This window comes from Triticum urartu, chromosome 1, assembly GCF_003073215.2.
Source record: "Triticum urartu cultivar G1812 chromosome 1, Tu2.1, whole genome shotgun sequence".
Classification (NCBI taxonomy): domain Eukaryota; kingdom Viridiplantae; phylum Streptophyta; class Magnoliopsida; order Poales; family Poaceae; genus Triticum; species Triticum urartu.
This window is the reverse complement of record NC_053022.1, coordinates 524056095-524118244: the sequence shown is the minus strand read 5'-3', so window position 1 is coordinate 524118244 and position 62150 is coordinate 524056095. Positions and strand designations below refer to the sequence as shown.

The following is a 62150-nucleotide window of genomic DNA, read 5'->3' as shown; positions in this document are numbered from 1 at the left end:
TTTTCTATTTCTCTTTGCTGCTTCATCAATAAAAATGGGACAGGGGGGAGACCCCTTTCTTTCAAAAATATATAAAAAAGAACTCAAATCATGTAGGCTTTGAATCAACACAGGCAGTACCTTCACTAGGGCAAGGGGGGCAATGCCCCCCTGCCTACCCTATGTACTTTGCTCTTTGTAAAAAAAATGAGAGCACGCGAAAAGCGTACCTAAGTTTTATAAAAGAAAGAGTTAGTTACAAGAAGGATTTCCTGGCTCTCACCACAACTGGTGATGCCAATTAACACTCCCACGCCCACACTATACAACTACTCACACAATTGTTGTACACTCCGAACTCCTGCCGCTAACCAAAGTCACGGCTCCTGGTAGATCCTCATGGCTAGTTTCCATTCATTGATTGTGTCTCGGCCGCCAAAGACTCGCCTATTCCTTTGCTTCCAAATATTCTAGCAAATCAGGATCACCAGCGAGTCGAATCCCTTCCGGTAAACCTTGGGAATGCGCTTCCGGGAGATGGGCCACCAGTTTTGCAGTCGCTCTGTCACCGAAGGAAGCAGATGTTGGGGAACGTAGTAATTTTAAAAAATTTCCTACGCACACGCAAGATTATGGTGATGCATAGCAACGAGGGGAGAGTGTGATCTACGTGCCTTGTAGATCGACAACGGAAGCGTTTGGTTGATGTAGTCGTACGTCTTCACGGCCCGACCGATCAAGCACCGAAACTACGGCACCTCCGAGTTTTAGCACACGTTCAGCTCGATGACGATCCCCGGACTCCGATCCAGCAAAGTGTCGGGGAAGAGTTCCGTCAGCACGACGGCGTGGTGATGATCTTGATGTACTACTGCTGCAGGGCTTCGCCTAAGCACCGCTACAATATTATCGAGGACTATGGTGGCTGGGGCGCCGCACACGGCTAAGAGTAAGATCACGTGGATCAACTTGTGTGTCTATGGGGTGCCCCCTGCCCCCGTATATAAAGGAGTGGAGGGGAGGGCCGGCCCTCTCTATGGCGCGCCTAGGGGAGTCCTACTCCCACCGGGAGTAGGATTCCCCTTTCCTAGTCCAACTAGGAGTCCTTCCATGTAGTAGGAGTAGGAAACAAGGAAGGGGCGCAGCCCCTCCCCCTAGTCCAATTCGGACTAGGCCTTGGGGGGGCGCGCGGCCTGCCCTAGGCAGCCCCTCTCTCTTTCCCGTATGACCCAATAAGGCCCAATACTTCTCCCGGCGAATTCCCGTAACTCTCCGGTACTCCGAAAAATACTCGAATCACTCGGAACCTTTCCAATATCCGAATATAGTCGTCCAATATATCGATTTTTACGTCTCGACCATTTCGAGACTCCTCATCATGTCCCCGATCTCATCCGGGACTCCGAACTCCTTCGGTACATCAAAACTCATAAACTCATAATATAACTGTCATCGAAACCTTAAGCGTGCGGACCCTACGGGTTCGAGAACAATGTAGACATGACCGAGACACGTTTCCGGTCAATAACCAATAGCGGGACCTGGATGCCCATATTGGCTCCTACATATTCTACGAAGATCTTTATCGGTCAGACCGCATAACAACATACGTTGTTCCCTTTGTCATCGGTATGTTACTTGCCCGAGATTCGATCGTCGGTATCCTATACCTAGTTCAATCTCGTTACCGGCAAGTCTCTTTACTCGTTCCGTAATACATCATCTCACAACTAACTCATTAGTTGCAATGCTTGCAAGGCTTTATGTGATGTGCATTACCGAGAGGAGGGCCCAGAGATACCTCTCCGACATTCGGAGTGAAAAATCCTAATCTCGAAATACGCCAACCCAACATGTACCTTTGGAGATACCTGTAGAGCTCCTTATAATCACCCAGTTACGTTGTGACGTTTGGTAGCACACAAAGTGTTCCTCCGGCAAACGGGAGTTGCATAATCTCATAGTCATAGGAACATGTATAAGTCATGAAGAAAGCAATAGCAACATACTAAACGATCGGGTGCTAAGCTAATGGAATGGGTCATGTCAATCAGATCATTCACCTAATGATGTGATCCCGTTAATCAAATAACAACTCTTTGTTCATGGTTAGGAAACATAACCATCTTTGATTAACGAGCTAGTCAAGTAGAGGCATACTAGTGACACTCTGTTTGTCTGTATTCACACATGTATTATGTTTCCGGTTAATACAATTCTAGCATGAATAATAAACATTTATCATGATATAAGGAAATAAATAATAACTTTATTATTGCCTCTAGGGCATATTTCCTTCAGCAGCAGATGCATATCAATCTAAGCCCACCTGAAGCATTGGAACCATACTTGTCTCGAATAGACATACTGAAGCATGATATGGTCCACCGAATCTTCCTCCTGATCGCAGAGGAAACAATCGAACGTCGCATCTTGTAGCCCATGTCGAAATCTTCTGTCCGACGTCCAAAGTATGTGTTGCAGGGCCATCCACATAAACAGCCTACAGTCCATGGGAGCCCAACATTTCCATAGGCCTTTGGCGCATCCAAGTCTGCTAGCACCCTCATTCATAATACAGTATGAAGATGTGACGCCCCGAGACCGATGTGCCAGGTGTCGTCCAATTATTCGCTGTTGTTGCCTTGTCATTGCTTGTGTGTCATGCATTGCATATCATGTCATCATGTGCATTTCATTTGCATACGTGTTCGTCTCATGCATCCGAGCATTTTCCCCGTTGTCCGTTTTGCATTCCGGCGCTCCTATCTCCTCCGGTGGTCATTTCTACCTTCTTCTCGTGTGTGGGGATTAAACATTTCCGGATTGGACCGAGACTTGCCAAGCGGCCTTGGTTTACTACCGGTAGACCGCCTGTCAAGTTTCGTACCATTTGGACTTCGTTTGATGCTCCAACGGTTAACTGAGGGACCGAAAAGGCCTCGTGTGTGTTGCGGCCCAACACCCCTCCAAAGTGGCCCAAAACCCACCTAAACCCCTTCCATCCTCTCGGTCGTTCGATCACGAGCGCGTGGCCGAAAACCGCACCTCATTTGGACTCTCCTAGCTCCCTCTACCTATAAATATGTGATCCCTTCCGAAAATCCCACAGTCCAAACCCTAAAAACTCCGCCGCGCGCCGCCGGACATTTCCTCCCGCACCGGCCGGACATGTCCACCCCGGCGCCACATCACTTCGGCCAACCAGAGGCTGCCACGTCAGCGCGGCCGCCTCTCTCATCCACTCACGACGTGCCACGTCACCACCGCGCCCTCTCTCTCCTCGCGCCGCCGCCGCGGCCCGCGGAGCCCATCCGGGGCCCGCGCGAGCCCGGATCTCGCTGCCGCCCGACCCGCTTCGTCTCGCCCAACGCCGGCCAGCCCCCGCCGCTTGCCGGACTCCACCACCTTCGCCGGCGCCGCCCATCGCCGCTAACCGGCCACTCTCTCGCGCCGCCGAAGCCTGCGAGCATCCGCGCACGCCGCCGTTCCGCCCAGAGGCCCGAGCCCCGCCTCTTCGCGCCCGTTCGCCGCCTCGTCTTCTCGTCGGCTGGCGACCTCGCCGGAGCCCGACCTCGTCAACCCCGGCGACCGGAGTTTCAACCTCTCCACGCAGCGACCCCGGGTCGAGCTCTTTCGACCGCCCACGCCACGCGTCACCCGCGCCCCGATCCGGCCGCCGGTCGCCGGATCCGGCCGTCTGCACCACCACGCCGGAGTTTCGACCTCCTTCGTCGCCGGAGTAGCGCCGACGTCGCCGTTGACTTCGTCCCCGCCAGATATGCACGGCTCCGTTCCTGTACGGCCACGTCCACCGAACCAAACACGTCGCCCGAGCCCGGATCTCCTCGTCCCGTACCACTCCGTCCATTTTCCCCGAGATTTCCACGTTTCATATGCACATATTCATCGTGTCGTAACTTTGCATCCGTAGCTCTGATTCATGCATATAGCATATCAAAATGTTCGTCTCAGAGAGTACATTATTTCATCTCATTGCATCATTTTCATTTGCGTTCATCTTGATGCCCGAAATGCTGTTGGAAGAGTGCTACTTGAGATAATTGTCAGATCTGCTGCTCCATTTAGATATTTGTCATTTTTGTCATGTTTATTGTGTGCATGATATGCCCATGAGCTATACATATGTTTTGTTAAGGGTTTTGCCATCTTTCTAGAGGTGCAACCCATGTATTTTTGTGAGGTGTGTGCTGACTAGCCCAAGCTTGCAAAGTGAGGCACTTGGTAATGCTGATTTCAGGGACTTAGCATTTCCACTAAGTCCTTGAGCTGTTTATCTCATTTGGCCATATGTTCATGTTGTTTCCTAGTGATCTGTGCCTCTTTTGAGGATGATCAGTAAGGATGTTTTGTTAATCCTGTAGTGCTCTATCCATCCATGTCTTTGTTTGCAATTATGGAGCACCCTAGCTTGAGTCAATCGAGCTCTACTTTTGTCATTTCGTGAATCTGGGCAGATTGTCTACTTGTTAGCGATTTTGCCGATGATGTTGTAGTTGATCCGTGCATGCTATGTTATTGTTCTTGCCATGTCTAGCTTGTATTTTGTGTATTCTTGATGGATGTATGCTTAGTTTGTCATGACTTGCTCTGTAGTGAGTGCATCGAGCTCGTGAACATGCCTACTTGATATCTGTTTCAGCATGCTCCAGTTTTCATTAAGTCTGAGAACTGATTATGTTTTTGCCATGTTCACATGCTTGCAATTGTATTTTCTGATCCCTTTTGGCTCAAGGTCACTAAGGGACTTTTGTTAAGCTCTTTGAGTAGCTCCATGCCATGCCTTACTTTGCCATGTTCAGGTCCTGTAGCATATAGTGTTGTTGCTCCGAAGAGTGCTATCTGATCTGAAATTCCAGACAAGTGTTAATTTCACTAAGTCTGAGATCTGTTTACCATATGCATTTTTGCCATGCTTGTTTGAACCTGTTAATGGATGAATTGGCCGTAGCTCAGTGCTAGACTTTTGTTAAGCATCATGAATGCATCCCTTCCATATATTTTGTTGTCTTGTTTGGGTGCTGTAGCATGTTCATCTTGTTGCATTTAGATGGCTACTTGCTGTAAATCGCAGAACATGGTCATATTTGAATTGCTTGCCATTTCCAAACCGTAACTCCGATTCCGGCGTTCTTTATATCGTTTTCAAGTGATTTCATCTCATCTTTCCAGTGGCACACTTGGTTTTACAATTTGAGGCCAGGTTCATGTATTCCTTGTCACATCATGCATATGCACCGCATACCGCATCCCACATATCATACCATGTTCATGTGTTGATTGTTTACTATGTTGTGTGCTTCTTTTCCGGTGTTTGCTTCTTCGGGTTGGTTCCGATAACGTCGCGTTTGTGAGGATCCGTTTGACTACGTCCGTTTGTCTTCTTCATGGGCTCGTTCTTCTTCCTTGCGGGATTTCAGGCAAGATGATCATACCCTCGAAATCACTACTATCTTTGCTTTGCTAGATGCTCGCTCTTTTGCTATGCCTATGCTGCGATACCTACCACTTTCTTATCATGCCACCCGTATTGTTGAACCAAGCCTCTAACCCACCTTGTCCTAACAAACCGTTGTTTGGCTATGTTACCGCTTTGCTCAGCCCCTCTTATAGCGTTGTTAGTTGCAGGTGAAGATTGAAGTTTGTTCCTTGTTGGAACATGGAAATGTTGTTCCTTGTTGGAACATGTTTACTTGTTGGGATATCACAGTATATCTTATTTCAATTAATGCATCTATATACTTGGTAAAGGGTGGAAGGCTCGGCCTTATGCCTGGTGTTTTGTTCCACTCTTGTCGCCCTAGTTTCCGTCATATTGGTGTTATGTTCCCGGATTTTGCGTTCCTTACGCGGTTGGGTAATAATGAGAACCCCTTGACAGTTCGCCTTAAGTAAAGCTCTTCCAGCAATGCCCAACATTGGTTTTACCATTTGCCACCTAGCCTTTTTTTCTTTTCCCTTGGGAGTCGCGCTCCTGAGGGTCATCATTATTTTACCCCCCGGGCCAGTGCTCCTCTGAGTGTTGGTCCAACTGAGCGATGTCCGAGGCTACCAGGGGCAACTCTGGGCTGGCTTACCCGACGTCTTGCTCATCCGGTGTGCCCTGAGAACGAGATATGTGCAGCTCCTATCGGGATTTGTCGGCACATCTGGGTGGTGTTGCTGGTTTAGTTTTACCTTGTCGAAATGTCTTGTAGAACAGGGATACCGAGTCTGATCGGAATGTCTCGGGAGGAGGTCTATTCCTTCGTTGACCGCGAGAGCTTGTGATGGGCTAAGTTGGGACACTCCTGCAGGGTTTTAAACTTTCGAAAGTCGTGCCCGCGGTTATGGGCAGATGTGAATTTGTTAACGTCCGGTTGTAGAAAACCTGAACTTGACCTTAATTAAAATGTATCAACCGCGTGTGTAACCGTGATGGTCTCTTTCCGGCGGAGTCCGGGAAGTGAACACGGTGTTGGAGTAATGCTTGACGTAGGTTGTTCTAGGATCACTTCTTGATCATAGTTTATCGACCGTGCTTTTGCCTTCTCTTCTCGCTCTCATTTGCGTATGTTAGCCACCACATATGCTAGTCGCTTGCTGCAGCTCCACCTCATACCTTTACCTTACCCATAAGCTTAAATAGTCTTGATCGCGAGGGTGTGAGATTGCTGAGTCCCCATGGCTCACAGATACTTCCAAAACCAGCTTGCAGGTGCCGATGAGTCCGTGCAGATGATGCAACCAAGCTCAGGAGGAGCTCGATGAAGATCTTGTCCTTTGTGTTGTTTCGTTCTAGTTGATCAGTAGTGGAGCCCAGTTGGGGTCGATCAGGGACCTTGTCGCATTTGGGGTTCTTCTTTTATTTTGGTTCCGTAGTCGGGCCTTGATTGTATTTGGATGATGTAATGCTTTATTCTTGTAATTGTGTGAAGTGGCGATTGTAAGCCAACTATGTATCTTTTCCCCTTTTGTATTACATGGGTTGTGTGAAGATTACCTCACTTGCGACATTGCTTTCAATGCGGTTATGCCTCTAAGTCGTGCTTCGACACGTGGGAGATATAGCCGCATCGAGGGCGTTACAGCAGATGCCGCCGACTACTGGCCAGAGGCAGACCACTTCCAGATCGCCTGATCTCCCACGTTTGGATCAAGGTTCGAGTCACTTGTGATCTCCCAAAGATAAATGAACTAGACCAAGCCATCGGTGGACAGCCCCCCTTGATATCGTTTATCCATTTGCTTGCAGTCAACCCATCCCTCTCCAATCTTCTAGTAACAGTCTGAGTCTTGACTTGCCCTACCACAAGTGGCGCAATCTCGGCAATTCGGAGCCCCTGGATCCACCTATCCTTGCAGAACAACACGCGGTTCCATCTCTGAGCTTCTAGTGCACTAAGCTGGCAAAATCGGCCTGCATATCCTTGTCCACGGACATGGCCAGGTCATGCCAAGGTTTGGATGTATCAGTACGCCTTAACCATTCTCATCTGAGCCGGAGGGCGATTCCTTGCGTATTGATCTCGCCAACTCCACCAAGTTCCTTCGGCCAACATACGTGCTTCCAAGCAACTAGGCACTTGCCGCCGTGGATCTCCTCTGTTCCGGCCCAGAAGAATGCCTTGCACTCTCTATCAATGCTATCAAGCACCAACTTCGATGCATCAGCCACGATAAGATGGTGAGTAGGCCTGGCCCTCACCACAAAGATCAGCTTGTCCGGCCTTGTAATCATGCCTCTCGTCCATCTTGACAGGAAGTTCAACACCGCATCCACTGATTGCGGGTTAGTTGTTTGATCAAAAGCTGGAGCCCTAGATACTTGCACAGAAAACTCTGAATCCTCCAGGGAAGGGCCGCGGCTACCCTCTCTGTATCTTCCTCAGCCCGGTCTGATCAGTATCACCGAGGACTTTTGGTAATTGTTTTCAGTCCCGAGGCCTACCCAAAGATGTACATCACTTCCTTCACTTCTTTGCAAAATCTCATTTGCTACTCCATGTAACAAAATCTTCCGCGCTCCTCCGCCAACAATGCTACACGTATGAAGGATTACGGGGTGTTACGGGGGCTGATTCAACGTGGCCGTTAATGATTGGGGTTAGTTGTGGAAGCGGGCCCACCCCATGAAAATCAAGGGGGGGGGGTGAACGTCAATAATTCTACACCTACGAAACCTTCTCCGTAAGCTTACTTAACCTTCCATAAAATTCTCTTCTGCCCCCTGATTTTAACCGGGGTGGGCCTCAGCTGCTAATCTTGGCCCAATTAACAAACCCCACATCAACTTTTATGTAGAATCTGAATGTAACATTACTAGGGCTGCAAGAAAAGCTCGAGGATCACGACTCGCTCGAGATTGACTCGTTTTTTTGGCTCGGCTTGAGATCGACTCGAAAAGAAACGAGCTGAGTATGAACATTTTTTGTAGCTCGGTCAAGAAATGAGCCGATCTTGAGCCAATACTGTCTCGCTCGATTTTAGCTCGATAGCTCGGCATAATATTATTATGTTAGATGAGCATGCTAGATATTAAATGAAAATAGGATAATTTATGCCATATATGTCATTCAGGATTTTTCTTTGTTTATTTGCAAGCAAGCATGTAAGCTTAATTAATTGCTGAGAAAATTTCTACCTTCGTATGGTAAGTGGTCGGCCGTGCGTTAACTATTCTGTTGTTTCCCAGCATATGCACCTTTGTTTTTTGTTTTCTTTCATCCATGAAGACCACCATCTGTTGGTCCAAGAAAAGATGAGCTCTCCCGACTATGAAGCGATGGTGGTACCTTCAATTGAAGACCACCATCTGCTTCGTTTTTCCAATTATATACTCCGCGGTGGTGGTCCCAATGATGGGAGTATATTTTGTGAATCATTATCTTATGTCGATTCTAGACATTCAGCCATGAGAGAATAAGTCAAATTACATCTAAGAAACTTAAATTATCATCATTCTGATGGAATAATATTTTTAGTGCTTTTTTATGTGGTGTTGTGCTTTATGTAGCTGGAATAATAGTCATAGATTTATATTTTTATCCTCTCATTTAGCTCGAAACTAGCTCGAGATCAACTCGAAATTGTTACAAGCTAAGTATGAGTCATGTTCTACAGCTTGACCTTGAGCTTCACTTAGTTTGAGCTCGCTCGAATTTTAATATGAGTTGAGCCGAGCCATGTGCAACTCGCTCGAACTCGACTTGTTTGCAGCCCTAAACATTGCGTATGTGTAGCATTGCTCGGTGAACGTTTAGTAAATTGGAAGGAGTCTGTAAAGCCCCGTAACTGTTCGTGCATCTAGCATTTTTTGCTCCTCCGCAGAGGATCAAGGCCATGAACCGACGTGTGATCGTGCTGTTCAATTATCCCTAGCGACCGGGGCCCCACGCCATCTGGAACTGCCTCATCCACTCCGCGCGGGTCCCGCCGCGAGCACCGTACCATCCACTGCCGCCTCGCCACGTCCGCCGCGTCTCCGGGTATATAAGCCGGCGGGAAGGAGCCCGCAGCTGACCACACGGAGCAACGTGAGCCACGCACACCAGATTTACAACCAAGCACGAGAGAAGGAAATGGTTGTGGCGGAGGCCGGCGACGAGAGGAGCCTGTCGAACATGGTGCTGGGGTTCTACGAGGAGGCCGACCGGGAGCGGCGGCCCGAGGACGAAACCACCGTCGGCGACGGCGGCTGCAGCGACGACGAGAGGGCCGGCGGCGGCGCCGCCGCCGAGAGCAGCGCGTTCTGGGCGGAGCAGCTCTCCCATTTGCATGTAAGTTAATGGAGTCGATCGTCGTGAACTGGTTGGCGTGTGTGCTTGGCTGTTTGTCATCGCATCATCGGGCGGCATGTAAATTAATCTCGCCGTCACGAATGCGTACACGCAGGAGGTGCTGGGCAAGACGAGCTCGGCGGAGAGCCGGATCCGGGCGGACACGGAGGAGGCCGTCAGGCATGCGCGGTCCGGCACCGCCACCGCGGCAGCTGGCGTCTGCTCCTCCTGCGCGACCCGCGCGACGGCCGGCGGTGGGTGCCGGGGCTGCACGCTCCGGTCCGTCGCGGCGCGGCTGCGCGACGCCGGGTACGACAGCGCCGTGTGCCGGTCCAGGTGGGCGCGCTCGGCGGAGTTCCCCGCGGGGGAGCACAGCTACGTGGACGTGGTGGTGCCGACGAGGAGCGGCAGGGCGGTGCGGGTGGTGGTGGAGCCCAGCTTCCGGGCCGAGTTCGCCATGGCGCGCGGCGGCGCCGGGTACGGCGCGCTGGTGGCCGCGCTCCCGGAGGCGTTCGTGGGCAGGGCGGAGAAGCTGCGCGCCGTGGTCGCGGCCATGTGCGCCGCCGCGAAGCGGTGCGCGCGGGAGAGCAGCCTGCACATGGCGCCCTGGAGGAAGCGCCGGTACATGGAGGCCAAGTGGCTCGGCACGCCGGACCGCCTCCTGCCGGCCGCCGGTTCCCCCGTGGCGGCCGGATCCCCGGAGAGCGAGAAGCAGCGCAGGTTCAGGGCCTCCATGCTGACGCTCGACTTCGGCGGCCGGACCGCGGTGGAGGTTGCCTGAGTGGTCGATCGCACCTGGAGATGGCTGCAACCTGTGAACTGCCGGCCTAAGAAATTACCACGAATACATACATACATACATACCTATGAATTGAATTCTCGTGTGGGAATACACTGTTTGCTTGCTCCCTCGGTGATCAAAACCGCCAAGGATGCAGCTGCTCCTTCATTTACCGAGCGCTTCGGGTAGGGGCGTTGGCCTCCCTCAATGATCTTTGCTCCGGTGAACCAACCCACCCAGCTATCTCTTACGCAGCCATCGACCACGGCCGAGGTGATCAATCGATGATAAATGTCACACGTGACACGAACACATGACAACTCTAAATATTTTTTATACCAAATTTAGTGACGCGAGGATGTTAGTTGTCAAGTATGATGACTTTTTTGTTTGGATGCCGAATTTTAGTTTCTTTCGTTGTTTTTTTCTTTTCGAATGGCAACATTGATTGTAAAAACTGTCAGGGTCGGAGTGCTTCATGCAACACGTGTGACACTTTATCATTTGAAAACAGTATTTGGTTTGATCTCTAGCGACCTACCCCTGCACTGCGATTTGAGTATCTTAATACAGCGAATCAGAGGAGTGGTCGGTACTTATATAGAGCATCTCTAGCTAGCTAGTGGGTATGCATGAGTCTAATTTTAGTAGGGAGATTTGTGGCCCGGGACAACTTCTCTACTAGCTTAACAGGTCTGCCCTTGCGTTGCGTTGCGTTGCGGACTCATTCCACCATGTATGGTTTGATCTGCTGCCAAAAGCGAGGACGACGGGGCAACATGCAGCGTGTGATGGTGTTGTCTCATCACTGATGCTACTCGGACCGGCCTTTACGAGGTCTTTTTTATAGGGTTAGTTTTAGTTGGCAAAATATGATTGGATTACGAGGGAGGGAAGGACCCCACCCCGGCTGAAATTCAGGGGGAGCGGTTTAGATAGATGGAAGAAGTTCGTCGTTCATATGGGTGCCGTGTGTTTAGGATTATCGGTTGTCTCATACTCCCTCTGTAAAGAAATATAATATTGTTCATATTTGTTACCGACTGCCATCTGGGAGGATAGTATGGGACTGCCAGAGCATCCTGAACTGGGAATTTTGGTGGTACCGATGGCCTTCCTCCCTCGTCTACCGCCGGCACGTGCAAGATCATCACTTGCATGACATGTCACTTCATTACCGTGCTTATATGTTGGCTCATGAGACCGTGGAAAGTGGAGGCGACAGCGCATGCTGACTTTGATTAGTTGGTGCTTTTTGAGTACCATGTCACGAGCTCCGGGATGAAAATCTTAGGTCTGACACCAGTTGGTTATGCTTAGCAATGGCGATGTTGCCTGGTTACCAAGTTGGGGGCTTTGCTCGGACTTGATCTTCAGGGTGAAAACCATCGATCTAGCCTTTGGTGGTTGGATCCGGCCATAAGGCGCTTGTGCATCATTCCCTTTCTGAAGGCGTTGGTTATAGAGAACCATCTCATGGTCTTTTTGTTGTCATGATATGGTTGGTGCCAATGATTTTTGTTTTATTTCGTCGATCTTTGTTTCGATCGCTTTGATTTTTTTTCTTCGTCCAAGCAAAGCTTCGGTCTTGTATGACTTTTCGCTTATCGTCGTGATTATTTGTGTGTGCGTTTGTATTTTGTTGTGTACATCGTAGACATGGAGAGGCCATATACACTTGATGCTAAATTACAAGTCAATAAAAAACAGCCTTTGTTGGAAAATCTCTTGACTTCTTGAGCAATTCTATGTTTTTTCTTTTTCTTTTTGAGGATGACTAGTTCTAGAGATCTTAACATAGAAAAATGGAGTGTGTTTTGGGCATATATATAGGTTCCCCATTGGGACTATATGAAACTAGAAGCGTAGGCATGCCTTGCCGTGCCGCATGCCTCAAACTGTCTCTTCAGTAGTTGTTTATTTCCGACACTGTAACTATCGTTCTTAGTCCCAACGGACCGCTATATGTGCCACCCCACAACAGCCACAATCGTAAACATTCTCGAAACAAAGGGGGAAAACACACCAAGCCCCAAGATGAAGGCGGCATGGTGCGTGGACAAACTACCGCCGGACGAAGTAGTGCCCCATCAAAGCCCTAGTATCAACGCGGCAGCCTCATATCAACCATAGTACCAACAAACCATACAATCAAGATTTCGTCCATTCTTCTGAGATGGTTTTTCTTCTAAAACAGAGTCCAGAAAATATTTATTGTGATCTATAATGTAAAGAAAAAGAAAGGTGTGTCTCGTGTAGTTTGTGTTTATATACAACGAAAAATTGATTTACAGAGCTGTGATCTACTCCACATAACACGTTCTGGGAGGAAGAGGACACACAATCACAGCAGCTTCGGCGGCGGGGGCCCTGAGAAATCCGGTGGGCTATATGAGAGCTTTAGGATCCAGTTGGCAAGCCTGTTCTTGTTTTGCTCCTGAGCTGCTTCCTGGCAGCTGGTCTTCTCAATGGTTCCATCTCTATCGAGAGTCGCCTTGAGTCTTTCAAGGGTCTGAACTATCTGAGTAAACTCGGGCCTCTTCTCGGGTTGAGCGGACCAGCATTGCTCCATCAATTGTTGCAATGGCGTCGGGCAGCTCGAAGGAACAACCGGTCGCAAGTTCTGAAATTAGAATTTCGTTAACAAACAGTTCATGCGCAGAACTGTCAAGTGAGTAAACTGAATGTTTCTTTGGGAAATTTCCTCACTGCGGCGGAAACAAATTGGAAGATAAGTGAATTAGGAGAGTGAATACCTTATTAACAACTGCATAAGCTGCTTGGAGCGGAGTCATCTCTTCATAAGGGATCGAACCACTAACCAGTTCCCACAAGACGAGCCCAAAACTATAAACATCGACTTTCGGACCATATGGCTTGCGCTTACACATCTCCGGCGCCATCCATCTATATGTGCCTGGGTCATCTTCCATCGTGTTGCAGTAAACGTCTTCAAAAGCTACTCCAAAATCAACGACCTTTGCGCAACATTCTGCGTCAAACAGAATGTTCTCAGGCTTCACATCACGGTGGATTACTCCTTGCGAATGCACGTATTCCAGACCACGTGCAATGTCCAGGGCAACGGAGATGATCTTCCCCAAAGGAAGTTGCTTGCCCTCCAGCTTGCGCAGATAAGCTCTCAAAGAGCCCCCAGGCAGGAACTCAGTGATGACACAGAAGACAGGTGCAGAGCTACATGCCCCAACCAGCTGCACAAAATTTGTTAATGTATTAAACATAACATTTTGTTGCAGTATGTGATGAAATCTAGAGTACCAACATGATAAAATGTAGCTACAGTCCAATAATACTGCCTATCTTATGCTAGAAGTGCTGTTTAAAAAAAACTGATACAAATACAGCTGCGGTGGTCCAGGTAGTCTAATATCAAGCCAAGAAAATTAATTTTCTTATTATTTTTAGTGAAACAGGCTATGAGCTTGACAACTATGACAACATTGATTACACTGATGGGTACGGGAGCAGTTAGTAGATAGTTATGTCCAAGGCAAAGACATTGACTAGTATCCTACTCGTGTACTTGTCATCTCCAGAGGAAGATATTTCTTCTTTTTTTAGTGGCAGGGGGAGAAGATACTTGGCATTGCAGTGAGCATATTCCTTGTATATGTCATTAGGGAGAAATACCCTGGATTATCTACTGCCAGCAAAGTCATGCTTGCAGAAACACTACTAAGAAATGCAAGAAATACAGAAGAGCAAAGTTGAGGCCCTATGGAAGGTAATGCATATTGCACCTGTTAATAATTTGAGGGGTGCTGCATACTGACTCAACTACGCAAAATCCCCAAATTCAAGTATGGGCAGTTCCATGAATACATAGAAAGGCAAAATGACATAGTGGTCACTGTACTGTTTGCTAATGAAGAAATAAATGCTACTGGGCAATGGATAGCTAGAAAACATCAAAATAAAATTTATACGGAAATTCATTTCATTACCTCAATGACATTGCGATGCTGGAGCCGAGCCAAAATGGTAACTTCGACGGTGAACTGCTTCTCAAGCCGGGCAGCCAGTTCTGGGTCTTCACCATCATCAGGTAGCCTGATAAACTTGACAGCAACAGGCTGCTCCTTATAGATTCCGTGGAACAGACGACTATACGCCCCTGATGCAAATCTGTGGCCAATGAGTAACTGTGAGCGGTCGACCGTCCATTTCTCAAGTACATCGAGCGCAGCGACCTTTGCAACTCTAGCTTCGGAGTTCCTTGGCCAGGAAGAGGCCCTTTTGGTTACCAATTTGGTCGCTGCTCTTGTCGAAGAGAAGGCAAAAGGGGGACTATCATCCAGCAACCGAACAGAGCTAGATTTCCTTTGCCGCTGTGGAGAGGAGAACCTCTTGCTGGCAGCTTTCGCCTCCCTAAAAACGTCAGAGATGACGCGCGCTGGGATAGGGGATTTCGCTCTTCTCTTCGGCTTTGATCCATCCCCAGCAACCTTGAAAGATACACTCCGTGGATTGGAATCGCCGGCTAGCCCTGCATCCTTGGCAAAGTAAGGACCTGGGCTAGAGCACACCCTCTGCAACCTCAAGCTTTGCTCCTCCGAGTGGAAAGAGAACTCCAGCGTGTTGCCCGAGCTTCCATCTTTCAAACCCCGGACAATACGCCGATTAGGAATATCCAGGGATTTCAAGCTCAGGCCGTTTCCCTTCTGTCCAACCTCGCCCCGATCTTGCATCGTTGATGTTTCTTTCAGTGAGCCATCAGCAATAGCACCACGCTGTTTCAACTGAACATCTGAAAACACAACATCTTTCGGCTTGCGGTCTGCCTGGCCAGCCGCCGATTTTGCCCTGGGAATCGCCGGCCTCGTCGGGTTTGAGACCGCCCCTTTGACCCTCGGCTGCAGACTCTTGAGCTCTGAATCAAAATCTTTCTGTATGGACACGGCGCGGCGGCTGAACTGCTCGTCGAAGGAGCACCTGCCGGAGCTAGACCTGACGATGGAGTGCGAGAACTTGGTGCGCCGCACCCAAGAGTACTCGTCCTCGTCCATCTCCTCCGCGAAATCTCAAGCAAACCAGATCCGAGAATACCGTAGGGCGGCCACGAAGTTGCAAGCAAGAACTGGATCAGAGGACTCAGATGAGAACCTGACGCTAGAAGAGGATCTGCATTTGATCCCTCCCCGCCGGCGCTGTGACCCCGGAGTGCGTGCTGCTCCATCGCGGTCGACTCCGCCGCGCCATTCCACCAGATTCAACCGCCAATCGCCGGCTCCTCCTCGTCGTCGTTGGCCCGAACCTGAATCAGTTTGTTGGATTGAACGCTCAGAAACAAAACAGCAAATCAAATCAAATCAAGAAGAAGGAGAAAAAATATCTGGCCTTGTGCGTATCGGGGGCGGGGGCACTACCAGATTCCTGGTGCGTATCGGGGGCGTTGGGCACCACGGAATCAATCAATCGGCGGGCCAACCGGTCGGTTCGGGAAAGGCCAAGGCATGGACCGAACAGTTGGCCGTACGTGCGTGGGCGAATGAGGGGAGCGCGGCGGCGGGCCGAGACACGCCGCTCGCTCGCTCGCAGGGTGGGAAAGGCAGGGGAGGGAAAGCGACGAGATGCGTCGCCTCGAAGCAGACGGTGGCGAGTGGAGTAGGAGTTGGAGTAGCAGTATTGTTTTTGTGGCGGGATTCAAAGGCCGTTGGTCTCACGCCTCTTTCTCCGCCGTCGTCGCCTCCCGTGACGCCATGGGAAGACGCGCGCGCCCAGATCGAATCTAAACCCGGCGAAAGCGAATGAAACGGCCGCCGGAGGCAGCGGATTGGCGGAGGCGACGGTCGGGCCGAATCGGGATCACGCGGAGCCGAGGAAAAGCGAGGCGAAAAGCGGGCGGAAGAATGTTAAGAGGGTCGCACGCGCGCGCACGGGAAAGGCGAGGCCCGCGTGGGCGCGGCGAAGAGCTGGAGGAGAAGGACGACCGCGTACCGTATGGAGAGGAGACAGGAGAAGAGCTTCTACGCCTCCTCCGTCGCCGTCGCCGTCGTCGCTGCGGGTGCCTTGTCGTCCGTCCGTCCGTCCGACCTCGCCGGTGGTCAGTGTCGGGGGTCGCGCGTGGAAAACTGGAGCTCTGGTCCGGATGTGGCCGGGAAGGCAGACAAGTACGGGGTACGAGAGGGTACACTTGGAAACTGTACGGTGCGGAGGGGGAGGGCCCTCCTCTAGGACCGCGACGAGGAGGAGGAGGAGGACGGACGACGACGGGCTGCGTGAGTGGGAGGTCGTCTACTACAACTAGAGAAAAATGCAATCTTTACTCCCACTCGACACAATTATTTGGGGCGGGCCTTGTTCGCTTGCGATGGGAGATGTTCCGCGCTAGCTAGCGTTGTTATCGGAGCTCCTTTCCTTTTTCTTTTCTGAATGAATGAAGGCGAGTTGGGTTGGGTGCGGGGTGATGTGGCGTGCGTGGTGTTGGTTCTTCTCTTCTTCCTCCTATCAAGTCCCCGTTGAGTGAGTAGTTGTTGTTACGTGGACGTCGGCGAGCGTGGACTGGGGCGGGTGGGTGTCTGATTGGCATGGCGTGTTGGCATGCATGGGGCCCCCGCCGGGGAGCGGTGACCTCACGCGCTTGACCGTGGAACGGAGCAGGCCCTACCTGCGATAGCGGCGGCATCAACCACTGCGGATGCGCGGCGGGTCATCGGATGCCGTCTCCCGCCAGCCGCGGCGTGTGTCTGGCCTGGTCGGCTGCGCGAGCGGGGGCTGGGCCTCCGGCTCCAGCCGCCCCTCGCGTGCGCGCTCGCTGGGGGACATGCGTGTGCCGACCCACGTTGCAGCCCCGGTGCTGGCGCCCGCCCCCGTGCCGGCCGGAAGGAACCTGAGCAATTTTTCAAAGACATCAAAAGGCCATCGTATGTCTGCTAAGAAAAGTACCAAGTCCCCTTAAAAAACAGTACCAAAAAAAGGAGTATAATGGAAAGGCAACAAAATACAAAACAACTAGAAAAATAAATAAAATTACATCCAAAGCTATTTCGGCTATCCATTTCTCTATCGATTATATGCCGCCCGCCGGATATTGAAGATCTACTGAACAAGCGGTAAATGAAAGGGACAACCGCAAACTCCGTCCCAAATCAAGCTTCCAAGACCGCAATAGTCACTCGTTGCTAGAAACGAGGACTAGAAATAATCTAATGAACATCGGTTGGTGAATCACCCACGCTATGTGGCCTTGCAATCCTTCAATGCCAGTCATCCTGACATGATGGACACCCCTGGGAGAGACGATACCATTGCAAGAGGTTCCGATAAAGGAGGATCTGACCAATGAAGAAAAGTCAGTCAAGATTTTAGAAGCAGCCGAGAGAATCACGAGAACCAAGGTTATTAAGTTTTGCAATACTATGGGAGCACCACACCGAGGAAGAAGCAACATGGGAGCAGGAAGATGAACTTTGAGAGAACCATCGGCACCTATTTGTTGGGCACACCTAATCTCAGGGACGAGATTCATCTTAAGGGGGTTAGTTTGTCAGGTCCCAAATTATTCAAATTTAGGATGTGCATTTATAAGCATTTCATTTCATGATTTCAATGCATATTTGGTGTTTGAAAAAACAAATTGACAAATTCTTAAACCCTAAAACTAATTGTAGTTTGATTAGAGGCCATATTGATTTTTTATGCATTAAACCTTTTTGAAAATTGCATAAGGGCAGAAAAGTAATTTTGAAAGATCAATATGTTCCCTATTTTTCTGGTGTGTTCAAAGGATTTAAAGTAGTTTGAATTTGGGAAATTCAAACTATAATTACGACCTGGGTTAAAAAACAAAAAAGATAAACAGAAAAAAGATAAATAATTAAATAATTAAAAGCCCAAAAGGACGGTCAGCCAGGCCAGCCCAGCTAGACATCCCAACACACGCGCATCGCGAGCAAAAAACGAAACTGTATGACCGGGATCCAATCCCAGCCCAGCTAGCACACACACTCTCTCTAGCTGTCGGCTGCGTCGACGTCAATCTCTGCCCGAAGCCCACACGCCCATGCTCGAGCTCCCCACTCACCACGATCCCGCGTTCGTGCCATCCGAGCACGCGTACGACCCCGTGGGCCTGTCCTATAAATACCACCGGACCCCCTCTTAAAGAAAAGCAACCTATTTCACCAGAGCATCCCTGGGCTGCTCACACCGCCGCCTCTGCCCGAGACACCTCAAGCACGATTCTGACGAGACCCGACCCCCATCCACAAAAACGCCACCACCCTCGCCTTCGACATCACCTAGCGCACCTCCAGGACACCGTCCGCACGCCCGAAGACCACTGGAGCATCGATTTCATCGATACCCGAGCCACACCGCCTCCGCCGACCGCCGACGTGACTCCGGTGAGTCCTGTGGCACCACATCTCCAACGCTCTTCTTCGTCGCAGCCGACGTGTCCTCCCCGCGACACCACATCCCCGCATGTGCTCGCGCATGGGCTCCATGTGCAGCTCCTCCGACGTGGCTCCTCTCCATCGCCATGCGCTACCCGTGCCAGGGGGGAGGGGAATGGTCGACGGGGAGGAAGCAAGAGATGAGAGAAAGTGATGTGTGTGGTGGGCAAGGGGGATGCATGGCGATGGAGAACTCGTGCGCTTGCCGCCCGAGCGACAACAAAAGGTCACGACATGACGTGGCACCCCCTTGCTCGAAGATCTTTGCTCCGTGATCCAACAGTAGAAACAACGTTCAATCTGAAAACCTAAAAATCTGATGTCAGATTTTTAGCCTTTTCGAAAAGAAAGAAAGAAAATCTCACTCCTCTGCCTCGATCCCCTACCCCCTCGTGCGATCCGGCCGCCTCCACCAGCAGGGATTTTCTAAAGAGTAGCGTGTTTGGCCTTAAAACAACGGGGAGTTTTGGGGCTGCATGCATCATTCTAATACAGAGGCCGAGGGTGATCCTCTTTTTTCAAAAAAAGAAACAACGGGGATTTTCGGCCGATCTCCTCTGCCCAACTGACCCCTGCCTCTTTCTCCCATTAACTCTAAGCTGCGCTCGGATGATGGTAGCAAGGCAAAAAAAGGACACGGGCTATCACCAGCCAAGTTTGGAGTATAAAACTGTTCACAAATCGACCGAGAAACATGCAAAAGCAAATGACACAGCCACACCATAAGGCCTTGTACAATGGGAGGTGCTTAGAGAAATAAACCAAGATTTCCTTAAGCACCGGTGCTTATTTGTACTGGGTAGACGCTTAACTAAGCGTCTCTTCTATAGAAATAGGCACCGGTGCTTCAGAAAAATTCGGTTTATTTTTCTAAGCACCCCCCTAAGCATCTCTCATTGTACAAAGCCTAATAGGCCACAGTAGCGCAATACGTGTTTTACCCTCACTTATTGCAAATACAGCAGAATATGTTCTCAAGCACTCGTAGAGACACTTTTTGTTTTGGGAAGATCCAAGTTCACTGGCTTTCATGGTTCTCAGACAGTCGTAGAAACACATTGGAAAGTACTGGATTGCGTCTGCACAAGCATTGCAAAGAACAAGTAGACCCCCTTGAAAGACATCGGGGAGTTATGAACGGCTTGAAACGGGACGAGAATATCAAGCATCTCTTTTTTGATTGCCCGTTGGCGAGAGTTTTGTGGCGCACCGTGCAAATTGCCTTTAACATTACTCCTCCGAATTCGGTCGATACGTTATTTGGAACGTGGCTTGTTGGGATAGAGTCCGAAACAGCTAGACACATTCGTGTAGGAGTATGCGTGTTGTTATGGGCAATTTGGAACTGCGGAAATGATTTGACTTTTAACAGAACAACAACTATTCATTTTTTGCAGGTTTTGTTCCAAGCTACTGCGCTGATTCGTATGTGGTCTTTACTCACTCCGACGGAGGCCAGGGAGCGTTTGGTTACTGGATCTGTCCGGCGAGAGATGGTAGCGCGGGATATCTTCAACCGGTTTGGATGGCGGTCATGTAATAGGATAGACAATTAGTTTTCCTATCTTTTGTTATGCCAGTCGGTTGTGGCTTTTGGGAGTTTTGTTCTTGGCGTTGTGGCTCTGTGTGAGCTTGCCGTTTTGTATTTTGCTTTGAGACATTAAGACCTTGTTGAATCTCATTTTTATTCATATATGTGGCTGTATGCATCGTTCTGATGCAGAGGCCGGGGTGTCCCCCTTTTCAAAAAAAAAAAAAAATTAACGGCTTGAAAGCGTCTTCTGCCGTTCCGCGGAACCGGAACCGATAGTTATCAGCATGTAAGTTTGGACTGGAGAGATGCATTTTCCCTCCTCACTGGCCTTGATGCGAGTTAACTTGCACTTGGTCATAAGCTGCATCAGGAGAAGACGGCATTGGTCAGTAAAGTGCATCGAGCGAAAATCCGTACATTTATGAATAGGAAAATGGGACTGCAGGCTGCAACGAGAATTAAGAATTTGTCCTTGCATCATATACAGAGTTTCAAAGCGCGGGTGTTTTGGCGAACAGAAGCATGTATGTAGTGAGCGTGATGCACGAGGCACTTCATTTAGCTAGAACATTCTACTTGTAGAGGGTCAGAAACAAATAACCTGACAGACGTATTAGCTATAACTATAAGCATGCTCTCGCCCAACTTGCATCAATTTTGCGAATTTGCAACGCCCTTGGATCCTAGATATATGCAGTGATAAATCGTAGCAACACAGGAAGGCAACTCGATACTGCAGCGATTAACTTCAGTATACATGTACTCACAGCTAATGTTAAAAAAGACATTGAAAGCAATTATCGCTCAACTGTCCTAACGTGTTTGCTACTGTGCAAAGTGAATTCAAGCAAGCAAGAAGTAACACAGAAATAAAAGCATTGACCATGAATCAGAGAAGTGCAAAAGATGAGGTGTTATCAGTAGGGCGCCCAACATACGCAGCTACAGACGTGTTATATTGCTGTGAGTACATCAGAAGAATGCAAGAACAAACGAACAAAATCTGGAAAGGAACTAGTGTCAACTTATGTGAGATGTAAACACACGTACCATGTGGAAAGAGAGACCCCACTCTCTTACAACTGAGTCGGAAATGAACAGGAGGGTGAAGGTCCAAGTGTAAGTGACAGCATATCTGTGCCTCTGCTCACAGGCTGCTTAAGATCCTCCATCTTTGGGCAATCGTAAATGCCCACATACTTTATTTTTGCAACTGCCTTTGCTCCACCAATTGACACGAGGTCCGGACAACCCGAGATATGCAAATCACGAAGTGATGCGAGATTACTTCTGCAAGGGCCGGGTGGAATGGATGTTATACTTGGACATCCAATCAAAGCCAGATCAACCAGAGATTTGAGGTTTTGTAGGCAGCTTAAAAACCAGGAGGAAATATCCCCACATCGAACTAAGTGGAGCTTTTTTAGGGATGATGGTAATACTAGTTCCCTTGGCCATTTGAGACTAGGGCAATCACGAAACAACAGATCTTTCAGGTAAGGAAAACTCCCAGGCCTTTCACCAAAAAGGAACATTAACTTGCCACAATTCCTAACATCAATCGTTTGAATGGCAGGCAAACATTGTTCCGTTAGGAGACCGTCCAGTGTTGTCAGGTTCTCACAATTGTCAATGATTAGCAATGTAAGGGATTCGAATGCCCTGTTTGGTGGTTGTCCTTGTCCAACAGATAAAAGATATCTGCAGTTTGCAACATGCAACTTTTGTAGAGCTGGAAGATTCCACATTTGGGGTTGGATGGTCGTGACATAGTCACTTGATAAATAGAACTCGATGAGGGAGCAGCACTGGATATTGTTTGTGAGATACCCAGAACTTCCCAGTTTGAGTGTCTTGAGGGAGTGCGCCACCAAACTTCTCGAGCAGATATTTGGACAACCATGCACTTCTAATCTCTCAAGGGAATGAAAGTCCCCAAAAGTTTCAGTTGGTAATGATACTAACTGGTTGCAATCAACAATCCTTAATTTCTTGATGGTAGGCACATAAGCTGGACGCAGAAGTTGCTCAACGCTTCGTAGATTTTGACACTGAAGAATGATTAGCTCTTCCAAGGACAGCAAAGTACCAATCTCGTCATTATTATTGTTGTCAACTAACACAGCAGGCATCTCATTTACGTTTCTATGCTGCTGCAACCAATTTGGGAGAGACACATCTGGATAACCGTTGAGGAGCAGAGATTCCAGACTGGTGGGAGGCTGTAGGGCTTGAAGCACTTCTTTCTCGACGTCCTCAGGAGAGAACGGCAAAGACCATGTCAGTCCCAGTCGGCGAAGATACTTCTTATCCTTCAGTTTAAATTCTGCCGCATAACAATTGCTCACAGAACCAAGATTCCTTATGCTCATACTTCCATCAAATTGGTTCAAATTCTTTATCAACATCATTTCGAACCGATTGGTTGCATCAATATTCAGAGTACACCCTGCATAATATTCAAATCCTCGTGATTTAAGTCTCTGTAAACTTATCAACTTACTAAAATCACAGGGCAAACTTTCTAGCTTGCACTCCTTCGCGTATAGTCTCTGCAGATTATAGAGGGAACAAAATGCTGAAGAAAAGCTATTGAAAGCACAAGCCTTGGAGATTTCAAGATGCCGAAGATGCTTCAAGTTGGCAATACTGTCTGGCAACTCATTTGGAGAGGCCCAAAAAAGCACACGCAAACGCTGAAGCTCACAACACCAACGGTCCATTATAACTGCAGCTTGATTCCGAAAAGACATGTCACAAATTAGTGTACGCAGCTTTGTGTGCTTGCTTAGGCTTAACAAGTTGGGAGTGCTCAAGTCTCTGCTTGGGAGTATGTACAGATGACGAACATTCTGGGGAACCATTTGGAAGTCCCTCATATTTCTTATGGTGAAGCAGTCATGACCTGACACTAGTTTTGCCATGTCATGCAGCAAGTCATGGATTATGTATGTACCGCAAACTTCTTGAAAGAAGGAACTATTTACAAGGTCCTCAAAGTACTGATGGCCAATATCATCAAGTGGAATGTCGCCTTGAGGCTCCACAAAGCCTTCTGCCACCCAAATTTCAGCTAAATGTCCCTTTTCAAATTTGTGATCTTTGGCGTATAGAGCACAGAACGAGAAGCATCTCTTCAAGTGGAATGGCAAATATATGTAGCTCAACCGAAGAGCTGGCAAAATATCAGTCTTCTCTTGTTTCAACTTCCAGAGTTCACTCTCTAGTATATTATTCCAGTGTGTTGTATGAAGGTTCATTCCTAATAGACGTCCAAGAGTTTTGGCGGCCAAAGGAGAACCCTTCAACTTTGGAACTATGCCTTTTCCAATCCTCTCTAACTCAGGATCATTCCGGGAATTCGCAGACCCAAACGCACAAAGTTTAAAGAAATCCCAAAACACATCCTCCTTCAAACCATCTAATGGGAAGGGCTCCATTGTGCGCACTCTATCAGCAACATCTGGAAATCTTGTTGTGACCAACATCATACTTCCCTGTACCACATTTGTTAAAGAATCATAGAAGTCTTTCCAACGCTGCTCATTTTCCTTCAAGGCATCATCCCACACGTCATCAACAACAATCAAGAACCTTTTATTGCTCACACTGTGAGAAAGAGCATGTTGAAGAGAAGCTAAATGATCAAGCATTGTCCATTTTCCGGAAGCGGATTGTATGGCATCTTTAATTAATCTCTTTACATCAAAGTTATCTGCACAAATCCAGATTATTAACTCAAAGTAATCTTTCACCTGTTGATGATTGCATATATATTGAGCCAAAGTGGTCTTTCCAACGCCCCCCATTCCAACTATTGGCAAAACAGGAATAGATGGTATTCTTGATTCATTACTAATTTGGTTCCATGCTGATGTGCTTGTTGATGCATTGACTGCACAACTTGCTCTCTTCCGTTTTAACCACGCCAGTCCTATACGTTGAGGTACACCAAGAAATCCCATTATCTCCTTCAGTTCCTTGTCACGACCAAATATTCTTTTTTCACTCAGGAAAGGGGTAGTGTCTGGCCTGACTGATTTGTCGAACCCTGGTGTCACTCCATACAACCCCATTTTCTCTAGCTGACCAGAAATATTATTTAGCCTCTCTTGGATATCATTCACTATGTTGAAGCTGCCTTGTACAGTAGTGTGGTAGAAGTCAATAAAACCAGAATGAGTTGAATTGCCCTCCACTTTCATCTTTAGCTCATGCCATCTGAATTCATCAAGAAGGTCATCAGCATCATTCACTGCATCTTTGAGGTTGGGAAGGAGCTCAGCCACACGGCCTTCATGGATCCTCCACTCTGCTTGATCAATAAGGCCATACAATGCAGGAAGGGTATCCCTAAGACGTTGTAAGCCACTTTGCAAGTGCAATACTTCATGCTCAATACTTTTTTGCTGTGTTACAGACCCCCGGGAGCGCAGATATGAAAGAGAAGATCCAATCCATTGAAACAAATTGACACATTCATTGAGGCCACTAATGGCCCCAATAGCCCTTGATATGCTCATAGAGATTGTAGTCTGGAGATTAGTTTCTTCGTTCCTGTGGACAAATAAGAGATGCATTAAGCATTTTGGAAGTATATATACGACAAACAGCTGGTGCAGTAATCATTTTCTCCACATATGGATAGTTTCATCAGCGTGTAGGAATTGGTTCAAACAAAAGTGTCGGGTACGTTCTACGTTGTGACAGCAGCGAAGGGCGAATCTGCGGAGGCATTTGTCGAGGACGGACACTCTCTTCAGGCAGTAGATATATAGCTTCAGCGGCCGATGAGAGCTCTTGGTTCGTGAAGTGAGAGCGATGCAGATATACCTAGGTTTTTGAATCGAGAGCGATGCAGACGTACCTAGGTTTTCTCCGTAGGGTCTGTCCCAAAGTTTTAAATAGCGTGCTAAGCCTCTTAGCGGCGGACCTCTTCTAAATGCTATAGCGTGCTATAGCGGAGCTATAGCGAGCTATTTAAAATGTTTGTTCAAATGTTTGAACAAAAGACTCTTAGCGCGGGACCTTTTCTAAACGCTATAGCGTGCTATAGCGGAGCTATAGCGGGCTATTTAAAACCATGGTCTGTCCACTGCAAGACCTAGTCGCCATCGCTGGGTCGAGGTTGCTGTTTCCTAATGGCGGCACCATCGGATGATCGGAGACGAGGTTGCCGCCTCCGGTGACGTCCCTCTCCGAGGAAAGTGGGGAGAAGACTGATGCTCCTTCGCCGGCGAGTCCTCCACTGGACCCTGCCGTCCGCACGTCATCGGCGAGGCCGATCGGAGTTGGGGAAGAGGAGGAGGCGACCGCGACGGCGACACGGCAGCGGAGAGTTTGGCTAGCCAAGCTTGGGGTAGGAGAGACCGAGAGAGTGGGCTGGATAATGGGCCTGATCGTCTGCGACGGGGGAGGCGATCCGGGGCCGGCGCAAACACTGGAGCCCCGGCCTAACGCCACCGGGCCGGCGACCTCGCTGGCGATGGGGGGCTCCACTGGATCCAGGTATTCCTGCCTGGGATCAGATGTCGGGTCCTCAGACGACGAGGAAGCGCCGGCGGTGGGAGTCCAGCTAGCCCTAGAAGTGCTGGGGGAGGGAGTCGGGGACGGAGAATGAAGTGCGGTGGTTCGCCGGAGGAAGAAGACCGAGGCGGAAATCATCAAGAGTTCTGGAACGATGCGGGCTTCCCGCGGCCGACGTCGCGTTTCTGAGAAAATAGGTCGCCAACGCCGCCGGGAAAGACATCGAAGGAGGGATCGGAGATGGCTGGATCGGTTTCGCCGCGGAACCGGTGCCTGTGGAGCTCCCCGGCCGGAAGTCTTCGGCGTCGCCATCTTGTTTGAGACTCTGAGGATGGCCCGTCCACTGCCTATAAGGACATGGCGAGGTCCAGTGCATCCTCGCAGAGTGAGTGAGTGACGCTACCTCCTCTGCTTGGGCGGTTCCTCGACTCGGCCACGTGAGGTTATTCCTCACTGGGCGGAGGGGCTTGCCGGCGTCGGTCCAATCGCCGAGATCTGAAGTTGATCGGGAAACGTGGTCAGGGCCGATCTCCACGGTTCATGAGTATTTGATATTGATTGGTTGCTCTTACTTGCAAACTAGGGACTACAGAAAGAATAAAGTGATGATGCATATCGAAAATGGTGATGGGATCGCTACTCAAGACCGTTGAAGTCATGCCTTTAGTTTATCTTCAAGATTTATATTAGGATCGAATAATAGTTATTTTGTTCCGAAGTTGTGTAAAACAATATGTTTTGGGCTATGCGACTGATATTCTTATAAGCTTTAAACAATCGTTGTTCAAGGTATTGTAAGAATAAGTTTTAGATTTACCACTTTTATTGATGGTTTATTCATGAAATCTTGAATGAAGAAATTTATAACATTAAATGCTAAACGTCTCGAGAAGACTGATAAAACCACTTGGGCATGGCACTGCTTGGTTATATCGAAAAATAATCTTCATATAGATGAAGTATTAAAGTGTTTTGATTTTAAACGAGTTAATATATAGTGATGTATTGGGATCCGATGAACTACCCAGGAGTGGTGAATTGTTATACCTCATTAATGATTTAAGTAAATATGATTTACTTGAAATATTTGAAAGGTTTAAAGAAATTCAGAACGGAACATTTGAAAGGTTCAAATAAAATTCATAATGAAGATAAGAATCATTGTGACAAAGATAAAAGGATCTTCAATCATGAAGAAAATTATCTAAGTCATGAGTTTAGTAAAAAAATACTTAGAAAATTGTTCGATTATTTTATTACTGATATGCTTCTATTAATCTTGGAGATATAGACTCAAAACAACAAGATATACACCAAACAGAGCACTGTCTAAAAGTCTGGCAAGACAACACCATATGAGTTATGGAGTTCATGATCCAGATAATTTGTACGTTATCCCAAAGACATGATTGGATATTCCTTCTACTAAAAGGTTCAAAGACAAAAATGTTTGTCACAAAGAATGAACACTTTTTGGAGAATGAGTTTTCTCACTAAATAAATAAGTGGAAGGACAGTGCAACTTGATAAGATTAATGAAAATCTAACATAAGTAAGCAGAATTAAGAAACTGAAAGTTGTCTGCACAACTAAGCCATAAGTTACTACACCAGCTGTAGAAACTCTAGCTTGTAACTAAACAGTGCAGACCAGGATCGGAAGAATTAATGAATCTCCTGAACCGTCTCATAATGAGATATTCATCTTAGAATAAGATAAATTTGCGCACTACAAGGAAGCGATGGCGGCACCCAGCTCGAAGGAATGGCTATAAGTCATACACACTGAAACGGAGTTCATACACAATTATGTTTAGAACTTGGTTGATTCTCCAGAAGGTATAACATTCATATGCAACAATTAAGTTTGGAACTTGATAGATCCTTCAGACGGTATGAGATGGGTGACAAAACTCATTTCCTAAATGGAAAGGAAGTATGATTGATACAACCCAAAAAATAGATCCTTAAGAATACTGGATAAGTGTGCAAGCTTAAAAAGGTTTTGAAGTAAGAATAAAGAAGCTGGAATCAACATTTTAATAAAATTTGACTTTGTTAAATTGACGAAGAAATTTGTGAAGTGAAGTGGGAGCTCTATAGCATTTCTAATCTTATATGTAAATAACATACTGTAGATTGGAAATAAAATATAGCTTCTAAGCACAACAAAAATTATGGATATGTTTCCAACAAAAGTCTGAAGCAAAGCAAATTATTGGATATAATTATCTATAGAGATAGATCAAGACGTTTGATTACACTAAGCTGTAGTAAATACATTGGCAAGGTTTTAAAAGGTTTAAAATAGAGAAAGTGTTTTCTCTCATAGTCACATAACGTGAAGCTTAGTAGAAATCGATGTCAGATGACAATTGATAAGCACGTACAGATGAATGGATTAATAAATTCATCATAAATGTTCTAATATGTACAAAACCAAATGTTTTATGTATTAAATGTTAGTCACAGCTACCAATGTGATTCTGGATTGGATCAGTGGGTAATTAGTGATATAATTAATTAAACTCAGAAGGACAAAAGGATTTTTCTATAGAGGACATGAAGTAGTTCGTAGTAAAAAGTTACACGAATAAAAGCTTCATATTATAATGGACTATAATTGCTTGGAATAATTGTCTAGCATGAACAATATTGTGGATTCTATAACATAAGGAAAATATATGTTGATAGCATTAGATGTTTCTAAGTTGTCTGAATCAAGAGGTGTCTTGATACAATCGGTGTGATAAAACCCGTGACACTATATTGTGAATATAGCTAATCAAGAAGTGTCTTGATATTATTGGTGTAATCACAACTGTGCTAAAATCAATGATACTATATTATGAATATAGTTAATCAAGAAATGTCTTGATATAATTGATATAATCACAAGTATAATGGAACCAATAACACTGTATAATTAATTAAGAGGTGTCTTAATATAATTGGTGTGATTCTAAGTGCAATGAAATCAATGGTGTGATTCTAAGTGCAATGAAATCAATGGCAATATATTATAGTGTCATTTACTGAAAGCAATGGGAATCATGGTTCTGCAAAACAGACACCGTTGACACAGATATTACATAGTTTTGAATGTATCAAAACTAATGACAAAGGCTCTACCACAAGAAAAGCATGAGCAAACACCAGATAAAGCCATGGGTGTAAGAATAGAAAATGCAAACTAGATTATTGACTCTAGTGCAAGTGGGAGACTGTTGGAAATATGCCCTAGAGGCAATAATATCGTATTATTAGATTTCAATTTTCATAATTAAGATTTTATATTTCATGCTATAACTTCTCTGATACTGGAATATGTGATTCAGTGGAAAACTCATATGCACGTTAAGTGTAACGATAGTCCTAAAACAACATTGAGAGTATGACGTTAGAAGAACGATCATATTGAATCGACCCAAACTTGTTTGTTATACTTTGTAATAATATCATCTGAATTCAATTGTTATAACACAGAGTGTTAACATGCGCTTTAGCTCCTCAGACCATAAGAGTATCTTAGTCACTTCCTACTGTACGGTGAACTTTGGGGTTGCTCAAACGTCATATGTAACAAGATGATCATAACGACAACTTACAAGTACATCGAAAAGTTTGACACGGGACTAGGTAGCTCAAGAGTGGGATTTGCTCCTCCGGTGATGGAGAGATATTCTTAGGTATCTCTCGGTGTAACAGCATCCATCATCGCCTGGCCAGACATAGGTAACTACATCATGGGGATGTCGGAACATTTCAACGAGAAAGAAGAACAAAACTGGTAACGAGGGCAACAATATAGTGAGCATGGTGATGACTCAGGAGGATACCGATGCACCTCGGGTTTTTCAAAGTATCACGAAGCAAAGGGAACTTCACATGATAACCAAAGGTTCACTCGAATGTCATTCATGTAATCATAGGGATCGATATGGACGTCCATGGTTCCACTATCGGTCATTGAACAAAGGGGTTTCGTTCCTGTCTATGACTTACGGAACCTACGGGTTCACAAGCTTAAGGTAATCATGATATGACGAGTGTTAGTAGTACGAGAGTATTGAGGATTTGTTTGTGGAATTTTTTCATTAATATTCGGAATAGTTCCGAGGAACCGGAAGCATTTCGGGGTCAACGGAAGGGTTTCAGAGTTTATCGGGCAATATCAGGTATTACCGATAAATAATATATAGGTGGAAAATGTTTTTGGAGGTGTTAAATTATATATAATATGCTCTAGTAATTTTTAGAGGGCTTTTAATTTAATATCAACGGACCTTAAAAGAGCAAGTAGTGGAGGGATAATTGGGCCACCAAGGCCCAAGAGGGGGAGGCGGCCCCTTCCCATAGTGGGTGGCCGAATTGGGGTTGGGGGAGGGGGCTCTTTGGAAGGCGCAAGGGGAGGGGAGTCCTTCCCCTCCTTTAGGCAGCCCCTCCTCTCCTCCAACCTATATATACTAGTGGTATTGAGCACTTTTGAATACACAAGTTTTGGAGCCTCCTCTAGTTCTTCTAGCTCTAGTTCTAGTTGGTCCTAGTTGACTAACTAGAGCTTAGTCTAGTTCCTCTAATCCCATAATTAGAAGCGCAGTGTGGTCCTAATCTCCTCCCTCTAATTCTCCGGCAACAATTAGCTCTGGATGGCGAAGCGCTGCTGGATCGTGAAGACTGTATGCTTGCAACCAAGTAAAGAGGTTGTGCTTTCAGTCTTCCGTTCGACGGATCGTTCGAGGGCGGTTTGCGGGATCTTCATCAATAGTTTGAGGGACTCCAAGTACGATCTACTCCGACTCATCTACTTCCGTTGCACTCTTGAGTCGGTAACGATCGTTTGATCCAAACCCATATGCATCTTCACAATTTTCCCAGGTGTTCATAGGGCGATTTTTTTCTACTACGTTTCCCAACATTTGCTGAGCGGGTTGTGGATATGATGTGTCGAGAGGAAGAGTGCGCCAAGACCTCCAGTAGATCAGAGTTCTAGGCTATGATTTGGCCACCACTTTCATCAGCGGATGGGGAGAAAATGAAATCATTGCATCTTGGGCCACAAATTTCAGAAATTGCATTAGGGGTCACATCTTGTAGCTTGGATTCTTGGAGGTAGACTAGGGCACTACCTTGATCTCTGACAAGCTACGGACGATAGCTCTACGGGCAAGGTTGTTATGGCCCCTGACATTCCATACTAAGGAGAAACAATCCATGGAAACTAAATCGACAAACAAAAACCATCTTGGCGACGCCATCTTAGGCCACCGTCGTCCTCTTGCGCAAGTCAGCGCCTTGATCTAGCACAGGTGAGGGGTGTGTTGAAACTATCGGCGTGCTTGGTAAGGATGGTCGCCCCATCATCAGTTTGTTCTTCGTACTCTTTCCCCAGGCGATGACAGAAGAGGCGCTGACCTTGGGTCATGGTCTTGGTGCCCTACCGCATTGTCGCTGTGATGCGCGCACTTCTGTGAGTTAGAGAGACACGGCGAGCCTTGGTCCACTTGGGGGACGCCATTGGCTTGAAGACAGGGCCACGCATAAGGCATGGTGTTACCGGTGGATATAGTGTCGTGATGAAACGGGGCAGGCCCTCATCGCTACTACATCGTCTTGGGCTGATGAAGTGTCTTGGGCTGGTGCAAGATCTTAGGCTCTTAGCAGTTCATGCCCACTGGCAGGGAGCATGTCCCCACCTAAAAGCACGATAGGGTTCACATCCCCACCAGGCAACATGGTGGAGGAGCACACAGGCATGGCGAGTGGGGCCGGGCATGGCTGTTGGGGGCCCCACTGACAAGGTCCCGCAGATCTCAGCAGAGACATGCGTGGTCGGAGTGGGAGCAGGATCCAGAGGCGACAACGATGGCATCTCCATGCACATGGTGGGGCTTCGGGCATCAGTCTCGTCAACTACAGGAGTTGATGCATCCACCATCATATGCACGCGTGCCGGGGTGGGCACGACAATGATGGACCTTAGAGCATCTCCAGCCGTTGGCCTCCCCAGGAGGCATTTTTCTCGCCTCCTCGGGGCTGCCGGCGAGAATTTTACTCCGGGGCTCAGATCTCTTCCAGTCGTTGCCCCCCACCATCCCCCCACAGGCAGGCCGCCCTCCCGTGGCCGCGCTCGCTCCCGCCCGTGGCCTGGCCGCTACTGCTCGCGCCCTGCTCCATGGCGACGCATGCGCCCTGCGCCGTCCTACGCCGTGCCTTGCCTCCCTCACCGTCCTGCCCTCGCCGTCCTGCGCCATGCGGGCTGGCCTCGCAGAAGCGGCGCGGGCTAGCCTCGTCGCACCCCTCTCCGAGGTGGAACCGCCACACGCGGCCGGCCGGAGGTAGGTCGCCGTTGAAGATGAGGAGGGCCAGGCCCAGCTGCACGGACCGCACGCCGTCCACGACGCAGGTACGCCAGTCCGGCGCGGCGCAGGTACGAGGAGACGGCTCCCGCGACCGCAGAGGAGCTGGCAGGTGGTTGCCGGAGCCACTGGTCGACGCACCGCCGGTGGAACGCGTGCGCGCAGCCGGGCAGCACACGCAGCTCGTCGCCGTCGGCGTACTCCGCCAGGCACACTGCGCACCCGCGCTCCTCCTCCTTTGCAGTCTGCTCATCGGTAGTCGGCGCCTGATGCTGGGTCGACGAGGAGTACACCGTCGTCGGGCACGCGACCAGGAAGGCCTCGTCGAGCCCCGCGGCGGCGGCAGCAACACACCTGCCGTGCCCGAGCTCGATGTCGACCACGCCCTGCTGCGACGAGCTCGTGGAGAGAGAGAAAAGTGGACGGAGAGAGGGGAGGTGGGGGCGGAGAAAGCGGCGGGGGGGGGGGGGGGGGGGGGGGGGGGAGGGGGGGGGGGGGGGGGGGGGGGGGGGGGGGGGGGGGGGGGGGGGGGGGGGGGGGAGAGGTGCGGGGACAGAGGCCGACGTGTGGGGTTTTCGCATGCAAAAGGTAGTGCCGGCGCCCCCGGCTGACCCCCAGCTTTGTGGGTTTCTCTTGCCAGCGCCGACCGTAGTTTTAGCTAATACCGGCGAAAAACGAGCCCGTGGGGGCGTGACTGGGACCGTTTTTGACTGTCGGTGCTGAAAAAATGCTCCTGGGGGCTTCCTAGGGAGCCTAGTGAAGATGCTCTTAGGCGCGACTTGTGACTGGTGGCAATGGACAGCGGGCGGGCCAGGGCGTCCGGCCGCCCAGTCTGCATCAAGGGCAACCTGGGGTGGGCAGAGCTGGCGCGCCTACAACAGAGGGCAGCAGGCCATCTGCAGGTGCCCAAAATGGCAATCTTCCTCGGGATGTGGCATCTCGGTCAAAGGGAGGGCTAGCGGTGCAGTGTCGTCATTGTCCACCGTTAGGCCGACAGACAGCGTCACAGATGGTGTCAGGAGCGGCGCTAGGGCAGCCATATCCTAGAGGTCGGGGAAGGGGTCCTCCATGCATCGTGGAGCGACTGAGAAGGCGCGACAATGTCCATGGCAGTAGGCCTCGCCACGGCCACCAAGACGCCCAAAGACGTGTCCGCCTGCCCGACGCGTAGTCGCAGCCTCGCCATCCACCATGCCCCAGCCCCAAGGGTATCGACATATGGACGGGTGCCCGTTCCCGTCATCGGAAAGGCTACCAATAGACTTCCCCGTGGGTCGTGGTTGGAGGACGAGTGAGTTGAGGTGGTTGATGACCTTGAAGCGCATCGCTGTGGGCGGGAGCCTAGGACATGGGCCCACGAGATGTCGTTGGTGATCTCGACGAAGCCCGCTGGAGGGCCAGTCCACCCAATGCCATCCCCACTTTGGTAGGCTCAAGCGCGTCGAGGTCGATGACCTTGGGGATGGTGTCAGAGTTCTCTACCTAGGAATAGATGATGAAGTAGGAGTAGTCTAGCTTGTCGATGGAGGAGATGGCGATGGAGTGAAGCGACGGGACGACAACATTTTGATGACGTTGGCGCAGTTTGTCGTGGATGGTGGGATGCCCTCAATGAACATCCTTACGTGGTAGCAGTAGGTGACGAGCTTAGTGAGGAATCGACGGCTCCAGGGGCACGGGATGAGGGGCGTACAAGCCAGTGGATGGTCTTGGTTACCTCAAGCTCGGAGCGCCAACGCTCCAACAAGAAGCGTAGCAGGAATGCGTCTTTGCATAGGAGGATGACGAAGAGCATGCCATCAGGGAGCATCGGCATCCCATGGTGGATCGCCTCCTGGATCCTGGCGGGCCAAAAGGAGTCAGAGTTTGCTCCCGCCACAATCACCACTGCAACATGCTAGAGCAGCTGCAGCTCCTCAGGAGAAACTTCCGACGTGTACTCGACCATGCAATGGGAGCGCTCCACCCTCCTCTCCCCACGCGTAGAAGTGCACCAATGGCATGTCGGAGATGTCCAGCTTCACATCATCTATCGGCGCGGGATGACTGGTTGCGGTGGTGAGCGGTCAGGTGGGGTTGCTTCGGGGAACAGGAGGCGTGAATGGACGGAGGGGCGCGACGGCTGGTCGGGTGGCGGACTAGTGGAGATGGGGTGTGTGAGGTAGGAGTGGGCATGGAAGCGTGAGTTGGCTGGTGGTTTGGTCTTGATGAGGGGCGAGCGGTCACTTGGGTGAGGGGGCGGCAGTTGTTGGTGGGTGGGAGGATGGCTCGCTAAGAGCAACTCCAATGGGCCGATCCAAACGGACGGCGTTTTTGTCCGCTTTTTGTCCGTTTGGGTCGGTCGTCCGCCCTCTTTTAGTTTTGGGTCGGCAGTGCGCCCAACAGGCCAACCCATTTCATGACCGCGCGTGTTGCCGTCGCCCTGGTTTTGGCGCTCCAGCGCGCAGGAAAGGTTCGCGCGCGCGGGGGAAAGCGGCCTAGCGCGCGCTGGTTTTGGTGCTCCAGCGCGCGGGAAAGGTTCGCGCGCGCGCCGCGGCCGGCGCTCGCTATAAAGAAGGCGCTCCCTCCACATTCTGTCGGCCGCCCCACTCTCGCCACCTCTGCGCCATCACGTCGATCCGCCGCCTGGGCGCTTCGGATTTTCGCGGAGTCCGCGAGCGCCGCTCCGGCGGCTTCTCCGCCGAGATCTGGTTTCGCGAGAAACGTCTCGTCCTCGGCACCTTCAACACCGCAGAGGAGGCAGCCCGCGCGCACGACGCGGCGGCGTGGCGCTTCCTAAGGTCTCGTCGGGATATGAATTTTTCCAATGTGTTGAGCCAGTGGGCGCAGGATCTGGCGCCTCTCCCGCGGCTTTTCACCGACGAGGATCGTCGTGTCCACCAGAGGCGGCAGCGTCGCCTCGCCATCGTAGAGAAGGACGTGGAAGCCTTGGTAGTGTGGCGCGGAGGCTTCCCGCAGGACATCGTCGACGAGCGCCAGTTCTACAAGCAATTGAGATCGGAGAGGGATGCGAGGAGGAGGGAGCGAGCCGCCTATCGGGAGGACAAGCGTTCGCGGAAGCAGGCAGCTCAATTGAAACTGAAGCTACGAGAAACGGCTGGTTGGGACTTTGAAGACGAGAAGTATGCTGACGCCTACATTCAGACATCGGAGGAAGACATTACCGAGTCGGAGTCAGAAATCGACGATATTTGTGTACGCTAGAATTATCTATGTATCCATTTTTATCTGAAAAAATAGTCGGCGACGTAGCAGGCGGGCGTGGGTGTGAATCCAATGTGCCATTGACCAGCGGGCCCGGTGAAGAAAAAGGGCGAGCGCGCGCGCGTCCGTCTTGTGTCCGCGCCGACGCAAATCAGGCTAAAAAATGGACCGGAAATGGGTCGACAGACAGACGAAAGCGGACGCGCGTACGTTTAGGTCGGCACGTTGGGTCAGCTTTTTTGTCCGCGCCAATCCAAACGGACGGCCGCGGATAAAATGGGTCGCTTCATTGGAATTGCTCTAAGGAAGCTTTTTGGTCCGACACTCTCTAGAGAAGTGACCGGCGATGAAGCAGTGGCAGCAGCACACGGGAAACTTGCAGCTGTGAACGAAGTGGGATAGCAAGAGGCAACAGAATCACAAGCTCGTGGCATCAATTTTATGGCTGTTGGGGTTGCTCCCCCTAGCATGGACTTGCACGCCATCAATGTCGCATGGGCAGCGCGGCGTGCCTTTTGCTTCTGACGGCGCGTGTTGTATGTCTGCGAGGCCTCGCCATCAGTAGCAATCGGAGTAGTGACCAGAGCATCTGAGGCAGTTGTGGTGAGACTATCCATAGTAAGGAGTAACTTGGACTAGTAACATACATATGTTACTAGTCTATATTATTACCTCCATAGTGGATGGTGTTATGCAACATTTTATTTATTAGGTTGTAGATTCATTTTGTCTTGGCATGTTGGACCCATCCATGAACAAACTAGTGTTTTGCCTGTTGGAAGGCACATGAGATTTGTTTGGACGAAAAGAAGAGGCATGATGTCTAGGTTTCACATGAAATGAGTGTCCATGTGTGTCATGGGAAGATAGGTGATCTTTGCTGCTAAGGATACACAGACATGCACTAGCAAATACTAACAAGAAAAATACATGTGCAAAGAATTCTTCGGGTCAGGTTTGCATGGAAGTTTTTCTGTCAAGATTGCTTGGATGGCTCGAAGATTATGTGAAGTGGAGGATATTGTGCCGTACCACATCATGCATACACATGGCGTCCAAGACATGCACAGATGTGCGAGCGGTCATATGGTGCAGGATGGAGCATGGTTGCAGTCGAACAAATTTGGTTGGGTCGGACTGGACAATCTGACGGATCGACAGACATGTCGGTTGATACAGAAGATGGTGGTGAGATCGACAACGACGGCATTGGAGCTTGATGCCGATAGTGACCGACTTCTGTGCATGGTAACACATGGCGTAGGCCCGAGGACTTGTGTGGCTTTAACAAGACTATGACACGAGATTGATTCAAGCCGGTGCACATGTGAGCTTGAAGTCAACGGGGCGCGAGGGTGGACCGATCATCTACCATGGAGTCATGTTGAAGGTGGAGCTGGAGTCTGGAAGACTTCACCTGGTGCTGATTGAGGGGCTACGACGTAAGTGCATAGAGAGTCGAAGCATATTCAATGGGAAAAAGCGAGTGACAAGTGGTTCGGACTGGAGCCCAGTGGTCGGATGGAAACGTGAAACTCGTTATCGGTCGGTGATGATCGATGGTACTCTATAGTCTGGGTTGAGTGGTGTGGTTTCGCGACCCTTGAGACTCAACCAGAACAGTGGAGGATCGGCGCGGTAATAGCGGCGAGGCGTGCGGTTAGCACAGGACATGGAGTTGGGCCAGGGCTCTGATGGTCATACATGTGGTGAGACAACCGCGAATTTTGACTCGGGATGACTATAAGCAACGGTGAAATTCTTTCAAGTTTCAGACAGACGGCCAAGGAAGAGATGTTGAGTTCAGGTAACTCTTATGTGTGACATCCAATATGTGAGTTGTTCACTTTCACGCAGGTCAGTGATCGATGCATGGCATTGAACGGATACTCTGGAAGTTGGGAGTACGAACTAGAGTAAGGTGAACTTAATTTCGCTCGAGCGTTGACTGCGGTCAAGAAAAGGAGGGACTGCAAGTTGCAGGTGGAATCACATGAAATCTTTGGAGTAGCAACGGTACTCATGGGATAAGCTCAAGTCCAATGTACATGGAAGTTTGACATATGGACAAATTTAAGGTGGTGGAGAATATTCGTAAAGGTGAAGTTTGTTAGAGTTGTGTCGAATATTATGTACATGGTAGGTTACAGTTGGACTATGAGTTGTATTGTGTTTACAGGGTATGTCGTGTCCTAGTAGGACACTTGTATCTTATGCATCTCATATATTACGAGGGTAGACACACGATGAAACCTATGCCAACATAATACCACATGCGTGTAGGGGGAGCCGGCGGCGTGTGCCGGTGCCTGGGTGGCTGATGTGCGGTATTATGACGGTGTCACAGGGAGAAGTGCCCGTAGTCAGACCCCGAAAATGTAGTCATATCGGTAAATCTCGTTAACAAATTACGATGTCGTGTTTGTGTGATTATTTGGTCTTCAAATGGTCGACCATGCAACTCGAATTTATTCTAACAAATAGCCTGAGTGCGCATTGAAGATCTACTCCGACCACAGCAGCGTATGATGGGCGCGGGCTAGCCGGTCGATGGACCAGGCATTCCGGGGACAGAGTTGCCCGCGAAGAGGCACACATGGTCAGGCGTTTCGGAGAACCCGAAAAGGGTAGGTGAGGCCGTAGAGCACAGTGATGGGGTTGGGGTCACCGATGCCATCCCGCCGGAAGCCACACGAGCGGCGGTGGGGCGGTGGCCACTGGCGCTGGAGCGGCGCATCATTTTCATATGTATTTAGTTTGAATGTTTGTATGTTTTCCTTTCCTATTTATGAAGTTTTGCCGTGCTCGGCTTCTCATTTAAAAGAATATGCAAAAACAGGTACAAGAGGGCTCGGGTGTTCACTATACGTACACATAAATACGGTAGAAGTGGGAAGACTCGACATACGTGGAGTGAGAAATTGAGGTACGGTGAACGGTGATGTCCAAGATGACTCCTACCGGTCTCGTATAGCCTGCACAGCCCGATCTATACTCACCAGTTAGTCAATCACCAGTATGTAGATTGTAGATCCTGATGAAAAAGAAGAAAAGGTCAATCATCTTTATGCACGAATATGTTGAAGGAAAGTGAAGCCAAAATCGTTCGAAGCCTGTATTTCAGTACCAGCCAACTGATTGGCGATTTTGGAGCAGATGGTGGAGCAGACTCCAGCGGCAAAGGTTGGAGATGGATGAGAGGGAAAGAGGGAACTGTGGAGAGCCTACGACGACTGCAAGTTGGGGGTGTGCGTGACTGCGAGGCCGTCTGTGTACTGCAACGACAGAGAGATGCTGAAATGTTCACCCACTCCTACTCGATCCCAAATTGTTTGTAGGTCGGCTTTCTTTGTTTGTGTAGGAAAATGCTGCGAACTTGCGATAGCACTGGTACCTTGTTTTTCCCGAAAGGTTCTTACTACCCTTACTAGGAGTCTCCGACGGAAGGGATGGTTCCAAAACAAGGTTCGGTGGGTGGGCGGGGTATATGATGTGGCTGTCGTGAGTGAGTTGTTTCGTTTTTTTTGGACGAGTTGTGAGTGAGTTGTTTTTTTGAGAATTTTTCATTCATATCACGAATCAGTACAAAGTAGTTGACCCTTACAAACACACTGAAACACAAACACAAAGGACCATGAACATCTAGAGTACCCTAAGATAACCATAACACAAAAAGATCTCCGAAGCCCTATGTCATCATCCCTGAATCTTGAGAGAAGACCCCTGCAGCAGAAAGATCTGCAACCAGTCGTAAACAGGTCATCATCTTCGACCACGGTACAATTGCCGCCACGCTGCTTCCTCCTTTCTTGACACCAGCGCTGAGAGGGCATGGATATCAATCCAACACACTTGCAACAGCCGTCGCCATCTTTGGCTTTGAGTACCGCGAAAAGTGTCCCTTCCGGAAGGAAGAGAACTCGAGTCATCTGACCTGTCCAGCACCGCGGCCGGGCCATCCGCCCGGACAAAGCAGGATCTCCCACCAGCATCAACGCAGAGGAAGGAGAAGAACAGCAGCAGCAAATCATACCAACAAGGAAGAAGAAAGGCCTTCGTCTCCCTGCCTCCATCGCCCATCTGAGGATCCAAACGGCTAGTGCCGATCGACCTCCAACCACCATAGCCCACGACCTCGACGAGATCCGGGGATCCCCAACACCGCTGGCTCCTAGACGAAGGCAGAAGCCTCGCCTGACCGTGAACAGAGCCCAGAAAAACTTATTCCGACGCGACACCACCGCAACGGCCTCGACAGCGTCTCTCTCAACCCTAACCCTACCACACACCCACCTAGTGAACATACCCGAGGTTCCCCCTCCCTCCCGCCGTCGGAGCGGCCGACGGAGAGAGAGGGAACCGGCGGCGTCACCGGCGGCGCGCAAGGGATCCCTAGTCGCCTCCTTGATCGCCTTGTGCGATCCAACTTTTCCGGGCGTACGGTTCGTCGATGAGTTGTGAGTGAGTTGTTGCTACGTGCAGTGGGGTGGGTATCTGATTGACACAGACTGGGGAGCTGTGACCTCACGCGCTTGACCGTGGAACCGGAGCCAAGACGAGAGATAGCGGCACCACCAACAACTACGGCCGGGGTGGGGCGCATCCACCGGCGGGCGCGCCATCAGATGCCTGTCTCCCGGGCCGGCCGGCCGGCCGCATCGTGGCACCGTGTGCGTCTATCTGGTCCGCACGGTTTTGCTTTTGCGAGAGGCATAGCCATGTTTTTTGAAAATGAAAAAAGAATGTTTTCTATTTTTTTTCTTTCGCCATATGCACGGTTTTACTTTCACGAGAGGTGCGATCGTGCCTCTCATAAACGAAAAAATATGTGTTTTCTATTTTTTCCGATTAAATATTTGGGATACCGTTTCATTGTCGGCGTCTCACCATTGTGTAGTGGAAGCATGTAGAGGAGCGGTTAGAGAAATGATTGAGCAGTTGGAAAAGCAAATTGCTCTCAGTTGGAGGATGACTGGTTTTGATTAACTCTGTCCTCACAAATATGGTTCTCTATATGCTTTCTTTCTTCCAACTCCTAAAAGGGGTCCTGCAAAGACTGGACTATTTTAGATCCAGATTTTTTTGTCAAGGAGAAGGTGAAAAGAAAAAACACAGACTGGCCAAATGGAGTGTGGTTTGTAGGCCGAAAGACCAAGGTGGCCTTAGAATTCTTGACTTGCAGATCAAGAATGAGGCCCTACTTAGTAAATGGTTTTTAAACTTCTTACTGAGGATGGTGTTTGGAAAATCATGCTACGCAACAAGTATCTAGGCCAAAAGGTGGTGTCTCAGGCATATTGGACACCTGGCGACTCACACTTTTGGGCTGGCCTAATTGCGTCAAACAAACATCTCTTTCTCTTTGGGTCTTTCGCGATAAGGGGCGGGTTGGAGGTTCGTTTCTGGGAAGACATATGGCTAGGCAGTGCCAGTCTTCGAGAATAATATCCAGCCCTATACAACATTGCTCGCAAAAAGAATAATACTATTGCGCAAGTGCTCAGTTCATGCCCACCCAACATTTCGTTTAGGCGGGATTTGATTGCCCCTGACTTAGGTCATGGCACAATCTTTTATCCGGTCTGGATTCGATTAATCTTAACCAAGGCCGGGATGTGTTTCGCTGGAACCTTACTACATCAGAGTCATTCAAAGTAGACTCTATGTACCGTGTACTCACGCATTCTGAGGTACCGGTGAGTAATAACAAGAAATCTGGAAGTCGAATATTTCACTAAAAGTTAAAATCTTCATGTGGTATCTTCATAGGGGAGTTGTTCTAGCCAAAGACAACCTCACACGACGCAACTGGCCAGAGAGTAAGAAGTGTTGTTTTTGTACTCATGAAGAGACAATCAAACACCTCTTTTTGTAATGCAAGTTTACACGTTTTATGTGGTCAATCATTCAAATAGCGTCAAATTTGTATTCGCCCATAAGTGTTGCCAATATTTTTGGTCATTGGTTGGACGGTATTCCAAATAGATTCAAAACGCTAATACGGGTGGAAGCATACGCCTTACTATGGTCGCTTTGGCTATGTAGAAATGATTTGGTTTTCAATGATAAAAATGGCTTCTCCTTTGCAGGTTATTTTTCGTTGTACGCACTCGCTTCGTACGTGCTCTACGCTACAACGAGCGGAGTACCAACCGTTGTTCAAGGCGGTGTGTACGCGGTTGGAGCAGGTGCCTATGATGGTTTTTACACAACATGGGTGGCGGCACAATCTGCGGATCGGTCCATCATCCCTTGCAACATAAGCATAGTGTCGGCCTATAGGACTCTACTGTCACCGATTTGACGATTTTTTTCCTTTCATTTTGTCAGACTTTACATGTTTGGCTGTGTGCATCCTAATTATGCAGAGACCGGATGTTACTTATAATGCTTTGTATTCACCTGATGCTACATTTCAAGATAATAAAAGTGCCCTTTATGGGAAAAAAAATTGAAAACTAAGAAGTTGGCACTTTTAACACAATTAGCGAGTTGGTGCTTGGGAAAGATACTGGTACCTTTAGACTAGGGTCAATGATTCATCATCATTTCGAGATTTTCTTGGCTTAAGGCTTTATGTTCATGCACATAGCATAACAAGAATTCTCTATATATACCCTTGACCTTTCTTAAGAACCAGCACTGGTTCTTTTGTTACTCCCCTATCTGTTGATATATGCAGAACATTATTTCAATCATGGATTGTATGTATTGTCTGCCGACCATGTTGCAGCCCCGGTGCTACCTCCTGCCCCCGTTGCGGAAATGAACAGGAGATTCTTTGTTTTAGTTTAGCGATGCAAAGAACAGGAGGTGGTTGCGTTCGTGTTCTAATAGGAGTATGGTTTTTCAGCTCAAAACGTTGATGCTAGCGGCCCACCACAGGAAGTGCGAGACTCCTCATGCAGCTGAAAACCAGATCGACCAGAGTAAAAGGATCACCAACCAGCAGCACGGGCACCAGTTAAGTCCGTTGATGGAGTTTGGATTCAAATCTTATAAAATCAACCGGCCAAAAACAAACGACAAAAACAGACCGTAAATGCTACAGCAGCGCAGTACATGTTTTACCCTCACTTGTTTCAAACAGAGAAGAAAAAATAGTATCTGGAATACGCAAAGAAATGCAATACAAATTACTAGATGGCGTCTGTACCACACATTGCGAAGAACAAGTAAACTCGCTTCGAAGACATCGAGACGTTATGAATGGCTGTAGAGGCGCCTTCTGCCGGAACTGGTAGTTATCACCATAAGTTTGGATTGGACAGATGTTTTTTTCTCTCTTCTCACTGGCCTTGATGCGAGTTTAACTCTCACTCGATGGTAAGCTGCATCTGAAGAAGAAGGCATTTGATCAGCAAACTGCATCGAGCGAAAATCCATACATCTCTGAATAGGAGGAAAATGAGACTGCAGGCTGCAATGAGAATCAAGATTTTGTCATCGCATCATATACAGAGTTTCAAAGTCCATACATTTCGGCATACAGAAGCATGTAGTAGTACTTAGCTAGAAGGTTCAAGCATGATGCACCAGGCGCTTCAGTTAGCTAGGACATTCTACTTGTGCAGGGTCAGAAACAAATAATCAGACATGACGTGTTGGCTAATTAAGCGCGCACACACCAAACTGGCATCAATTGCAAATTTGCGATGCCCTTGGATCTTAGATATATGCACTATGGTGATAAATCGTAGCAACAAAGGAAGGCAATTCAAGACTGCGGCGATGAGCTTCAGTATATATGTGCTCACAGCTAATGTAAAAATCTATTGAAAGCAACTATCGCTGAACTTTTCTTGCGCGTGCTTTGCTAGTTGCTACTGTGTACAGTGAATTCAAGCAAGCAAGAAGCAACACAGAAAAGAAAGCATTGACCATGGATCAGCAAAGTGCACTGAATGGGGTGTCATCAGTAGGTCGCCCAACATACGCAGCTACAGGCGTGTTATATTATTGTACTCCCTCCGTCTCAAAATAAGTGACTCAACTTTGTACTAACTTTAGTACAAAGTTAGGACAAAATTGAGTCACTTATTTTGGGACGGAGGGAGTACATCAGAAGGATATAAGAACAAATGAATACAATCTGGAAAGGAACTTCTGTGAGATGTAAACACACTTACCATGTGAAAAGAGAGACCCCGTTCTCTTATAAGATTAGCGGAAGCAGCCTCTCCTCACAACTGAGTCGGAAATGAACAGGAAGGTGAATGATAATTTCTAAATCTGCCTTTCCCAAAAAATGTGCCTCTGCGCGCAGGTTGATGCTCCATCTTTGGGCAATTATAAATGCACACATACTTTATTTTTACAACTGCCTTTGCTCCACCAATTGATACGAGGTCTGGACAATCCGAGATTTTCAAATCACGAAGTGACAAGAGATTACTTCTGCAAGCGCCGAGTGGAATGGATGTTATACTTGGACATCCAACCAAAACCAGATCAACCAGAGATTTGAGGTTTTGTAGGCAGCTTGAAAACCAGGAGGAAATGTCGCCACATCGAACTAAGTAGAGCTTTTTTAGGGATGATGGTAACACTAATTCCCTTGGCCATTTGAGACTAGGGCAATCATGAAGCAACAGATCTTCAAGGGAAGGAAAATTCCCAGGCCTTTCACCAAAAAGGAACTGTAACTTGCAACAATCCCTAACATCAATCTTTCGAATGGCAGGCAAACATTGTTCTGCTAGGAGACCATCAAGGCTTGTCAGATTCTCACAATTGTTAATGATTAGCAATGTAAGGGATTCGAATGCCCTAATGGGTGGTTGTCCTTGTCCAACAGTTGTAAGAGATCTGCAGTTACTAATATGCAACTTCTGTAGAGCTGGAAGATTCCACATTTGGGGTTGGATGGTCGTGACATAGTCACATGATAAGTAGAACTCGGTGAGGGAGCAGCACTGGATATTGTCTGTGAGATTCCGAGAACTTCCCAATAAGAGCTTCTTGAGGGAGTGCGCTACCAAACTTGTTGAGCGGATATCTGGACAGCCATGCAGGTCTAATATCTCAAGGGAATGAAAATCCCCAAAGGTTTCAGTTGGCAATGATACTAACTCGTTGCAATCAACAATGCTTAATTTCTTGATCGCAGGCACATAAGCTGGACGCAGAAATTGTTGGACGCTTCGTAGATAAGGACACCGGAGAATGGCTAGCTCTTCCAAGGCCGACAAAGTACCAATCTCATCATTATTGTTGTCAACTAGCACAGCAGGCGTCTCATTTAGGTTTATACGCGGCTGAAACCAGTTTGGGAGAGACCCATCTGGATAATCTTTGAGAACCAAAGATTTGAGACTGGTGGGAGGTTGTAGGACTTGGAGCACTTCTGTTACACCCTTCACAGGAAAAAAAGGCCTGGACCATTGCAGTGTCAGTCTGCGAAGATACTTCTTATCATTTAGTTTGAAATCTGCTGCATGATTGCTACTAGAACCAAGATTCCATATGTTCATATGTCCATCAAATTGGTTCAAATTCTTAAATATTTTCATTTCGAACTGATTGGTTGCATCAATCTTCTGTTCAGACCCTGCATAATATTGAAATCCTTGTGATTTAAATCCCCGTAAACTTATCAACTTACTGAAGCCACCGGACAAACTTTTTAAGTTGCACTCCTCCGCATATAACCTCTGCAGATTATAGAGGGAACGAAATGCTGAAGGACTCTTGAAAGGACAAGCCTTGGAGATTTCAAGGTACCGAAGATGCTTCAAGTTGCCAATACTGTCTGGCAACTCATTTGAAGAGGCCCAAAAAATCACACGCAAACGCTGAAGCTCACTACACCAATGGTCCATTATAGCTGCAGCTTGTTTCCCAAGAGACTTGTCACAAATTAGCGTACGCAGCTTTGTGTGCTTGCTTAGACTCGACAACTTGGTAGTGATCAAGTCTATGCTTGGGAGTATGTACAGATGACGAACATTCTGGGGAACCATTTGGAAGTCCCTCATATTTTTTATGGTGAAGCAGTCATGATCTGAAACTAGTTTTGCCATGTCATGGAGCAAGTCATGGATTACATATGCACCACGAACTTTTTGAAAGAAGGACCTATTTACAAGGTCCTCAAAGTACTGAAGGCCAATATATTCAAGGGGAGTGTTGCCTTGAGGTTCCACAAAGCCTTCTGCCACCCAAATTTCAGCTAAACGGCCCTTTTCAAATTTGTGATCTTTGGCGTACACAGCACAGAATGAGAAGCATCTCTTCAAGTGAAATGGCAAATATATGTAGCTCAATCGAAGGGCTGGTAAAATATCAGTCTTCTCTTGTTTCAACTTCCAGAGTTCACTCTCTAGTATATTATTCCAATGTGCCGTGTGAAGGTTCATTCCTAATAGGCGTCCAAGAGTTTTAGCGGCCAAAGGAGAACCCTTCAACTTTGGAACTATGCTTTTTGCAATCCTCTCTAACTCAGGATCATTCTCGGAACTCTCAGACCCAAATGCACAAAGTTTGAAGAAATCCCAAAACACATCCTCCTTCAAACCAGCTAATGGAAAGGGCTCCATTGTGCGCACTCTATCAGCAACATCTGGAAATCTTGTTGTGACCAACATCATACTTCCCTGTACTACGTTTGTTAAAGAATCATAAAAGCCTTTCCACCGCTGCTCATTTTCCTTCAAGGCATCATCCCACACGTCATCAACAACAATCAAGAACCTTCTACTGCTCACACATTCAGAAAGAGCACGTTGAAGAGAAGCTAAATTATCAACTGTTGTCTGTTTCCCGGAAGCGCATTGTATGGCATCTTTAATTAATCTCTTTACATCAAAGTCATCTGCACAGATCCAGATTATTAACTCAAAGTAATCTTTCACCTGTTGATGATTGCATATATGTTGAGCCAAAGTGGTCTTTCCAACGCCGCCCATTCCAACTATTGGCAAAACAGGAATAGCTGATATTCTTGATTTATTAACTTGGTTCTGTGCTGTTGTGCTTGTTGACGCATTGACTGCGCTACTTGCTCTCTTGCGTTTTGAACAGGCCCTTCCTTTACTTTGAGGTACACCGAGAAATCCCATCACCTCCTTCTGATCTTTGTCACGACCAAATATTTTTTTTTCATTCGGGAAAGGGGTAGTGTCTGGCCTGACTGATTTGTCGAACCCTGGTGTCACTCCATACAGCCCCATTTTCTCTAGCTGACCAGAAATACTATTCAACCTCTCTTGGATATCATTCACTTTGTTGAAGCTGCCTTGTACGGTAGTCTTGTAGAAGTCAATAAAAGCAGAATGACTTGCATTGCCCTCCACCTCCATCTTTAGCTCATACCATCTGAACTCATCAAGAAGATCATCAGCATCATTCACTGCATCTTTGAGGTTGGGAAGGAGCTCAGCGACACGGCCTTCGTGGATCCTCCACTCTGCTTTGTCAATAAGACTACATTGCAGGAAGAGTATCCCTAAGACGTTGTAAGCCACTCTGCAAGTGCAATACTTCATGATGGATACTTTCCTCCTGTGTTGCAGACCACCGGGAGCGCAGACACGAAATAGAAGATCCAGCCCACTGAAACAAATTGACACATTCATTGAGGCCAGTAATGACCCCAATGGCCCGGGATATGCTCATAGAGATTGGAGTCTGGATATCAATTTCTTTGGTCCTGTGGAAAAAAAGGGATGCATTGAGCGTTCTTGATGCATACTTGTTCAGAGCAATACTAAAAATACAAAGCAAGTATACGACAAGCTAGCTGGTGTGGTAATCATCTCGTCCACACATGTTTTCATCAAAAGGAAGTTCCCCTTAAAGTTGTTTTCATGGATAGTTTCATCAGCAAGTAGGAATAAATCATAAACATGGAAAGGAAGTTTAAGCGCATCCTTGCAACTAATTAAATAGAGTTTTTACTTTGTTTCTACAAAGAGGTGAACATAGGAAAAACACAACATAATATGCAGGTAGTGAAAACAAGTATTGTGACTATTTCTTACAGCTACCTAATGCTATATAGCCTGACAAAAAAAAGATAAGACAGAAACATGTGTTGTATTTTTAGAGAATTGCATCATCTCTAGTTCTTAACTTTGTACGGTATTAATCATTTCCATATGTATTCAGTTTGGCAGCGCTCAGCTTCAGATTTAAAAGAATGTGCAAATAAAAAGCGCATAAATAGAGTAGAAGAGGGAAGACCCGACATACGTGGAGGTAGAACTCGAGGTACAGTGAACGGTGATTTCCAAGATCACTCCTATCGGTCTCAGATGCCCATGATAAAGAAAAGCTGCTATCCCTTTCAGCTGTCGGCCATCTTCATTTGCAGATCAATCGACTGAAAGATAGCTTGCAAAGCCGGATCTACTCACAGTCACCAGTATGTAGATTGTAGATCCTGAAAAATAATGGTCAATGATATTTACTCGCAGATATTTTGAAGGAAAGTGAAGCCAAATTGTTCAAAATCCGTATTTCGGTACCAGGCAACTGATTGGCGACTCGAGATGGATGGAAGGGCAAGAGGGACTGCGATTGCGATTGACTGGATTTTACTAGGATGATGTAGACACCTTTGGGTTCCTGCTAAACCATTGTGAAGAAAAATTTCAGCGTATTCTTGTGAACGCAGCTTTTTGCTCGGCATGACCATGGACGCAGCTCGCCTGCTCCGGAGTATATAATATACAGAAACCCTAACCACCGAGCTTATCGACGAGGCAGTATGAGGAGAAGGCCGGCCGCTGGACGCAGCTCGCCTGCTCCGGTGAGAAGCTCCCTAACGGCACGAGGCCATACGCCACTAACGCAAGTACAAACCTAAACCGACTATATACAAGATCGGCCCGAGCTCCCCTCCCATTCCCACTCCAGGCGGCGGCGCCGCCGGCGAGGAGGAGAGGGCAGGCGGGGTAAAGTGGTAAACCGATCTACTCTCAAACGAAGTAGAGAGCCTCGCAATGCCCTCTCTACAACGATCCATTAAAAAAGGAAACCGAAATAAAGAATGCAGCTGAGCTCAGGTGGCGCTTACCGGCTGTGGCTAGATCGACGCAAGCCAAATGCGGTGGTGCTGCTTCCGGTAGTCCGAAGACGGTCAGGAAAACCGCCGCCGCCGCACGCCGTGTTGGCTAACTTCGATCGCTGTCGCACCGGCACAGCAGAGAGGAATGGAGGAGGAAGCTGAGGGGAAAGTGAGAGGCAAGTTCACAAGGCGACCCACACGAGTCAAGTCGTCGTCGACGGTCACGGACGTACTGTAGAAGACTAAATTGATTGATTAATAAAAAAATTATTAGGCCCCGTTTGATAACAAAGTTTTTTCTAAGTATTTTCAGAATACTACAGTTTTTTTATATTACTGTAGTTTTATTTACAAAGGGTTGTTTGGCTGCCTTTAAAAACTGTGATTTTAATACTGCAGTTTTTTCTAAACCACAGTATTTTCTCTGCATAAAAAAAAGAACCTCGTACCTCTTTTTAAAAAACAGAGCAGTCGAAAAAAAGGGTCTGTGTGTTATCTTCCTCCCAGCTATTCTCAACAACTCCTTCAATCTAAAAAAGGCCCCGCTTCCAAGCTGATCTTTCTATGGGTAGCTTCGCTACCAGGTAAGTCACAGGCGATGTGGTGTTGTGGGTGGCCTTTTTTATATGAGATCTTTTTTTGTGAGGGTAGTTTCGGTTGTTATGAACGCAAGATGGTAATGGATAGCCAGCTAGCTAGCTACAAAAACGCAACAGAATTCAAATGGCCGGCTAGCTGCGCGTGCTTGCACTGCTAATGCAACGGCTAGGTAGCTGTTGAAGTATTTGAACGCAGTGGTTAGGCAGCAAAATTTACACCAAATGCAACGGCTAGGTAGCTGTTGAAGTATTTGAACGCAATGGTTAGGCAGCAAAATTTACAGCGTTGTGTGGCAACAACCAAACAGGTTCTATGTATTGTGAATACTTTAAAATACTGTGTTTTGATAAAACCATGGTATCTCATACCTACAACCAAAAATACTGCACTTTTAGATACTTCGGTTTATTTCACCTATCAAACACAGCCTTAGTTGTGCTTTTTGCATGTCTTTGAATATTCGTCATTATCCCTCTCGCAAACAACATAGGCTCCCAGCCACAATGTCATTTTACCACTCCAAATATGCCATTTCCAAAACAAAAAAGAAATTACCACTCCAAGTATGACAGTGGCTTGTAGAAATGTTAACACCTTCATAATTAGGACCGGTTGTGTTCTTTTTTGGGACAAAAGATGCATATTTGAAGCATATACAAGCACGATGAGCACACTCAGCATCTGCATATTTTGAATGCACACAATCAATATTAATTTGCACACACAAGTAAACACGCCGAAAAGAGCAAAGTCACACAATACAAAAGCTATGCCTAAGCAAGGAAGAAAGAGCGATCAACAAACTACACCAACGACCATGTCCGCATCAACCATCTCTTGACACCGGTACAATAATTTTGTCCTTTCAAACAAGAGTGGTGCATGTGTCGCCCTAGGAGGGCGACACGGGGAACCCTAGCCGCCGCCTAAAGCCATCCCCGTCGCCCTCTCTTGCATCAGCGCCACCAGAGGGTCGGCCAACGAAGTCGTGCCGGACCCAGGATGGTGGTAGCGTAGCGGATCTAACGTGTTTGCGTGCTCCCCCTCCCCCCCCCACACCGAGCTCCCCCGATGCGGCGCGAGCACCCCACCTCCCCTGTGGTCAATGCCCTCCTAGTCCAGTGGGATTTGTGGATGCCTTGGCTGTGCCTTGTGGCTGACTCGGGGGCCCCTCCTCACGCCTCAGGCGGCTGCATCTCGTTCGCCACACCCACCCCGTCATGGTCGGTTGCGGATCCTCCCGCGATCAGGCATGCCCACCGTCGTGCGGCTCCCCTCCCCCACCCCCTGCGCGAGCTTCGGGTCGACTACCCTCTGGCAGTGGCCTTGGAGGCGTGTGGTGATGCCCGGCGGCGGCTGCCTCTTGCAGCACGCTGATGAACCGCAAGTACAGGGGATCAAACGTAGTCCGTTCGGTAAGTAAGAGTGTAGAACCCAATGTGGAGCAGAAGGAATCGATAAGTGGTTTTCAGCAAGATAATCTCTGCAAGCGTTGTAAGGTAGTTTTGATACATAGCTTGATAGCAAAATAATTGGTAACGAGTAACAAGTAACCAAAGTAATAAAGTGCAACAAGGTGACCTAATCCTTAATGTTGCTAAGGACAAGCTGGTGATACTTTTTATAGTGATAAACACTCTTGAGGACACATAGGAATTTTGTCTAGTTACTTTCACCATGATTCATCGACTTGCGTCCATTGCCTTGATAAGTTGTTATATGGGTGGACTGCAGCTAAGGTGATGTTCTTACTTGAAAAAACAACTTACTTATGATTAAACCCTCAATGCAAGCATATGCAAATACAAGAGAAGTAATGAAGATAAATCTAACCATAGTACGAACCATATGGATCCAAAACAACCACTTACGGAACAATTCATAAACTGGGGTTTAGATTTCAGTCACTCCCGCAACCCACATCTACAAACTAATTCCACAGTGCCTTCCCTAAGCCCAAAGATACTGAAGTGTCATGTAGTTGACATTCACACGACATCACTAGAGGAAGAACAACATAACATATCATCAAAATATTGAATGGTGATCAACTTGACATGATTACTAATAACAAGACTTCTCTCATGTCCTCAAGAACAAAAAAAACTACTGACAAATCATAATTATGTTCATGATAAGAGAATATATATGTGTTTAACAACCTAAACATATAATCTTCCACCAAGTAAACCAATTAGCATCAACTACAAAATGTAATCAACACTACTAGCACCCCCACATACTAATTTGAGGTTTGATACAAAGATTGGGCACAAGATATGAACTAGGGTTTAGAGATAAGATGGTGCTGATGAAGATGTTGATGAAGATCAAGCCTCCCACAATGACAGGAACATTGGTGATCATGATGGCTTCGATTTCCCCTCCCAAAGGGAAGTATTCCTGAAAGAGTCGCTACACTGGAGAGCAAAAGTGCACCGCCTCTAGTTCCGCCTCGAGACAGCGGCGGCTGGTCCCGAAAGTTTTCTCTTATTTTTTTCTAGGGTAAATGGCTTCATATAGAAGAAGATGGGAAACAGTAGGCCTCTGTGGGCCCCACGGGCCACCTGGGCACACCCTGGGGGTAGGGCGCGCCCTCTTCGCTTGTGGGGCCCACCTAGGGTCTTCTCTAGTACTTCTTTCTCCCAGTATTTTTTATATATTTCAAAATAAATCTCTATAATTTTTCACATCATTTTGAGCTCCGGAGAATTACTATCTCTATAGTAGCCTTTTTAGGTCAGAATTTTAGCTGTCAGTAATCTTCCTTTTGATGTATCTTACATTTCAAGAGAGAAAATGCATTAGAATTACATATTAATATGGAATATAACTTGAAGACAATATAAATAATAGTAGAAAAAACATGATGTAAAATTGACATATCATGCGCCGCCCGGGACTTAGCTGTGTGCGTGCTCTCCACCACCCATCCACCCCCGGCAGGGGAGAATCCAGCCCAACGGCCATGGACCTGTGCTCCTTCCTATGTTTATGGCCGGCCGAGACGACTCCGAGCCCAGCGCGCCACGTGAGCTTCGCTCCTTCGGCTGGCCGGCGCCTCAACGCCCCACCCTGCTGGTGTCTTGGTCGTCCGTCCATCCCAACACTCCTTCGATTCTGGCGCACTCCAGGAGTTGCACCCCCTTTCCAACTCCTTAGGCTAGCTGGCATCCTTGCTACTTCGGTCCCAGTGACTCGGATCTGCGCTACATCCAGATCACCACTCGCACGGGACTTCGGCCACTATCACATCCCCCACCGCTTCTTATTCCACCCACCTCTGCGCCCCGTGTGTTCCTTCGTTGCTCGCGCTTCCGGCGACTCCTAGTGCCTATTCGGTGATGGGCGTGGCTCCCTTTCATGCGGTCGTGGTTCCAACCAATGCTTGACTTCCTCTTCTCTGGTTTGCGGTCTGATGGCCTGGGATTGCTTCGACTCTAGCCAGGGCGAAGTCCGTGCATGCTATGCTAGCAGCGGCGACACTCGCGGGTGTCATCCCCTTCTTGGAGGCAATGTCATGACCGTTATCTATGCCCCTCTACGAGCATCAGGGAAAACCCTGGGTCTGGTTATCAGATTCGGACGACAACGGCGTCTCGGCTTCGCACTCCTTCATGAAGGTGTTGTCTTTGTTGCTTGTGGCGTCCTCGGTTTTGGATCTGGAGATGTTGGTCATTGTCTTGTTGGTCTGGGTGTCGGTGTCAAAACTGGCAGATATCATGTAGGGTGTCCCGAACTGTGCATCTGAGGATCGAAGGTAACAGGAGACAGGGACACAATGTTTACCCAGGTTTGGGCCCTCTTGATGGAGGTAATACCCTACGTCCTGCTTGATTGACTTTGATGAGTATAGGGGTTACAAGAGTGGATCTACCACAAGATCGTAATGGCTAAACCCTAATTGTCTAGCTTGCATGATTATGATTATGACCTTGCCCCTACGGACTAAACCCTCTGGTTTATATAGACACCGTAGGGACCTAGGTTTGTACAGAGTCGGTCTACAGAGAAAGAAATCTTCATATCCGAACGCCAAGCTTGCCATCCACGCAAAGGAGAGTCCCATCCAGACACGGGAGGAAGTCTTCTGTCTTGCATCTTCATGGCCCATTAGTCCGGCCCATGTCACATAACCCGGAGGCCCGAGGACCCCTTAATCCAGGACTCCCTCAGTAGCCCCTGAACCGGGCTTCAATGACGATGTGTCCGACGCGCAGATTGTCTTTGGCATTGCAAGGCGGGTTCCTCCTCCGAATACTTCAAAGTAGTCCTCGAACACAGAAAACGTGTCCGGCTCTGCAAGACAGGCACCACACACAACCACAACAGGATATAATATTTAACAAGTCCCATCTACTGACGGCTTTTGATACGAGATGTTACGTCCCCTGCCTGGTTATTATTTCGAACCGTCTTTCAACCTCTCGCTCCGCGTTACGAGATACGGTCTTTATTGGCACATCTTGTCAAAGCAGAGATCGTGCCCGCTTATTGCAGGATTCTTATCAATGTGGGCGTGGGTAATCCAACCGTGTTGTTTGCATGATCTCTTGGGAATAGGCGAGCTTTAAGGCCCGTGAGGAGGCGTTCGATATTCATCGCCTTTATAAAGGGGTACAGACCCATCTTTCTCCCCCATGCCTACCTCTTCCTCAGCCTTGCGCCCAGGTCTTGATTTCTTACATTGCTGCCAAGCCTTCTAGTCATGTATGAATCTAGCTCCCAAGGCAGGTGGACGGCCTCCTCGGTCACCGAGGAGGATATGAATCTCCGGGAGGCGAGGTACCTGACTGCGGAAATCCCCCACAGGCTCCCTGCAAAGGGGCAGGTTATCCCCACACCAAAATCTGGCGAGAGGGTTGTATTCATCGCTCACTTCCTCCGCAGGCTAGGGTTCGCTCTCCACCCCTTCGTTCGCGGCCTTATGTTCTATTATGGGCTAGATTTTCACGACCTAGCCCCAGACTCCTTTCTCCACATCTCGACGTTCATCATTATGTGTGAAGCCTTTCTCTGCACCCCCACACTTCGGCCTATGGCTCAAGACCTTCAGTGTGAAGCCGAAGATAGTAGACGGGGAGCAGGTGGAGTGCAGCGGTGCTATGGTGAGCAAGCTCGCCAATACTGTCTGGCCAAAGGGCACCTTCTCGGAAACCTCCAACTTATGGTAGCGGGAGTGGTTTTACATCACCGAACCTCGCGGTACCAAATGGGCAGCCACGCCTACGTTCCGATCTGACCCTCCATTGCGACTCACATCATGGATTAATAAGGGGCTTGACTAGGGATCAACTGACGAAGTGATGACGCTGCAAAGTCGTATCCAGAGCATCATCGAAAAGGACACTGGCCTCATCAACATGATCCAGGTGATGCTAGTCCGCCGAGTTCTCCCGTGTCAGCGACGGCCTCTCCGCATGTGGGAGTTCAATCCGGAAGGGCCACAGACCCTTCAACAATTCTTCAACACAACACACAGAGGGATGTGGAAACTATTCTTCAAGACTCGAAAGCAGTGGCCGGACACATTCGAGGACATCGGCCTCGACTACAACCATCCGGATACCCTGGTAAGTACCCAACTCCTGAACGCAAATCGGTAAATTATCCCATAGCGATGTGCTGAGAAACCTATCTTCAACCAGGGATGGATAAAGAAGGCGGAGTGAATCAGGTGTTCGGCTCCACTTCCCGAAGACTCAGCTGATCCTGTGTTAATGAGGATGCTGGCCCTAGCGCCGTATCAAATGCCGGCGAGGGAGGACAAGAAAAAGAGCAAGAGGGCTGAAGGTGGCCTCCGCTCTAAAGGTGTATTGGACGCTACGTCCGGGGATACTGAAGCTCCCTCTTTCGAAGATGAAGACAAAAGGGAATAAGAAGAAAGGGATATCCCTTCCTCCCACGGGAAGAAAAGGACTGCCCCCGAAGACTTGGAGGTGGAGGCACCCAAGAGAGGGAAGATATCCCTGTCAGATGGTTCGGGTTTGGAGGACGATGTTGACGCAGAGCTCCTTTCTAGGGACAAGTCCTTTGCCGAATCGTAAGTGAACAAGGATGTTCTAGACATATTCTGTTCTTTTTGGTTTTGCAAGGGTAACATTTAAACCATATGATCGCAGTCCAGCCCGCTATCTACCTCCACAGTCCTCCTCATCGGGGGACTTGCATCCGAAGATGATGGAAAGTGAGATGCCTTGATGACCCACAAGTATAGGGGATCTATCGTAGTCCTTTCGATAAGTAAGAGTGTCGAACCCAACGAGGAGCATAAGGAAATGACAAGCGGTTTTCAGTAAGGTATTTTCTGCAAGCACTGAAATTATCGGTAACAGATAGTTGTGTGATAATATAATTTGTAACGGGTAACAAGTAACAAAAGTAAATAAGGTGCAACAAGATGGCCCAATCCTTTTTGTAGCAAAGGACAAGCCTGGACAAACTCTTATATAAAGGAAAGCACTCCCGAGGACACATGGGAATTATCGTCAAGCTAGTTTTCATCACGCTCATATGATTCGCGTTCGTTACTTTGATAATTTGATATGTGGGTGGACCGGTGCTTGGGTACTGCCCTTACTTGGACAAGCATCCCACTTATGATTAACCCCTCTTGCAAGCATCCACAACTACAAAAGAAGTATTAAGGTAAACCTAACTATAGCATGAAACATATGGATCCAAATCAGCCCCTTACGAAGCAACGCATAAACTAGGGTTTAAGCTTCTGTCACTCTAGCAACCCATCATCTACTTATTACTTCCCAATGCCTTCCCCTAGGCCCAAACAATGGTGAAGTGTCATGTAGTCGACATTCACATGAAACCACTAGAGGAGAGACAACATACATCTCATCAAAATGTCGAACGAATACCAAATTCACATGACTACTTATAGCAAGACTTCTCCCATGTCCTCAGGAACAAACGTAACTACTCACAAATCATATTCATGTTCATAATCAGAGGGGTATTAATATGCATAAAGGATCTAGACATATGATCTTCCACCAAGTAAACCAACTAGCATCAACTACAAGGAGTAATCAACACTACTAGCAACCCACAGGTACCAATCTGAGGTTTTGAGACAAAGATTGGATACAATAGATGAACTAGGGTTTGAGATGAGATGGTGCTGGTGAAGATGTTGATGGAGATTGACCCCCTCACGATGAGAGGATTGATGGTGACGACGATGGTGATGATCCCCCCGGAGGGATGCTTTCCCGGCAGAACAGCTCCGCCGGAGCCCTAGATTGGTTCTGCCTCGTGGCGGCGGTGTTTCGTCTCGAAAGCTTGCTTATGATTTTTTCCATGGTGAAAGACTTCATATAGCCAAAGATGGGCACCGGAGGCCTGCCAGGGGGCACATGAGAAAGGGGGCTCGCCCAGGGGGTAGGGCGCGCCCCCACCCTCGTGGATGGTGGGTGGCCCCCCTCCAGTGCTTTCTTCGCCCAATATTTTTTGTATAATCCAAAACTGACTCCTGTGGAGTTTAAGGACTTTTGGAGTTGTGCATAATAGGTCTCTAATATTTGCTCCTTTTCCAGCCCAGAATTCCAGCTGCCGGCATTCCCCCTCTTCGTGCAAACCTTGTAAAATGAGAGAGAATAGGCATAAGTATTGTGACATAATGTGTAATAACATCCCATAATGCAATAAATATCGATATAAAAGCATGATGCAAAATGTACGTATCATGCCTCCACAAGCTTCACCGCCCAGCGGTGTGGGGGACAGAGGAGACAACGCCCGAAGGTGCGACCGTCAAGGGTCCCGGAGAGGCGGCCCCTGTGGGGACTAACAATAAGGGCCCCGAGCTATCCGGTTTACAGCCGGAGACGACTCTAGGGTCGAGTAAGCTTTTGAAGGGAGTCCGCACTCCCGCAGCAGCCTTCGGGAATCCGGAGGTGCTGGATACACTGATGGGCACATTGCAAAGTGCGTCCATCGCAGAGGAACATCGTACCTGAATGGGTACGGTAGTTGAGAGGATTCTGTCTGCGAGAAGCGGATTGAACGAAGCCTTCACGAGCCTGCTGAGAGGCTTCGAGGTATGCAATGTAATAACTGCTCTTTTCATGCAAAATGCGCCTGTGTATAGATGGTAGCCCCTGAGACTCTGGTCGGCTTCCACATGGAGGCGATCAGAGGATCAAAAAAGATATGCTCAGTAAGTAACATGATTAATTTGAAAACAAGCTGTTATGTCAAAGGCGACTGCCCAATCTGCGGAAGTTGCAGATTTAAAGCAGAAACTTGAATTAGCTGATGAATACATTACCAATATTAACAGGCGGCTCGACGAGGCACAAGGTATGTTTTGGGACCGCCCGCTTACGCATGTATAGTAGTATGAGCACGAAGCTGAAACTATACACTGTGATATGCATAACTGTAGATGGTGCTATTGCGGTTGAGACCCTTCGGGCCGAGCTTGCCTAGGCCAAGGAGTAGGACAGAGTGAGTAATGCGGCTGCTCAGAAGGTGGCTACTGATTTAAAGGCCGAACAGGCCACTCGGCGCCAGTGCGAGGAGATAATATCTGTCATGGAGCGAGAGCTAGAGGATGCCACTGGCAAATGCAAATCACTCGAGGAGGATAACAAAGCCAAGGCCGCCGAAGTCGACAAGGCCTTACAAGGGGCGAGAGAAGCACGGTCCGAGTCTAGAGCGGCTCAGGAGGAGATTCGGCAAGCTGGGTTGATAGCGGCTGGTAAGCCCTTTCTTTTACAGACTAAATTCGGCGACCCGAAGTATGCTCTGCTTAGTCAATTGTGGAGTTCTCCAGATGCATTCTTGGACCTGCCGAAGAGTGTCTCCGACGCGGCGCAGTTCTTCCAAGCACGGGAAGGACTTTCTGCGGAGAAGCTTTTCTTGTCACAATTCAACGTGCCACGGCGTCAGGAATTGTTGAACGAACAGATGGCACAGTGGGCCGAGCTCCACAAGATGTCCGGAGCTGCCATGAAGGACGTCGTGGTTCGGCTATGGCCGGTTGAACCCATTTTGAACAGCTATTTCGGTTTGGTGCAGCGACTTGTTGATGCAGTGTCGCATATCAACGCCGTCAAGCGATCGGCGTGCATAGAAGGTTCTCGGATGGCCTTCGCCCACGTCAAGATGTACTGGGCAAAGATGAAGGCCACCGATGTTGCGGCTAAGGGTCCGCCCGGCGGCAAGGACCACCGCACGCCAGAGCATTATTTGGTGGACGTCCTAGAGGGCGCCCGCTTGATAGAGGGTCAATGCTCGAAGGATATTATGTTCGAATAGATGCACCGGAATTGTGAGAACAATATTATGATACATTAAGGATGTGTTATATTCATACCTTTGCCTGAAAGTTATTTCCTCCTGTGTGGCCATTTTTTATAATCTGAAAGTTTTCTAGTCATCGGCTTCAGCCCCCTCGCATATAATACGAGGGTGTTCGGATTAGCACCTGATCACTCTTGACCCAACGTCTTGGTCCGTAATGGAGGTGTCAGTGCGGCGAACTAGGCAATCGGACTATAGGGCTTTAATACTTTCACTTAGCCGTAGGAGTTTTACGGTGGGTCTACGATGTAGCCCCTGGTATGTACGCGGTGATCCGAATACGGTTGCATTACATAGGTGACCAAAAAAAGAGAATGGTCCTTCGTGTAGTATGGAAGGAATCGCAAAAGATTCTAATTAGTCTCTGAGTGGTTAACTAGCTCTCGCCGCATCATGACAGTCAGTTTTCGGCTTTCTCTACTGAGATGTTTAACCAGGTGAACCGGAAACATAATCACAGTAGTTCTCCCTTTACTCCGCTAGCCGATAAGACCCAACTATTGACCAAAGACATGATTCGGAGATGATGTATATAATGCCAAACCCGCGATGCCGAAGTATGTTGTAGAGCTGTTCGAACTTTTTTAGCAACCCATATGTTGTCGTATCGAGCCCCTGGCGATTTTTGCTGAGGTGTGTGCGTGAAACAACCGAAAAATGCAGTTCTATGAGGAAAAGCAAATACTGAAGACGGATTATGTTCACTGGAATCTGATTAATACGTCGAACGCACACTAGTGCGCGTCGGTCCTAAACAAACGGTTTTTAACCCCTTTCCGCGACGGCATCTGGAACCGTTGCCAAGTGAGTATGGGCGATAGGGGGGTCCTTCCCACATGACCCAGAAACCGTCGGGGATATGCCCTCATGGCACACACATTCGGCAAAATGAGATCGTGTGCGACCGGCGAGCGCGCAAATACGGAAATACGTATAGTATAGCTAAAAAATACAATTATACGGCGAAATTGTTTCCGGTCACAAGTACATCCCACACAGTTAGTCCCTGCTAAACGTTTCCGTTTGTATGTACATCCCACACAATCGCTCCAAGGAAAACGTTTGCGCAAGGTGCCGTAACGCAAATAGTTTTGAAGAGAATGACGTGTGTGATTGTTCATTGATCTAACGCGGTTTATTCCTAAAAATTGTGTGTGTTGCTTGAGGTCATCGCCCACGGTGGTTTCTCATTAACCATTTGCAATAAGAAAACCCAATTAGCAAGCTATTTGGCCAATTAGTAGGCTAATTGCCCTATTATTAATAATACATTTACTAATCTAATTGACATTCATATTAAGCACATAATATATTCCATTTCCATATTAAGGAAGCAAGATTTCATAATTGAAATACATCAGAGTACAACATGATATAGCTTCAGCACTCAGCTACCCCATTACACAACAGCACCAGCAGCAAGTTTCACATGCAACATCTAGAACATTTCGAAATTAGCATCTTAGACGGTACATAGAGAGATGCATCTCATCTGGAAAACTGCTGAAGCGGAAGGCGAATATTGAGCCTTCATTCATGTTGAAGGTCTTTGCAACTTTAGGCCAGTGCCTGTGGATGATTGACCGTCCATCCTTTGACCTCTTCAGGAACACTTCAATATTGAACCGTGGGTGTTGTATGAAAACTTTCCTCGCCTCCTGACACAGAGGTGGTTTGAGAGGTAATCATGAGTGAAGCCTGAAAACAAGGATGTGCATAAATATCTTCTCTATATTGGAAATGGGGCAAAGGAATACAAAAAGGCAAGGTATAATAGTTAGTACCATCTTGTAAACCTCAGTGCTTCCCATTGTTTCCCTGCAACACATATAAGGTAGTTAGTTATCAGGTTAAGTAAGCGTTCACATGCTATCAGTAAAATATGTTGATGATAAATAAGCACATTGCAGATTCATCAGATTAATTCAAGCCACATGGAAAACCCATTTATCCAAACCAAGCATAATTAAGAACTAGGAAATATAGCACTTGTATACGTTTTTCATGTATTAAGTGCAGCCAAATTCGATTTATTCCTCACATGGTATACAATAACAGAATGCAGCGACAACAATTGAACATCGCATTGCATAATTGAACCAAGCAGTTAACTAAACACCACAACAAATGAACCAAACGTTAACTGAGCACCACATTGCACAATATAACATACTCCTAATAAAAGATCATACAGTTAACCAAACCAAGCATGCTTAACAACTTGGAAATATAGCAATTGTATTTGTTTCTCATGTATTTAGTACAACCAAATTCAATTTATTCCTCACGTGGTATACAATAACAGAATGTGGCCACAACAATTGAACATCGCATTGCAGAATTGAACCAACCAGTTAACTAAACACCACAACAAGTGAACCAAGCCACAACAAATGAACCAAGTAGTTAAGTAAACACCAATTGAACAATATAACATACTCCTAAAAGAAGATCAGACAGTTAACCAAACCAAGCATGCTTAACAACTTGGAAATATTGCACCTTGAGGAATTGAACATCACATTTTTAGAATTGAACCAAGCAGTTAATTGAACACCACATTGCACGACATATAGAACATATACACTATAGCATAAGATTGCATGGTAAAAGTAGATAGCACAATTCACTAGAATTTGTTAAGGAAAGGCAGTAGCTAGCAAACTGAACATGGGTCCTTATAGTGATCTAATAAGACAAGCTAATCCTCATTGTCGGAGATATCGATGACGATTGGCTCCTTGGACATGGAAGAAGGTGAGGCCTCTGCATCATGGGTGCCCTCGTTGTAGTGGTGAGTTGCCTGAGCCGCTCCGGGCACCAACCTGCTGGCTCTCGAGATGAGGTAAGCACGTGCACGCTGGGAAAACACCTCGTCATCTTCGTCGAAGGCACCGACGGTGGCCTCGAGAAAAAGCCATGAACTATCGTTTAAAGCAGCCAAACGCGTCGCGGCGTCGACGCGCGAGGCGTCAACGGTGGCCTTGACGGCGAGGTGCTCCTCCAAGATCTGGGGGTTAGCACGAATTACAACCATCGCGACCTCATGCACGCCTGCGGTCGCGATTTGCTTCTCCGCTGCCAAATGCTCCTTGAGGTCTTGGCTATACTATGTGCACCATGGCTTAGGCCGATGCTTATTTGGTGGAGGGGTCGGTGATTTGGGTGGAAGGTGTCACGCTCGCGCCGGCGGTCGGGGCATGTGGGTTGTGGAAGGAGGAGGAGAATGGGGGTCGGGTGTGGATTACCTGCCTAGATAGGCGAGGCCGAGCAGCGTGAAGGAGGGTCGCCGGCGAGGAGGCGGCGACGCTGCAAGCAAGGAGTGAAGGTTTCAACTTGGAAGGGAAGGGGTAAAGGGGGGAAAGGTGGTTTTTGGTAAGGGGGGGGGGCGGGGAGGTAGATATTTCCACGGAAGCCGAAAATTTGGAATCGCTTCAGCCAAAAAACTGGTGCGCAAAGTGTCATCACACACGGTCCCTTATTCAAACACGGTCCGAAGATATTTTGTGTTGCATCTCACACTGTTGGTTATAATAAACTGTGTGGGATCTACTTGATTTTTGGTCTTGATTTGAATTACATAATGGGGTCACAGCGGCCATGGACGGTGTTTGAATTGCTAGACCTTTTATCTGCAGT

At 48.0% G+C, this 62150-nt stretch overlaps 4 protein-coding genes across 5 annotated transcripts; 1 reads left to right on the top strand and 3 right to left on the bottom strand.

Moving 5' to 3' along the window:
• Positions 1 to 9489: 9489 nt before the first annotated feature.
• Positions 9490 to 10711, top strand: LOC125525187. Its single transcript, XM_048690202.1, has 2 exons — positions 9490 to 9758; positions 9874 to 10711. The coding sequence occupies exons 1-2, from the start codon at positions 9561 to 9563 to the stop codon at positions 10537 to 10539; spliced, it is 864 nt and encodes a 287-aa protein (XP_048546159.1). The 5' UTR covers positions 9490 to 9560; the 3' UTR covers positions 10540 to 10711.
• A 1974-nt stretch (positions 10712 to 12685) lies between these two features.
• LOC125525172 (fibroblast growth factor receptor 4-like) lies at positions 12686 to 16808 on the bottom strand. 2 transcript variants are annotated; one of them, XM_048690191.1, is made up of 4 exons: positions 16498 to 16808; positions 14505 to 15814; positions 13296 to 13751; positions 12686 to 13162 (listed from the first exon to the last, which is right to left on the bottom strand). In XM_048690191.1, exons 2-4 carry the CDS (start codon positions 15564 to 15566, stop codon positions 12884 to 12886), a joined length of 1797 nt encoding a protein of 598 aa, XP_048546148.1. In that variant the 5' UTR covers positions 15567 to 15814; positions 16498 to 16808; the 3' UTR covers positions 12686 to 12883. The 2 variants fall into 2 exon arrangements, with proteins under 2 accessions (XP_048546148.1, XP_048546154.1); XM_048690197.1 differs by lacking the exon at positions 16498 to 16808 and adding an exon at positions 15927 to 16459.
• Positions 16809 to 20624: 3816 nt separating this feature from the next.
• Positions 20625 to 25013, bottom strand: LOC125525162 (putative disease resistance protein RGA1). Its single transcript, XM_048690179.1, has 2 exons — positions 21541 to 25013; positions 20625 to 20851 (listed from the first exon to the last, which is right to left on the bottom strand). The coding sequence occupies exon 1, from the start codon at positions 25011 to 25013 to the stop codon at positions 21567 to 21569; it is 3447 nt and encodes a 1148-aa protein (XP_048546136.1). The 3' UTR covers positions 20625 to 20851; positions 21541 to 21566.
• A 17529-nt stretch (positions 25014 to 42542) lies between these two features.
• On the bottom strand, positions 42543 to 48775 carry LOC125525151 (disease resistance protein RGA2-like). Its single transcript, XM_048690174.1, has 5 exons — positions 48597 to 48775; positions 48046 to 48145; positions 47771 to 47960; positions 43708 to 47228; positions 42543 to 42915 (listed from the first exon to the last, which is right to left on the bottom strand). The coding sequence occupies exon 4, from the start codon at positions 47152 to 47154 to the stop codon at positions 43762 to 43764; it is 3393 nt and encodes a 1130-aa protein (XP_048546131.1). The 5' UTR covers positions 47155 to 47228; positions 47771 to 47960; positions 48046 to 48145; positions 48597 to 48775; the 3' UTR covers positions 42543 to 42915; positions 43708 to 43761.
• Between the last annotated feature and the right edge of the window lie 13375 nt (positions 48776 to 62150).

Bases quoted from the DNA above. Each gene is read 5' to 3' on its own strand.
- LOC125525187 (XM_048690202.1), top strand. From the start codon at position 9,561: ATGGTTGTGGCGGAGGCCGGCGACGAGAGGAGCCTGTCGAACATGGTG. The intron at 9,759-9,873 runs GTAAGTTAATGG...GCGTACACGCAG, and splicing joins AGCAGCTCTCCCATTTGCAT to GAGGTGCTGGGCAAGACGAG.
- LOC125525172 (XM_048690191.1), bottom strand. From the start codon at position 15,566: ATGGACGAGGACGAGTACTCTTGGGTGCGGCGCACCAAGTTCTCGCAC. The intron at 13,752-14,504 runs GTAATGAAATGA...AATTTTGTGCAG, and splicing joins AGCATCGCAATGTCATTGAG to CTGGTTGGGGCATGTAGCTC. The intron at 13,163-13,295 runs GTATTCACTCTC...TTCTAATTTCAG, and splicing joins CTTATGCAGTTGTTAATAAG to AACTTGCGACCGGTTGTTCC.
- LOC125525162 (XM_048690179.1), bottom strand. From the start codon at position 25,013: ATGAGCATATCAAGGGCTATTGGGGCCATTAGTGGCCTCAATGAATGT.
- LOC125525151 (XM_048690174.1), bottom strand. From the start codon at position 47,154: ATGAATGTGTCAATTTGTTTCAGTGGGCTGGATCTTCTATTTCGTGTC.